Here is a 72089-nt window from a genome sequence, read left to right as displayed (position 1 = left end):
ACTTTAAATACTAGTAATATTTTGTTATACGTGTAAATAGCATAGCTGCATATGACTGCATTTAATGTGTTGTTTGGATTGAGTTCTTGGTTATATAAAAAGTGTGTTGGTTTATGAAAATGTAAATTTGACCATTAGTCCATGACGTTGACTCGAATGACAGATTTGCCAGAGAAGTCGGTGTTTTAAATAGATTGTTTTTTCTGGCATCAAATAATTATTTAAACGTCAGATACAAAATATTTTTGTCTAGACACTTATATTTCGTTAATTTTTATTTTTATTCTTATTCTTATTCATGAAATCCAAGGAAGAGTTAACTTCCACTCGACAAGACAGGTTTCCCGTGCAGTGCCCATAGACTTGAAATAAAAATAATTCTATTTGTTTCATAAAAAAATATCATTCTAACTTTTTATGTATTTAAAAAATATTGTCATTCTACATTTTCAATGTAAATTTTCATAATAATTATCTTTCTTACTTTATTAATTAACCAATATATAGTTAGTTAAATTATTTTATTTAAATAATTGTATAATAAATAAGAGTACGTTAGTATATTTTATTATTTTTAATATGTGTGAAATATGTTTAAGTGACATTTATTATCAAACGAAAGAAATACTACATTTTAGAGTTATACAAGAATTTCACCAATCAGACAATTTTAATTAGTAAGGAAACTTTAAAATTCTAATATATTATATTGAAGAGACTGTGTTGTTAACCAAGTGGTGGTATCTTAGTGGTAATCTCTTAAGGGTTGGTGTATATTCACATCAGTTTTGGGTTCGATTCCCCAAAGAAACTACTATTTGGCCAGTCTGGACTTGGACTTCAGCCCAAGTGATTTACATGGTGGATCGTAACAAGCGATCGGTTCACCCCCGAACAATAATCGGAAGATATTCAAACTTGGATCAAACAGTGTTGTACGCTTTCGGTCTGGTTCATTTTGCAGCAGTACCGAATAGCCAATAAAGTTTATAAAAAAAAATTGTGCCGTTAAACTGACCTAGTAATGTGTCGGAGAGGAATTTAATCGAAATTATTATTGGTAATGGTATGCTCCAGGATTATAAATATGCGATATTAAGACCAAACATTTGGATAAGTCATACGCCAAATTTGCACGAGAAAAAACACTTGGAGTTTTGTAAACCAAGTTTAAGAATTATGGGATGCTGATAGAAAGGTATCTCATTATCTAAAATGATCCAACATATTAAAAAGAAAAAAATAAATTAATATACAGGCTTTTTATTTTTTTTCTCAAAAAAAAATATACAGGCTTTTTCCTAAGAATTATGTAAACCATGTCTAAGAATGATGTGATGCTGATAGAACATGTATCTCTTTTTCTCTTTTTTTTTTTGATCAATATCTCTTTTTCTCAAATGATCCAACTAATTAAAAAGGAATAAATTAAAACTGATTTAATACCACATATTTTCTTTTCTCTAATAAATAATAAAATCTATAGTTTTGGTCCTTTTGGAGGGAGAAAAGAAAGAAACAATAGACAGCATGTGAGATGGGCCAGACAATCTGAACCAACTGGCAGTTTCTTCGAGAGACATGCATGAATGGCCCCTTTCTCTCTTTTCTTACTCTAGTTTATTTGCTTTCTTTTTTTAAATTGCGCATCTACTATTTACTTCTTTTTTTCTCTTCTGTGCTAAATACTATTTATTTTGTAGATTGATTTTGTTATCTTCATATCATTTCTTCGTACATACGTTCTTATCTCTTTTTTCTTTTTATATCATACACGTTTTGTTCTGTTGATACTGTTTCTCAGGATAGATGCACAAGTCGCTTGTAATTCTTGTAATTCTTAATTTAAATATTAATTATTAAAAAATCAAAATAATACAAAATCCAACTTATCGAAAATAAAAGAAAATAAAATTGTCGTTATAAAAAAAAAAAAATGTTGAACAACCCTTTGTAGATCTGTGATGGATAAAATGTCTAGGCCGGTTAGCCCAGTGGTATTTGAGGGAGCCAAAGGCTCCAATACGGTCCCAGATTCGATTCCTGCTGGCCATTGGAGGCAAAATTTAACATCCGGGCTCCTTCAGCGTCCGGTGACCGAGGCGTCGATCCGGCCGATAACATAGGCTATTACGGACCCTCGCCGCTAGTCTCGGTGGAGGCCATGATACACCGGATTATTCAAAAAAAAAAAAAAAATGTCAAGGTATATCGCCACAAGCCACAAACTTCTATGATAAAAAAATAGAAAAGAAAGACTTTCCCGCCACTGCACTGTCACCATGGTGGAGTATCCGTCTCCGTTTGATTATAATCCGATGGACACACCGTTAACTACTGAAAAAGCCATCTCATATATCTGAGAATCGAAAGCTGTACTAGGTTCTAAAAGGCACCATACACCACCGTCAAGCTATCACCATTTTTATACGGATCCACATTGGAGTTAAAAACCACTAGACAACTGGTGAATTCTCCATACCGATTAGAGAAAGATGCCCTTCAAACCACTTCAAAATCTATGGCGGGTCTTTCCACCGTTCTCTAGCAGAGACGAATGTCCGTTCTCTAGCAGACGAATGTGATAATCCAAATACTCCTTCAACGAGAGATCTAAGATCATGCACTATCTCTTCCACCAAATATTGCATCATCACTCCTAAAGAACATAAGTAAACTTTTCCTTTTGCTGAAATATCGTTATTATTAATTAAATCTGACAAAAAAGAAAAATTGGAAAGGAAACTCTTGCCTGATACCAACATGCGTTAGAATTTTTGAGAGAAAAGATTGTACGCATGTGAAACCAACGTGCGTCGATCTTATTTAATATGTCGATTAACGATAAGTTTTTTCGTGTAGTTCTTGTAAAATTTGATTCTGAATTTCAAGTAAAAACGAAATAACTTGAATATTCTTCCGGTATAGCGGCTATACTTACTTCTATTTTTTTCTGTTATGGCATTTAAGGACAGAATTATTTCATCTCACCTCTATTTTTTTTTCTGAAATAGGATTATTATTTTTATCTTCGTCCCCTAGACATTATTTGCAAAATAATTTTGACATATTTCTTCTCTACAATCATTTTCACTAAATAAATATGACATGGCATACTAGAATTGACGACATGGTTTATGGTTAAATATGACATAGATAGTTACATTTAATTTTTATTTATAAAATAATATAATAATAAAAATATAATAATAGTTTACCAATTTCTAAGTATTATTTATTTCTATTTTTATAATTATAAAATTTAATAAAAAAATATTTTCAGTATTTTTTACAATTTAAAAAACATTTAATCGGAATATTATTAGCTTCTTTTATATATTCACAAATCTTAAAAATACTATTTAGTTGTACTTTTTGATAATTATACAACTTTTATATCAACTTTTTATTAATTTTATATAGGTTGATTTAATATATTTTCTCCAAAATAAATAGATAAAAATATATCTAAGATTGTAATTTTAAATCTATACATATTTGTTTCAAATATAATTTAAAATAAATAATTTGTTTATTTATTTTAATTTTATGTTCAATTATATCAAAATTTATATTAAAATCTTAGAAATAAAATAATAAAATATAAATTAATTATAAAATTTTATTTTAAAATATAATTTAAATTTAAAAAAATTATCGATGCACATGGTGCAAGAAAATACCTAATTTATAGAGAAAGAAATAACATTCATCTATTTTTATTCTATATTTAGATATTGCTATTTTATAAAAATACATTGAAGCAAATTACATTTTTTAATATATAACTCATTTATTATAGAAGAAAGTTAGCAAAAATATTAAAGATGGTCAACGAGAAGACATTGTTATTTTTTTTTGAACAAGACATTGTTAATCAATTGACGTTGATGACTTGTTCAGTTTCAAACGTTTTAATGGAAGTAATTATAACAACCCAAAATAAACTCTAGTTTAAACGGTGACAACTTGTCCTATGGGAGAGTTGTTAAAGGGTGAGATCTTGGGTTCGAAGAATGCAAATCGCAACAACAACCTAATTATGGAGTCCGTGAAGGCAAGTGAAAGGTTGAGATCGGTGCCTTGCAGGATCGGCCTGAGGCCCACATGACGGAGAGTTTCCACTGAGCGGGTTGTTACAGTGATATGTTCTACGCAACAAGCGAAATATACACGGATATAAGAAGTGGAATAAAGATTTAAAATATAACTTATATAAACAAAACCAGCAAAACTCGATAATGTTTTCGTATTTGATGTTAAATCTACCCATCTCATTGCCTATCACCTTAAACTTGTAAACGATTGTATTATCAAATATTATTTGAGTGTCCTTCCGAAAATGTTGTACTAGTGTCCTCAAGTAAATTCAACTTCGTCCAACAGAAAACATCAAAACAATATAACTATATTGATCTGATTTTGCGAACTTCCAAGACCTCTCTTATCGTCGAGAGATGATGATAGATCATAGAATTTGGGAACCTTCAAGAGATGATGATAATGAATCATATAGATATGAATCATATCACAAAAAAAAAAGAATGTTCATAAAAAAAATCAATCATATATAGAAGATAACAACTTCGGATTTATTATGACGTATACATGTATATATTACACAGTGAAGCACGTGTATGATGCGAGTGTGTGTGAGAGCACAAAGGTAAATGCGTGTAGCTGTGGAACACCGTAAGTACTGTGAAAGCGACCAATGGAAGTAGCCCTACTGATATATGAAATGGCATGTCCTATCAACTCATGTAAGTCCTTCTTACGTTTTTGATCTAACGGCCGTAATTGGTTCCTTGGTTTCATAACCTATCATCGTACACCGCTCACTTCCGACTCCTACCCTTTTCTGTATACACTGCCATCTTTCTTCTTCCTTTCCATCTCCCTATGCATTTAATAATAATAATATAGATGTGTTTAGTATATACAGTATGTATATAAATAGTATTTATTCTTGTCGACATTGAAAATCTTTCCTATACGATCACACTGTATATATCGCCGACAGAAAAAATTATGATATACAGTATTTATACTAAATACATATGCCGGCTGTAGAAATAGCTAGAATGTTCATATACAAATTAATTTTAGGTTTCGATTCCCATTGCAAGTGTGTGTGAATGAATACAAAGCATACGACATCCTTCCGTAATTTCTAAAACTCGATATCAATAGATATAAAATATGAATTATTAATAAGTTTTGTCACGCCATACTTTCAGCAGATGGTTTATCGACTCACTTTACGAATAAAATCTTCAACAATACATGTTTATTATAGGTTATCTTGCAGTTCTGTATGTACATGAACGAAAGAACCAAATGAAAACGAATTAAACACGTCAGCGGATAACTGCAGTACATATTTGACGCAGATAGCACACACAAATATAAGAGGAGATACAGGTTGATACCCGACGCTGTCCCGAATACACAAACTCATAGGTTACACATATAAAACTAGCTAGCCACTAAATTAACAAACTCAAATTACTAGTAATCCTAGAAATTTGATTGTATATCGTTTGTAACTTTGGAGTGATCAAAAGAATAATATGTCGGCGAACTATATCCAAAAGGACTTCTAATCAACAATTAAGACAATAGGTTTTACTGAATAATATACCATAAGCTATATACTCTCGTATACGAATTTATTTTTCCTTCTATGTTTATTTTCTCTTAGGACAATATGATTTTCGCAAACTGTGATATAAAACCACGTAATGTTTTCTTAATCCCACAGTAGCCGGGATTTTCTAGCAGCTGAGAGTCCCATGTTACTAAAAAAAATCAATAATGCACCTATAATCGAAGCAAAGAAAAAGGAAGAAAAATCCCAAAAGAAAAGACGACGGTACTAATCTATTTGTATAAGTGTACTGATGTTGTCGTTTCCAACGTTACCCTCGTTACGTCAAGATAATGCACGTGTTTTCTCGCTTACCAGGTTACTAGCTATTATCATTTTTCTTTAGATATAAGATTACAATATATATTTACTGTTTGTGATAAAATTTTCCTCATTAAAAACACTTCGAAAGCTCAACAAATTTGGTATGCAGTAATTTTCGGGTGAAAAGGTTCTTCCAATTCTAAAAAAAAGGTTCATTTCTAATTTTAATTTGTTAATCGTTTATATAAAACACAGATAATAAAAAACGTAAACCACAAGCAAACACGTATTATTCCTTATTACAATTTATAGCTGAACAAATCAGAATCACAATTTTCCAAAGGAGGAAGTGAATGTTAGTTTGAAAATTATATAGAGGTGTGTATATTTGCCCTTTTTACCCTCTCCGATATGCAATTCCAGCTATATTTTTTTTTGAACAAATGCAATTCCAGCTATATATATCAATAAACAAAGATACAGAATCAGGAAGCCCTAAAAGCGCGTCCTGTCATTTTTATCAGGTGATTTCACTGTCTACCTTGACGTATTATCTTTACTCAATCAAATAATGAGGCTAAAGAATATACACAAGGGGAAAAAAGAGCACTTAATTAAGAGGAACTTACGCGCGCCACAGCTGACTATATTTAGTGATAAGAAGTAGTATTATACTATTAGGCGATTCTTTCCAATAAATTATTAAATTTGAATTTTATAAATAAATAATTTTATTGATGAAATGTCAAATAAAATTATTATCATTTTACAAAAACTAATATTAATACAATAAGCATAATTTTATTTTGAAGTTTACCGTTTAGAAATATTAATTAGGAAAATAGTTTGAACTTTTTGAAAGTATTTTACATAAGTTTTTAAACATTTATTTTATTGAAAAGAAGTAGTATACTATTAGGCGATTCTTTCCATTTTTTTTTTTGAAAACCTAAACATTTATGGCATTTTTGCAAAATTGACTCAAAACTCAAAGTCAAACCTAAAACTAACCCATACTTTTTTTGGATTTTTCTTTTATCCTATTCACCCCACAAGTTCATATAATTCATGGAAATGCCATCAATTTTTTTTTTCCGAAAATGACATTTTTACTCTCTCACCCTCATCATCTTCAAGTAATTACAAGATCGTCATTGTCATCAATACCCCAACCACCATGAACAACCAATTTGAAGCTCTTAATGTACCTAAAATCGATTTACACTCTCTGTTTCTCACTTGTTATGAACTAAAAACAACATCTCTTTCACTTTGCCTTCATATTCATCCAAAAATTCAAGCTTTTGATTCAAAATTTTTTTATGGTTGATAGAGCCATTCAAGCATACTATTCTTGGTGGGTTACTTTCGTTTGAGAGTCTGTGTGGTTGGAGAATACTATGTGTGCTAAGGAAGTCATCTCACTAGTTTAAGGTATGAAATTGAAATTTTTTCCAGATCTGTTCGTGTAGAAGACTTACCCGTAAGTAGTCTGGTTGTAGAAGACTTACGGGTAAGTCTTCTGGTCAAACGGACGACTTACTTTTAAGTCGTCAACTTTGTTTGTTAAAAAAAAATCTAGAGAATACCCTAGACGACTTAGGATAAACGGGTTAGTTTTGCATTTGACCGAATTGTGTCAGATATTTGACTTTTCCTGGACGACTTACCAGTAAGTCGTCTCCGGGAAAACAAAAATTTCAATATTTTATTAAAGCTGTACGACTTATATGTAAGTCGTCTCATGTTACTTTTGCAATTGGAAAATAAAACTTAAATATTTAACTTTTTCCAGACAACTTACGCGGAAGTCGTCAAGTAAGACGACTTACTTGAAAGTCGTCCAGGATAAGCAAAGTCGTCCAGATTTATTTCCTAGATTATGGTCAAACCTTGCTTATCTCGGACGACTTTCTCGTACGTCGTCTGCCTGGACGACTTTCAAGTAAGTCGTCTGGGTAAAGTTAAATATTTAAGTTTCTTTTTCGAATTGCAAACTAACCTGAGAAGACTTACAAATAAGTCGTCTAGCTTTAATAAAATATTGAAATTTTTGTTTTCTCGAAGACGGCTTACTGGTAAGTCATCCAGAAAAAGTCAAATATCTGACACAATTCGGTCAAATGCAAAACTAACCTGTTTATCCTAGACGACTTACTAGGTTTTTTTTTAACAAACAAAGCTAGACGACTTACTTGTAAGTCGTCCTATTTAAAATTCAATTGCAAAAATGACCTGTTTGGACGACTTACTGGTAAGTCTTCCAGACGACTTACTGGTATGTCGTCTGCGTCAATGTTTTGTAAACTTTAATTTTCTCTATGTTTACTAATGTGTTTTATTTTGAATTTTTGTAGATGATGCGTTAGTTACATGCAGTGTATGGAGAATGGTTGTTGAAAGATTGCCGCTGGGATTTTGTGGTTGATAGTGTCAAAAGAGCGAGAATCATTTTTTTGGGGGAAGGTTCGACACATGCTGAACTTCTTGCAATGGCTCAAGAAGATTATAACCTGGACATGAGCACAGAATCTGTGGAGATAACCTACTCATTACCAGCAGAAATGATGCAGGCTCCAGACACCCCTCCTACTTATAGTTAAGTCGTCCAACATTCCAGACGACTTAACTGTAAGTCTTCTGCGCAGAATATAGTTACAAAATAGGGATCAAGTTCAAATACAAAATAGGTATCAAGTTCAAATACACACATCAGCCTAATCTATCATACAAAATAATCTAATGTAGCATATTTATCACCCCTTATACGCACCCAGGTTGGCATCATTGTCCTTGTTTTCGAACTCATGCGCATCAGGAAGCTCTTGAAATATATCCACCGCCATCTTATCCCTCATAGTCTTCCCGTTGGCCTTAGCAAAGTCTTTTTTTACTAAACTCTATCCCAAGAGCATGACATTCAATGTACTTTAGAGTGTACAAGCCATAATCACCAGCTCGGGCCGGAGGTATATTGGTCGGTCTCTCATATGTGAATGGCTCCAGGCTGTATTGGGCACGTTGTTCGTCTGAGGAAGCGCACTCAACAAGAAGATAAGGGACCATGTAGAGAAAATGCTCCATTACCACATCGAGTTCTTTTGGGGAGATACTGGAACAAATGTTGTTAAAGATGACTATGTGCCTCTTAGGGATCGATATCCACATAGCAATCCAATGAGTGTCGGCGTAGTTCACTGGCGCATAGATATCATCAATATCCGTCCCCCAAACCTTATTCGATTGGCAAAATGATGGTATAGTGCCTGCATAATATTCCACGCCCCACCAGGGAGTCTTCTTCCTAAACCGTTCTGATCGGGCTCCAAGTCTTTAAAATCCTTGAAGTTGAATCTCCATTGCTGAGCAAAGATATGATCAATGAAGCACATTCTCTCGCTCCTGAAATGTTGTGGGTTAGCGTTGTACCTCTTCCTCAGCACATTAATCCAAGCATCAATATGCTGCATATAAAATAGGGTACAAGTCAGAAGATATCAGACGACTTACTGGTAAGTCTTCTACGTAGACGACTTACCAGACGACTTACAAGTAATTCGTAGATGAATTAAGTCGTCTACGTAGACACGACTTACCATACAACTTATTGGTAAGTCATCTACAAAGAAGACTTATCAATAAGTCATCTAAGTCATAGCAGAAGACTTACACAGTCCTCCAGCCACTCTAAGGAGGTTCGGAGGATTTGATACCACCAAGTTCTACTTTTACGTGGTTTTTTATCGAGAGGTGTTCTATAATGACTGCAAACACAAAATGTTGAAAAGCAATAAGTTTTTGTAGACTAAAGCAAGCTAATATGGGAAAAGCAAGCTATTATGGGAAAAGCAAACACTTACGGACAAGTTTTCAACCAATCAGCAAGCTCCTTCAACTTCTTCTTGTCAATTGGTGCAAAAGGATTATAGCCTGGATAAAGTTTTTTGTTTGGAATGATCACTCTGGCCATGCTGTTTGCCGTATAAGGAGATTGTTGTGAGGCAGCAAGTTTCCTTGTTCGATCATTCTTTGCACGGCAAAGTGCCAAAGCAGCATCCCTCTTTTCCTGATATCTAGCATCCTCCTTCTGTAAATCCGAAACAGTGGGTTGATTTTTGTCCAATATAACAAGTCTCGGTGCTGGAGCTTTATCTTTCGAGGAACAAGCATCTGCGGGCACAGCTGCGGGCACATCTGGACCTTTATCCTCCGCCAAGCTCTTCCTTCCCGCGTTCGTCCCATTAACACTTTCACTCTGCAATATACAAGATGGGTTTATACAATAATAACCAAAGATCCATTTCAAACAATAATAACCAATGAGTGTCTTCAAACATGAAACAAAATACATATATAAAATCCATACACTATAAACAAAACACACATGTTCTGACATACAAGATGGGTTTATACAATACAAGATGGGTTTATACAATAATAACCAAAGATCCATTTCAAACAATAATAACCAATGAGTGTCTTCAAACATGAAACAAAATACATATATAAAATCCATACACTATAAACAAAACACACATGTTCTGACATACAAGAAACAAAGCAAATGCAACTTTTCAGTTCTTATTCTTAAGACTTTGTCTAGTCAATCTCTTGTTGGGAGAGGATTTGTTACTAACCCCGGGTTCGAGCGTCGGTTTAGGTGGAGAGGTAGTGTTTTGAGATGATGTCCCTTTCCGTTTTGTGGTGATACCAACCTTCTTCTCCACAGCTTCCACCCTTTCCGACAGATACTTGATCTCCTTAAGGCACGTCCCAAACCCTTCCCTCATGGCATCAGCTATGTCCTTGAACATGGTTTTAATATCCTCTTTTGTCAACCCACCAACAGTCACTAGCCTCTGCAGCTGCCTCTTCACTAGCCTTTGCAGCTGTCTCTTCACTAGCTTCTGCAGGTGCCTCTTTACGAGCTTTATTCCGAGGTCTTTGACTGTCTTCCTTCACTACCTTTTTCTTCGTTGGGCTCACAACCGCCGGCTTTGTATTGACCCAAGTACCGGTGACTTCCCAGTAATCCATGGTCCACTTCCACGGTTTCTTCACAAACATGAGTTTAATTATGTTCTCCGCGGGCGTGTCTTCAACATCAAACTCCCATTTTGGAAACATTTGACCAATGTCCTTCTGAACAAAGTTGATCACCCTAGTCTATAGTAAATAGAAGATGTGAACTTAGATATTTGACGGATTAAGAAAGATGGAAAGAAAAGACTTCGCAGACGAGTCATAATTAAGTCGTCTGGAAAGTCTTCCAGTTGGACGACTTAGTAGACGACTAATAATTAAGTCGTCTGGAAAGTCTTCCAGCTGGAAGATTTAGTAGAAGACTTATAATTAAGTAGTCTGGATAGTCTTCTCAGACAACTTAATTATTAGTCTTCTACTAAGTCATCCAGCTGGAAGACTTTCCAGACGACTTAATTATAAGTCTTCTACTAAGTCGTCCAGTTGGAAGACTTATCAGACGACTTAATTATAAGTCTTCTGCGAAGTCGTCCAGATTGAAGAAAATACCTGACTGAGGATAGCCTCTTTAAACTGTCTGCGTCCTTTGCGACCCTTGTAAGCCAGTATCGGTGGAGACGGATTGTTTGGGAGAGGATTACCATAAGTAGCACCCAATTCCGGAAGATCTGTGTACACCCAGACCTGGAGAGCTTACGCAAACCCATTAATATTGTAACAACCCGAAATATCTATGCCATTCACAGAGTCCATCAGCACCTTAAACGCGACTCTCCTCCATGGTTAATTCTCAAACCGTTCTAGCTCCATCACTAGCCTTGCCAGACTAACCTGTGTAGGGGTTGAATACTTTCTCCCTTCAATGTATCCAGTGAAGATGGCAAGGTACATGAGCCGCTTGCGATTATCCCGAGACCAACCTTCGCATCTCTCAAATGCTGCTATTATCTCCTGAGTAGATGGCCCAGCTTCGACATGAACTCCCAACATCTCCCAAAAAGAAGTCAACTCCTTTGTAACAACACAGTGAGGTCTCTCAAGGTCCTCAATGTACTCGTAGTTTAGATCAGTGAGGTTTTCAAACTCTAACAGTGAAAACCTCACAGGTTGTGGACCAACGAGACTCCACAGCTCATACTTCTTCTTAATGTCCAGCTGGAAACCGAGCATGTAGTGAACCAGCTTTAAAGCCCAATCAAATCCCAGCTCTTGGAACTTGATGAAAACTCCCAACTTCGACTCCTTCAGCTCTTCATATTCGTCATCATGAAGAGCTTTCTTTAAAGCAGCATGCAACGTCCAACAAGTATGATACGAAATGCTATGCACTGCGGGGGGTTCTTCCCCTAATGTATATATCCTACGAGGGAGTTCTGGCATCTCCATTTTTTTTGCCTGCAAAACAATCATAGACAACCATCTCAAACAATCAAAGACTTATAATTAAGTCGTCTGGCAAGCTTTCCAGCTGAAAGACTTAATTATAAGTCTTCCAAGACTTCCAGTTTTATGTTCATCTTTCCTCAATCAATCACTCGACAGTAAGAGATATAACTTACCGGCGGCGGAGTTCAACGAGACGCCTCTGAGAGAATGTGCGCTAGGGTTTCCTCTCTGATCTTAAATAGAGGAAGCGGCTGTGAGAACGGTGTTGAGAACGACGGTGATAACGGTAGAGAGATAATCGTCGGTGAGAACGATGGATTAGAGAGAATCGACGGAAATCGCCTTCGAAATCGCCTTCGAAATCGCCTTTGAGAGAAACGGCGTTAGGGTTTTCTGATTTTCGCGAAACAATGAATAAAAAAAACACCTTATATATGGCCGGTAAATAATACGGTTAGGTTTAAAAGTACATTTTAAAATTAATGGTTCGGTCTGGTTTGGACGACTTACTAGTAAGTCGTCTGTTGAATACTGTACATCAGACGACTTACCAGTAAGTAAGTCGTCTGTTGAATACTGTACATCAGACGACTTACTAGTAAGTCGTCTCAGACCCTAAATTTAACTCCTAAATTAAATTGACTAAATTAACTAACTAACCACGTTATAAAGCCGTAGTTATACTTAAATAGTGTTTACTATACACAGAAATAAACACACTTACGTAAATTTTAAATTTTTCAAAAAAAAATTTATGCATTCCAAAATCTAACCTTAAGAACACATACAATACTACAACATATGTTGGCAAAACCTAAACCAAAGAATATCATGACACACTACTTTCACTCATCTATGTTGAAAACAATTAAATTTTATTATATCTTAATTTATATCTCTTAAAACATATGTTAATTACATGATTTCAATTTTTTATTTATCAAAATATTTTTTACAAATTTTTTAAATTATTTCTAAGTAGAACTAGACCAGACGACTTACGGGGGTTAGAAACGTAAAAAAAATTCGTTTTTTTGTTTGTTCACAAGGGGCTGGTTGTAATTTCAATAGCATTTTAGGTTACTTTTGCATTTGATTCAAGTTTGGATTTACCTTTGTGTTTGAAATCAAGTTGTGAGTCATATTTGGCAGTTTTCCCAACATTTATTATAGATTTTTTAAAAAAAATAATTCTGAGTGAATTTATAAGAATTTTTTAATATACCACCTTAGAGATGTCAAACAGGTTTACCCATCCCGTTCCGTCCCGTACCGCGGCGGGTTAGTCGTCGAGCGGGTTACAGCGGGCCTGTCCCGCACGGGCTGCGGTCTTCAAAATGCCGGCCCAAACCCGTACCGCATAATATATAAGCCTTCGCGGACCGTCCCGCGGGACACCTCCTTATCAAACCGCCTACTACAGCTTCTTTCATGAATGTTCAAGTAGAAGAGTTGTGTAAGAGAGTTGAAGAGAGCTCATTAAGCTTCACTAAAGCATTATCAAAATCAATGCCACAAAGCTCCGTTTGTGCTTGCGTTCTTGAGTTAAAAACATTCTTTTGTTATCAGCATAAGCTTTTGTTGAGTTTGAATCTGATTGAGTTGTTGTCTTTGTAATAATTTGGTTCAAGTGTTGTATGTCTTCATCAAGCCATCTCTCTTTTTAATTATTTGGATTGCAAAAAAAAAAATCGTGAATCACTTTGCCAAATTATACAAGTGACGTGATATACAACTAACTTTTCTCCTAAACAACACCTTGGTAACCAAATTTAATTTAAGAAAAACACCACTTCACAGTACTGAAAACAAAACCAATCAACTTAAACAAGAAATATCACATTGTAATAAAACAATTCATAGTTGTGTAATAAAAAGAGAAAATCAAATCAAAACACCACCAGAGCTCGAATCGTCATCGCTGGAGCTGGAGTCGTCATCGTCGGAGCTCGAATCATCATCACAGGAGCTCGAATCATGCATCATCGCCGGAACTCATTATGTTTTCTAGGAGAAAAGTCACAAGAATCGCTTTCTTCTCACTCTTTTTCTCGTTTTTTTCAGGTAAAATAAGAAATGAAGAAAAAAATGCGGGTCCACGTAATCCCGCATGATCCGTTTCGTCCCATCCCGCAAAAGACCCAGTCCCGCAAATTTGTGGGCCTAGAAAACCTCGTCCCAATATCGTACCGCGACAGTTCTTTACGGACTAGACCCGCGGTCCAGATACATGATTGCCATCTATATACCACCTCATACTATCATATTTTTTTGGTTTTGGAAATTTGGGATTTTTTTTTCTTTTTGATAATTGATAATGTGGGAAAATTTTATAAGATATTTACCATTTGAGCTGCCCTAAAATCTAGTTTATATAATACACAGATATAAGTTTGTCTATAAGATGTGTAGAATATAAAAATATGTTGGTATTTCATACGGTAATCTGAGACTAATTAACTGGATGATCAATTTAATGGAGTGTCATTTAGTAAAAAAATACCATAGTTTTGTTTTCAGATTTGTTGGACAATAATAAGGTATTGTATCAAGTGGTAAATTGACAAATGGAATTATTTTTCCGAGAAAAAGTATTTAACCATTCTTATTCGGCCAGTCAAAATGCTATCATTTTTAAAATCTATTAGTTTTTAAAAAAATACAACAAATGTATGTTTTGGAGTTTTTACACATAATTAAAAAAACGTATTAAATTTTGATTATAAATGTATTATTATTGTGATTAATTATTTTCAATAATTTAACCAATTAAAATTCAATAAACACCATTATTTTTTTTTGAAATTTACAATTTACCAATATTAAATGCATTATAAACATAAAAATATATATATTTGTATTATTATTATGATTAATTATTTCCAATTATTTAACCAATTAAAATTCAATAAACACCATTATATTTTGATGACTAAATTCTCTATAAAAAGATGGTAAAAGTCCATATGAAACACTAAAAAATTCATATGCATGGGAGTAAATTTAACTCAATTGATATCTATGTATCGATTGTCGGTTTTGAATAATTTAAAGCAGTTTTGAGACAACATGGCCATTATGGTTTGGGAGGAACACTGGATATTTTTTCTTATGACGGTTTTGGGAGAAACATTACTGAACTTAAGGAAGAAAAATATGGTTAAGTATTGGGGGCAGTTAAAAGTGACCAGTGTGATATCTAGGTGAGATGAAAAATTAATATATAAATACAAATATCTTTTCAGATAGGAAGAACTTCATGAGCTGATGCAGTAAGACAAACTAAATCCAAATCTTGTAAATCATGAATGGAAGAGATGATAGAATCTCCGACATAATGTATAAATGCCTTATGCTTTTTAGCATGAATTATGAAAGGTATGTGTGTGTGTTTGTAGGGTTCTCCATAACATGCGTTTATGATATATTTTCTCTAGTTTTATCTTTCTATCTCCTGTTAATGCTAGACGTAGTGGACGAATATTTAAAGAAACTTTATGATCCAAGTCGTGGGATCGAGTTTTGAGTACCGAGATCGAATCGCTCTAGCTAGTTGTGTAGGATCTTAGGTAGGGCTAGGCAAAATATTTTGATTCGTTAATTATCCATTTCAATTCAAACAAAAAAAATATGTATATCCGTAACTATATGAAACAAAACAAATATTAATCTGTAATATTTGTAAAAGACGGATCAATTCACGAATACTAACATTTTTAGGAACAAATATTCGATCTGATATGTTAGATACATATATTATAATTATCATATTTTATTTAAGTTTTATGATATTTTATTTATTAAACTAATTATTTTAGTTATTAAAGCTTTTAAAATAAATAGATTTTTTTTTATAATAAAATATTACTATTCTATATTATTTTGGACTTTTTGAATTTTTTAATTTTTAAGACTTTTATTTTATTTATAAGGATCACATTAGATATCTAGACAAACAAATATCCAGATAGATGTGAAGCGGATCGAATTAGATAATTGATTATTCGGATGAAACAGATTTGATTACGAATACTTATGAAAACCCGGATATTCGATTTGTGTCTACCTCTAATCTTAGATTATGGATCATCATGGCCGGCCTAGAGGGTAAGCCACCCAAGCGATCGCTTAGGACATATAGTTTTAGAGGACATACTTTTATTTTATTTTATTTTCATATTAAGAATATTTGTTAGTATTTGTAAGTAAATACTAGATTTTGATCCACACTTTGAAAGCACATATATTTTTTTCTTTGCAAGTTTCATATATAAATTGGTTAAATGTTTGTAAGTTCGTGTTTTATATATACTATTAAGCTTTCATTCAAAATGTGGAAAAGCATTTGGAGTTCAACGGTTTAGAAAGTTGTTCATGTTTTTTCATATGGTAGCAATATTCTCCTCTTTGAATTCAAAAACTTGGCCGAGTCACTGGTTTTGGAGCCAGAAAAACGCTTAACGGAGGCCATCCGACGCAATTTTGGCTACTCTGCACAATAAATCAGTATAGATTTAACTGGTCGATTTAACATTACTAAACGCTATTCCTGGAATTAATAGCCGAAGAATAACAAAAAAAAAAATATTTTTTAAGCCCAATCAATAAGATATTCTTTTGGTTTATTACAGCCCATTAGATTTTACTCAAACAAAAAAAATCATATTTTATTTATAGTAATCATTCTTGTTGATGAGTTTCGATGCGGGATGTTTACACTTCGTAGATATAAAAATCTTAAATATTTTTAATGTGTAAACAGTTATAGAGATTTTCCGTATAAATTATTTCCTATAAACTAGAGAATATATAATATATAATATATAATATTCTAAATCTTGTTAGGCCCCTAAAATCTTGCTAACCTCGGTTTATATTATATTGTTTATTTCAAAAAGTATTAATGAGAAAACAAATAGCAAAAAAAATAAGAAAATGTGTTAGGGGATTAAATGTTCTCAAATGTCCAAAATATCGTTAATAAATGACACGGTTTTAATTGAAAAGTAAGAAATTTTAGGGAAAAGATATGTATAACATGTTTTAATAGTATAGATAATTTTTAATTCTTTCGATAATCATAACATTTGTGAAAAATCATCGTAGTGTATAAAATCTTTACTGATAAATATATTGAAAACGTGTGTTATTAATAATCTTTATTTTTAAGATGTGATTTTTTTTATTAACAAACTACTTTTCTAAAATTATGATTGACTGTAGTGAAATGATTATTAATTAATATTGCTATGTAGTTAATTTGATAAAATTATATGTTTACTAGTAGTCATTTAGAAATGAATTAGTTTATAGAATTTAATTGTGATTTATATTATATATATGATATTAGATCAAACATAAAAATGTTATTAGTATTAGATAAACAGTTAGTTTCAAATCTATATAGTTTGAATAAGCCGGGTTGTGGCTCTGGTTTCTTTTTATTTTATTTATTTTGTTCTATTTTTTCATGTATCTCTCTGTTTTAAAATTAAGAAATCCAGAAATATATTTATAAAAACCTTTTAAAGAATATTTTGGTTTAAGGCATCCAAATGTTAGACTGGCACTGTGTACTATTGCATGCTTTCGACGTATGTGACGTGGGATTATAGGTCTAGTGATGTTAGATTAGTTTTTTGGAGGTACAATAACAATACATTTTTCTGGAGAGAAAATCCTGTCGTCGCTGACGCGAACATGAGTTGTTGTATGAGCACATCAAATAAATGGCCAATTCCATATGTGAGGAGTTTATGTAAGTGTTAATAAAGATAGTTACGAGTTGGCGGAGTTTCAGAAAGTAGAGCTTTAAAGAACCTAATACCATGATTAATGGAAGGTTTTTAGGGTGGGGTTCTTAGGGTGGGGTTCTTAGCGTAATATAAGAATGCGTCTCTTAACTTTTAACTAAAAAAACTAAGAACCGGTTCTTAAATATCTTATTTAAGAACCGGTTTTTAGCTTTTTTAGTTAAAAGTTAAGAGACGGGTTTTTATATTCCGCTAAGAACTCCACCGTAAGAACCTCCCCTTTAATCATGCTCTAAGAGCACCTCCATCAGGAGGATTTTAAAGAGTTCTAAATAATTAAAATAAAAGAAAATTAAGAAATTAGGTGAGAGAATAACACAAAAGTTTCTTATGTATCAACTTTTACGAACATTTAAGAGCATCATTAACCCAAAAACCTACTTTGGATCTTTTAATCATTTTTAAGTATTAAATGTTACTTAATAGACCTAGTAAAGAGACACCAACATTTTTGTGCTCTAATGAAAGTCTGTTATTTAGGGATTCTTAAAAAAAAAAAAAATTCAAAGCATTCGACCAAATGTACTTACAAAAATGTTCAAATCATTCGACCAAATGTCAACTCATTTGATTGGTGGCATTGTAGATAACAACAACATACCATCGGATTGCTGCTGAGAAAATTTCAAGTCTTCCTCTTCATTGGAGTCTTGTATCTGACATGTACAACACATCCACTTGCGCATCCTTGTTCAATAAGAGATGTTACACAACCTTTTGACTCCTGAAAGAGATTTAAGTAACTGAATATGATGCAAATGAGATATGAGCAGATCCACGAGATAAAAAAAATAGAGACCAAAGTAACGAACTTTATGGGAATTTGATTGAGCATGTTCTCAGATTACAATTATGCTGTAACATTACAACAAAAGTCAGCATATACAAAAACCGTAATAACTCTGTCAATGCAAAGCAGTTATATGTAACAGTCCACACAGACACGAACTCCATACAATCTCTACTTACCTCTTGTTTTGTTCAAAATTCAAATGGTATAATTTTACAGCTACAAATGCATTTTCAGCAAATGGTATACTACTGCCACTTAATGAATTATTACCTCCAGGGCAGCTATCAATGCCCGTGTCAAGCCAGCTCCAGTCTCCATCGACCCTAACCGCGAGTCTCCAATCTTACAAGATATTATTTGTGCACCAGGTGCCACACCGTTTAACAAGTACTCCTAACACACACATAGAACGACAATATGCCTCTTCTATCATCTTCTCCCTCTCCTCCACAAACTCCTCCATATCTTTCTCTTGTAACTCTATGGAACCTGAAACCTCCTCAGCTCTGCAAAAAATAATCAAATCAGAACAATTTAGTTACTCTTTATGTAAATATGTTTACATACATCTTTCGTAATTCATCTTTGCTGGAGAGATTAACGTTTTTCTTCTGCTGCTGCTCGACAACTTTGGCACGCTCTTGCTGCTGCAACATCTTGAAATCCTCCTCCTTTGCATCTCTATTGTCATATATCTGCTTGATTGACTCTGAGAAAAACCTGTCTTGTGCATCCATCTTAAAAAAAAAAGTGTATCAGCAGTAGTTGGTGGCTCAAAACATCATCAAATGTACATGTCTGTTACCTCTTCTCTGTTCTGCTCATGCTGCATCTTTGTTCTCAACCTAACGATATGGTTATCCTCTGCGGTTTTACATCCTCGCTGTCTCATTAAACAACTCAAATCAGCAAAACAATCCACTACTTTCCTATAATCAGTAGGTTGATACATTAACATAACTAATGTCATAAACTTTCTCAAGAACTTCACACACATACATAAGCATTCACACAAGGAGCTAAAAAACAGAACCTTGTCTGAATGGACTTGGAACTAGCAATTTGATTCGTTGTGGCTGCTCTTAAGCGACCTTCTCCAACAACAAAACCCGATCAATCCCAACCCAAATCAGCTCCATTGGAGCAGAAGACGACCCGAAACACTCCCGACAACGAATTCCATCTATCCCCTCCAAAACTGGGATCAATCTTCGTGAGAGAGGGAGAGAGATGGAAGCAAAGGAGATGAGAGTGGTTGAAGAAGCTACAACCAAGGAGAGGAGAGAGTTACAAAAATTGTCTCTTTTGTATTCTAATTAAGAATCGTTTTTTGCGTTAATTGCTATTTTTTTTAATTCCTAATTAAACTAAGAGATTCTATTAAGAGCCTTGGATAATGATGTTTCTAAGAACTCTAAAGTGCACCTGTCACAATGACAACTTACGACATGTTTTGAAAAACTAAAATAATTAAAATATTAATTTGTTTTTTTTTTTAGAAACCCTTACAGTTTTTAACCGATAATGTTGAACCACTTTTTGTTCCTTTGGTTGTCGCATCTATTATGTATCAAAAAGAAAAAAACCTAAGAAAGAAAGAAAAACCTAAGAAAACAAAACCGTACAACATGCATGAAGAGTTAAACTAACCTGTATAACACAACTTCTAAAAGGTTAAATAGTTACTAGAATCTATTGCATACTCGTATCATCCTAAAAGTCAAATACATCACCGATGACCTATAAAATAATTTGAAGCTGTACATTATGTTGACAATGAAATAATCATGAATTAATGATTAATATTGTTATTATTTTTAAAAGAATTTGTATGGTAAAAGATAATGAATGCGACGTTAGTAGCTAAGCACACGATATATCTATGACATGTATATGTGTATATAAAATAGTACAGCGGATTTTAATATCAATTATCTACCATATGAATGGATGGATGTATATATTATAAAAATGGAAATGTACTGATATAAATAGTTTAGTTACATGGAGGACGCAACGAAGTTTCGAAACTCGGGAGGAGCAGCAATATACATATTAAAGTAGGGCACGAGTCCCCAACGGTAATAAAAACATAAAATCAGGGGTAAAATAGTAAATGAATCGTGTACTTTTTGGAAGAACAAGTTGCTTTAAAAATGTTAAGCGAAAATAAAAAAGACCCGCTACGTTCGGGTTCGGGTCAAAACAGGCATTGTCGTTCTTTTATTTCCTTTCCTTCCTTCCTCCGTTCCGATTCAAATAAGAGAGAGAGAGAGAGGTAAGTTTCGAGCAGAGAATAACAATAATAAAATTAGCAGAAGCTCAGCTCCGCCACCGGAGAAATCATTCTCAGTTCCAAATAAATAAAAATAAAATAAAAAATCTAAAACCGTATCTTTCTTTCTTTCTTTTCTTTGTATGTAGACATGTTGTGCAACAGTTGAGAGCAGTTGCATGCCCCCCCCCCCCCCCACATAACTTCCTTTGGCATTAATCACACTCCTGGGATCTCACGAAACCAAAACCCAGCTTAAAAGAAGAAGAAGATCTACTTGTTCAACTCTAAACGACACCTTCTCATGTCGTTTTAGTTAAAGCCTGAGCTCGAGATCTGCGTTTCCTTCTTGGCTTCTGAGCTTCTGGCGGTGGTGGGTTTTCTAAAGGAAAAATCAAAGTTGGAGTCTTTTTATTTATATATATATAATTTTTATTGGGAGTTAACGGTGGGATTAGTGGATAGTTTACAAAGTAATGAAGGAGTGGAAGATTAGGAGAAGCGGCTTTGAGGTCGGCGAGACAAAGATTGCGAGCTTATTTGGCTGATGTGTGTTCTGTAAGGAAGAAGTAGAAGTAGAAGTAGAAGTAGAAATCTGCTCTCTTTTTTTTAATTAGGGTTTTTGGATTTGTGAAAAGATTTGGTGGGTGGGGGAGAGGTGGGGAGGGTAAAACAATTTTTAAAAAAAAGTTAGAGCTTTTCTGGTGTTTCCTAGTCATAATTGCATTTGGGCATCTTGGATCTTTGAAGAAACAAAGTTGGAAAGAAAGATGAGATTGTCTACTGCTGGGTTTAATCCTCAACCTCATGAAGGTAAATACTTAATCTCTCTCTCTCTCTATTCTTGAAAATGTAGAAACTTTGGATTTTTGTGGGAGTTTTTTTTTTTTTTTTTTAACTTAATTTGGTGTGTGTGTGTAGTTACAGGGGAGAAGAGAGTTCTAAATTCTGAGCTGTGGCATGCTTGTGCTGGTCCTCTTGTCTCCTTACCTCCTGTTGGATCCAGAGTTGTGTATTTCCCTCAAGGTCACAGTGAACAGGTCTTTCTCTCCCCCTTTCCTTCTCTTCTTTTGCTGCTTTGGATTCTTTTTGGTTACCTCAACTTCTCAGAATGTTCAGGTGGCTGCTTCTACCAACAAAGAAGTGGATGCTCATATACCAAACTACCCCAGCTTGCATCCTCAGCTTATCTGTCAGCTTCACAATGTCACAATGCATGTGAGACACTTGTTCCCTGAGATGCTTCTTCGACTGTGATTACTCTGTTAACCAAGAACCTGATTCCTTCTATTTCAGGCTGATGTGGAGACTGATGAAGTCTACGCACAAATGACTTTGCAACCCTTGAACGCTGTATGATACTTTTTTTTACATGACTTTTAACTTCTTTTTTCTGTGTCGGTGTTGTGAATTATTTTTACTTGGTTTGAATACAGCAAGAACAAAAAGATCCATACCTTCCAGCGGAGTTAGGTGTCCCGAGTAGACAGCCTACAAACTATTTCTGCAAAACTCTGACTGCTAGTGATACCAGCACTCACGGTGGTTTCTCTGTTCCTCGACGAGCTGCTGAGAAAGTCTTCCCTCCCTTGGTAATAACTCATCTTCTCCTCACTCTCAACTTTTCTTTATACTTCTTTCTTACCAGATGGTTTTCTGTGTGTTCTTGCTTCAGGATTACTCTCAGCAGCCTCCAGCTCAAGAGTTGATGGCGAGAGATCTGCACGATAACGAGTGGAAGTTCAGGCATATTTTCAGAGGTTAGCTTTCACTGAATGTCCACTACCTGAAGAACAAAGAGGTTTTATTGACTCTGCTTTTGTTTCTCTCCGTTTCAGGCCAACCTAAAAGACACCTCCTTACTACTGGTTGGAGCGTTTTTGTGAGTGCTAAAAGGCTTGTCGCTGGTGATTCTGTTCTTTTCATCTGGTTAGAACCACTTTTTTTTTTTCAGATGCTATAATGAAACTTGTGAAAAAATGGCTAATGTCCTTTTGTTGTTAACGCTAGGAACGATAAGAACCAGTTACTTCTTGGTATAAGACGAGCCAATCGTCCACAGACTGTCATGCCTTCGTCTGTTTTGTCAAGTGACAGTATGCATCTAGGCCTTCTTGCTGCTGCTGCTCATGCTGCCGCTACTAATAGTCGCTTCACCATCTTCTACAACCCAAGGTACAGGTTCTTGATCCCATATGAATGCTGCAGCTATGCGTTCTTTCTTTTGCATTTTTTTTTAAATAAAAGTTTTGTTCAGGGCAAGTCCTTCAGAGTTTGTGATACCCTTGGCTAAGTACGTGAAAGCGGTTTATCACACTCGCGTCTCTGTTGGCATGCGGTTTAGGATGCTGTTTGAAACCGAGGAATCAAGTGTTCGTCGGTATGTGAATTTTATCAGACTTCCTATTCTTTTAATCTGTATTCATCAGTCTCCTTTTCAAGAACATCCGTTTGTTGTCAGGTACATGGGTACAATAACTGGCATTTGTGATCTAGATCCTACTCGTTGGGCTAATTCTCACTGGCGGTCCGTTAAGGTTCAGTTCAAAAACCAAAGCTATCTTTGCTTTCTCGTATATACACATATGTCATCCATCATCTTGATAATGCTGCAGGTTGGATGGGATGAGTCAACTGCAGGAGAGAGGCAACCGAGAGTTTCCTTGTGGGAGATTGAGCCTCTGACGACATTCCCGATGTATCCGTCTCCTTTTCCTCTCAGGCTTAAACGTCCATGGCCTCCAGGTCTCCCATCTTTTCATGGTATTGTTAAAATTTCCACACTTTGATTCATAACCCTTGAAGTCTTTTATATCTTCTAATCTTGTTGCCTCTCTCCTTTTGTTTATGTAGGACTTAAAGAAGACGATATGAGTATGGGTATGGGTATGAGTTCGCCGCTTATGTGGGACAGAGGACTTCAGTCTCTAAACTTTCAAGGAATGGGTGTAAACCCGTGGATGCAGCCTAGACTTGATGCTTCTGGCTTGCTTGGTATGCAGAATGATGTTTACCAAGCAATGGCTGCAGCTGCTCTTCAAGACATGAGAGGCATTGATCCCGCTAAAGCTGCTGCTTCAATTCTTCAGTTCCAAAACCCCTCGGGCTTCTCAATGCAGCCCCCTTCCTTAATGCAGCCACAGATGCTACAGCAACAGCTCTCTCAGCAGCAGCAACAACTCTCTCAACAGCAGCAGCAACAGTCTTATCTGCCCGTTCCTGAAACCCACCAGCCTCAATCTCAGTCAAACAATCTTCTCTCTCAGCAGCAGCAAGTGGTGGATAATCATAATCAGTCAGCCTCCAGTGCTGCTGCTGTTTCTGCTATGTCTCAGTTTGGTTCTGCTTCTCAGTCCATGACTTCTCTGTGTCAACAACAAAGCTTCTTAGACACCAACGGAGGAAACAACAATCCTATGTCTCCGCTCCACACTCTTCTCAGTAACTTCTCTCAAGACGAGTCTTCGCAACTGCTCAATCTCACTAGAACAACAAACTCTGCTGCAATGACTTCTTCCGGTTGGCCATCAAAGCGTCCTGCAGTTGATTTATCATCGTTCGGCAACAACAGCAACACTCAATCCGTAATTGAGCAACTGGGACAGTCCCACAACACAAGCAACGTTCCTCCAAACGCTGTCTCGTTGCCTCCATTCCCCGGTGGTGGTAGAGAGTGCTCAATAGAGCAAGAAGGAGGAAGCCCCTCAGATCCACATAGCCATCTTCTGTTTGGAGTCAACATAGATTCATCTTCCCTCTTGATGCCAAATGGAATGTCAAACCTTAGAAGCATTGGCATTGAAGGAGGCGACTCCACCACTCTTCCTTTCACAACATCTAACTTCAACAACGACTTCTCCGGTGGTAATCTTGCAATGACCACACCTTCTAGTTGTATAGACGAACCAGGGTTTCTACAGTCCTCTGAAAACCTCGGTTCTGAGAACCAACAATCCAATAATACCTTTGTGAAGGTAAACTAAAGTTTCTTTTCCTTTTCTCACCAAAGTGTGTGTGCATATGAGCTAATGATGGGGAATGTTGTTGCAGGTGTACAAGTCAGGGTCTTTTGGACGATCATTAGATATAACGAAGTTTAGCAGCTACCACGAGCTGCGAAGCGAGCTTGCTCGCATGTTTGGCCTTGAAGGCCAGTTAGAAGACCCTGTGAGATCAGGCTGGCAGCTTGTATTTGTCGACCGAGAGAACGATGTTCTTCTCCTCGGCGATGACCCTTGGCCGTAAGTTAATAATTACTTCCCTCATTATCCACTCTGATCTCATCACCCCCCACTCATCTAACTTTGTGATTGGCTACAGGGAGTTTGTGAGCAGCGTGTGGTGCATAAAGATACTGTCACCACAAGAAGTGCAGCAGATGGGGAAAAGAGGCCTTGAGCTTCTCAACTCAGCTCCTCCATCCTCAAACAACAACGTCGTCGAGAAGCTCCCGAGCAACAACGGGAACTGCGATGACTTTGGGAGCCGGTCAGACCCGAGGAACCGCGGTAACGGTATTGCATCCGTTGGGGGTTCGTTCAACTACTAGAGAAGAAAAACCCCTTTTCTTGGTAATCAAGTTATTATGTTTTATCAAAAATAGTATTTCATCTTCTTAGTTTTAATTACTAGTAAGCTAAACTGTCTTTATTACTTACAAAAGGGAGCTTTGCGTTGGCCTTTGTGGAGACAAAAAAAAAAAACTAAAACTATGTAATAGCTCTTATCTTTTATGTCGTAATACTGTAATTATAAGATCTTTTTTGGTCTTTTTCTTATATGAATATTTTTTTTATGTCATTATCTTTACTCACTACTTCAATCAATATCTGATGGTGATTGCTGTTTTGGAGCTATGTTAAGACTTTGTCTGACTAAGTGGCCCACATGGAAAGTGATATGGGTCCCAACTCCCTTATTGGTTTTGTGTGAAACACTGAAATACTCCGACCCGCTATTTAGGGCTTTACCCTAAAATTAGATCTTGTTTTGCGTCAGCACTAAGCTTTTTCTCATGACACGTATCGATCCCTAGTTCGTACTCGTAGGCCAAGTTACTAGGTCATTAATAATATGCCCTAACGGTTATAGGCAAACGATTTGGTAGTAGGTAGGTACGTAGTTGAAATATAAGGAATATGAAACGAAATTTGTAGAATGATATTGTAACATCATAACATGAATACGTTAACACGAATAACTTCAAACAAACAATGGGCAGACGGACGTTTTAATATCCAATCAAAATTGTAGTGAATTTGAAGATATCTTGTTTTTGTTTGTTTCTGATTATTGGAATGGATGTTTGGTTAACTATGAATAAAGCATCATTGGAATAATTGAAGAACTTATGATTTGGGTTGGTGTTTGATTGTCCATTAGGAGAATGTAGTGATCAATTAATGAGAGAGCATGCTTTTAAGTCAAATAAATCACAAATCTGATAAAGAGATATTTGTAAGTATATGGTTTTGATGTGTGGTGTATGAATGTGATTCACATAATATCTTTAGTGGTGTGACGATATATTCTGAGTAAGAAATTGAGAATGGTTGAAAATAATGTTGGGTGCATGTGGTAGGGACATATGACATAAGTTAGGGCACTTTCATGAGCCCTAATTAAATAGTGTATGGTGACCCATCATTTTGAAAGTTCTCACCTATTCTTTTCTTTTTGACCCATTTTTAAAATGAATTTTCTTTTTCTTTTAAAAGTTGTTTCCTTCCTCTGTCAAAATCAAGTATTAGTTTTATCTTTTCACAGGATGTTGTAGCCATTCGTTAGGATGTAAAGAATAGATTCAAATATAGATCTAAGAACATGTTGCATGTAGCTTTTCCCTATATACACATAGAATCATTATATGGGTCATAACTATATATTGTCAGTAGTACATATCCGTGTGAAGTGACCAGGAAAATGTTACTTAGTTTTGCATATCAGACGGATCTTACGGTGACATCTCAAACCTTTCCCTTTACCACTTGACCACAAGCTCCTGGTTTATAATCAATTTTTGTATTCTTTATAAATGTGGATCAATCTATAACTGATATTAGTGGAAGCCCATTTATTCAAGTAGTTTTGCTAAGAATTCATTAATGTTGTTACATTATGAAATCTGAATTTGGGACTCTGAAGCGGGTTATTAAAACTATCCAAATTAATAAAAAAATTCACATGAAATTTCGGCATGGTAGTAAAACAATCATGCATGAATCTTATAAGACACCTTATACTGATGCATTCAAATGTGAATTAGTTGTACAGGAAGCTATATACTATTTTTATTATTAGTAATTCTATAATAAATAATTGCCACGAAAATCAACAAATTTAAGCTGGGATTTGAATTCCAAAAGCATTTTTTTAACTTGAGTTTTTTGTAAATGATAATATTTTAGCTCAGTAGAAAAATACCATACACAAAGTCTATAAATAACAAGATCAAGTATAATATTATATGCAATGGTTTTGTGTCTAAAAGACCATTTACTTTGACCCAAAAACTATTTAATAATTGAAAAAGTTCATAAAAACTGTATCACTGTATCTTACATCTATTTTGTTGACTAGGTGTAGTGTATTAGAATTAGATTGCCAATTTTGAATTGAAGAAATCCAATTGGATCACATTTTTGAAATATGAGAAAAAGAAGGATGTAGAAATTGATAAATCAAAGTTCAGAATAAAAGGTACCCCGTAGTCAAATGGAAGTATTCTAATAAAATATAGATGATATTAAAAAATAAAAAAGAGATAATCAAAATAAGCTTTTAGCAGTAAGTGTGTGACTTTTGAGTGGATTATGTAAGTTGTTCTTGAGCGACTAGTTTTCTCATTTATCTCCATTTAAAACGACGAACATAAAACGTCAAAAATGTGACATTATTGATGGACGAAGCACTTTTTGAACAAAGTAATAAAGGAACTTTTTGAGTCATAGGACCACGAAAATAAATTCTATGTACCATCCTAAGTTCTTATGATGGGATTTATGCGATGGAGAGATTATTAATAATCAATATAAAACTTATCTGATTATCAAAATTATTAATGTAAAAAATATGAACTGATCTGTTGGACTTTAGAGAGACGTTTTGCATAATTTGAGTGACGGGTTTAATCATTGATGGAAAACCAAAGACATAATCATCCAAGTTTCAATTTTATTGTTTTTACTGATTAAGAGGTTTTGGTTTGTAGTCTAGCCATCTCGTAAGAGTATCTTCAACCTCATTTTTTCATTATCTGATAAAGTAAAACATTAAAATAGTTTATTTATTTTTGTAAATTATTTTACATTTTATTTTAAAATGAAGGATTGAAATAAAATTCAATTTCATTATAGAATTATTCTATTAGAAAATTAGAAAACATCTTCAGTGCATTACTTCGTTGTATTCTCTGACTCTATTTTTTTTTTAATAAATACAGAAAAATGAATTATCTATGCTATTAAATCAGAATCCAATGATGTATTATACTTTTATTTTTATTTTTTGGAGATAATTAATTATCACGCAACTGTTTTTTAGAGTATTTTTTAATTAATTGTGGCAACTATAACTTTAACCAATAGAAAATGAATGTTTTAAAACCAATCAAATCAAAGTCCAGCCAAATATTATCATTTTCGACCAATGTCAAGGCCCATCAAGCCCTATATTATATGAAGGTCAATAGGCCGTGCTATTTTTTGTGAGCAACATAAGCATACTCATGTAGATTCTACGAACCACGCAGGTAGCTTCGCATCCATATGAACGACAAACAACAGTTGTTTCCTTGCACTGTGTGCAAGACTATCCAACCTTGAGTTCTACGTCGTGGTATATGAATAATCTCTGAGCTGTTGAAACTTCTTTTTAAAAATGTTATGTCTTTCAAATAACTTGCAAAAACTGACCACTCCTTTGGTTCCAAAAGCATCTTCACCAACCGAGAACAATTCGTTGCAAATGTAACCAAGAACTGTTTAAGATTCCTCATGTATTCCATTACACTACAGGAAATAAGGGTAGTAATAGCAGACGAAAAACGCTATAAATCTTGTATAATAGCACTTTCTTGTCCGCTCTGACAGCGCCCGTTATAATAGGTCCGACACTTTAAATAGCGATTTTTTTGTATGCTATAGTTAACTATACAACGATAGCGTTAGTTTGTATGCAATTGTTAATATTTATTATAACGTGATACAAATGTTATTAAAACTCATTAATTTGATTTTTCCAATAGTAAAGATAGCAAATTTTTCGTGTAATTTATTAGTTTTTTAATTATCCGAAAATTTATTAATAATAATTCTGAATTGATTTTTTTAAATATAATATTTCTTTCGAATATTTGTAATTAAAATAATTAATCATATTATAAAAACTAAAAAAGAAAATGTTTACAAAACCATAAAACATATCCTTGTTTACTTAAACCATCAAAACCTAACAAACATAGTCTCAATCTACCACTAATAATCCTTTACAGTCATCCCTAACATTTCTGGTCTTCCACCACCATCAAGCTTCTCATCTATCTCTCTTTTCTAGCTTCTGAACCAACTCCATCTCCTCTCTTCCATCTTGCTCGACTCCAACTCCATCTAAGATCCACGCCTCTAACTGCAGGTCAAAAAGCACAAATCTTCTCAGCCCAATATCAAACTCAGGTAAAAAAAATGCAGTAAGTATGGATTCAACCTAAAAAATCTCACCCTGTCAAGGAAGTGTTAAATACCAATTCAGCAACACAGGTTCCAGGAGCACCAAGGGACTTAGCCTCTAGATCTCCATGAAGCTACCACCACAGAAAAATAAGAAACATAAGCCATTCATACGACAACTCAAAGTTCAAAACAATGGAACACAACTCATGTCAGATTCATTAGTACCTTTGCCTTTATCGACCTGAAAGATATCTTCTGGCTCCTCGGCTTCTGTCAATGTCCTGAACACACACACACAAAAGAAAAACAAAGATTGGTTATCAAAATTCAACACTGGAGAAAGTATTTAGATCACCTGCACTTGCGAAAGCAGTAATGACAGTGGAAACAACACTTAGCTCACCATGAGAATCCAAAGACTGAGGAAGAAAGAAGAGGCCAACAAGAAGGAGAGCAGCGATGCCTAATCCGAGTCCGATTGAGAACCTGATCTTCATCATGCTGGCGGCGAGCTTAAAACCAGTCTTCTCCGACGCATCTCCATTTTCTTCTCCTTAAGAAAACCAGTCAGGTCTTGTCTCATTTCAACGAAAGTATAAGACAAATGAACCAACTTTATAACCAGGTTTTTCATCAGGTTGTTGAAATCAAGAAGTTCAGCAAAAGAGAAACATAAATCGAGTCAGTTTTGAGGCAAATCCAAGTCTTGCCTTTGCGAAGAACTTAGAGACAAATCCAAAAGGGAAACTTTGAGAGGGAAGTTGAACAGCTTTGTGTATTGGCAGAACTAGATCTCGGCGTCATCGGTAGAGATGAAATCGAGGCTTGAGGAAGATAACAGGGCCGTGGACACGAAATCGAGGCTTCAAAATCGGTGGGAAAGATGACAGCAGAGAAGATGAAAAGAAGAAGAAAAAAAAGAAGAATGATCCGCAGAGAGAGGGGGAGCCTGTGAGGAGAAAAAAAAAAATTAAATCTCAGCCTTTGATGTATTATAATCCAACGTCTTAGAAGGTGATCCGTGTATATAGATCTAATTGGGCAACAGAGCTTTGTCTTTCTTTTTTATTTTTTTGTGTCTTGTATTTCATTATTTGATGATTTTTTTTTGTATTTACATTTTTAAAATTAATGTTTTATTCAAAATTTATATTTTGTAGTTTATTTATAATTTAAATTTTAAGTTTAAAATTTTTGAAATTGTGTATAAATTTGAGTGTAAAGCTAGTTTTAAGATTTAAGATCTAAGAAAAGAATATTAGATTTGAAGTTTAGTTTATGAATTTAAACGTATGATATTTAGAGTTATGATAAGATTTGAGATTATTGTTTGAAAATAATAATATGATAGTTTGTATTAAGATTTGGATGTAGAGTTTACGGTTTGAAGTGTAATGTTAGGGTTCGAGGTGTAACGTATAAACCCCTAAGCTACTATACATATATATCCTTTAGTTTACACTCAAACATATAAATTATATAAAATTATTTTGCAATAAACAATATGATTGAATTTTGATTTTAAGTTTAAAATTGAAGTTATATTAGAATGTGATTAATTTAGAGTTATGATATATATATGTGTCTAGTTTAGGGTATGAGGTTTAGATTTAATATCTGAGATTAAAATCCCTAATTCAACCTAATTAAGCTCTTAAACTCAAACCCTATATTCTATTCTAAATCTAGATAGACAAAGTTAAAATAAAATGATATATATATATATCTCATTCTTAAACCCAAACCCTATATTCCATACCATATACCCTAAATCTCTAGTTTTATTCTCCAAGCTATAAATCTGATCATTAAACTTATATTTAAATTTTAAACTTAAACTCAAACTATAATATAATTATAATACATGTAAAAATTGATTAAAAAAGGTACAATCAATTAATGATTAAAAAATGAAGAAATGTTATCATTGGTCTATCAAGAAAGACAAGGATGACTATCTTCAGGGTTATAGTTTCAGGGGTTACACTTTAAAATATGAAAATCTATAGTTTTAGGGATTACAAGAGAATAATATTTTGTTCCAGTTATATTTCCCTCCATAAGATTTGGCTCCAATTTGATAAATAAAAAAAATAGATTTGGCTCCAATAATATTTTGGGGTTTTGGCTCCAATTCATTTTTAGCCAAAATTTATCATTAAAGCACAAAACATCCCACAAAACACTAACAAGCCTAAACACTTAGAAAAAAAAATCAAAACTCTCTCCCTCTCGAAGTCTCTCTCTCGGACTCACACCAACGAGTCTACTCCGACTCTCCTTCTATTTCTCTCCTCCGACTAGTATCATCATTGCTTCCTTTCTCTGCGTTAAGAATCAAATGCAAGTCTCAGAACAGAACAAGTAATTCAATAATCAAACCTGAGAATACATCTTAAAAGAACAATCCAAACTTAACATGTGTAATCTTGACATTGGATTTCTGTTTTCGTCTCTCGTAGATGTCCTAAACTTGAGGTTTTGATCTTTAATTTGAGATTAGATTTTAAAATGATTAAATTTTGAATTTAAGTTTAAGATTAAAATTATATTATGAAAAATTGAAAATTGAAAATTATGTTTAGAATTTTATAACATGTTTAGGGTTTAGGGTTTTGGCTTTTTTAATTAAAAAAATACAAATAAGCAAAAAAATTTTTTATAGATTTTTAAAATGATGAAATTTTTAATTTAAGTTTAAGATTAAAACTATTATGAAAAATATGTTTACATAAAAACATGTTTAGTTTAGGGTTTTGTTTTTTGTTTTTTTTAATTACAAAATACAAACAATTTTTTTTATAGATCGAAATTTAATAGGTACTTTGTAAATATAAACAATAATTTAATTTTTGAACAATAATTTAAGATTTGTGTTTTGGAAGTTAAAAATACTATTACATTAGAAATCTAAATTTAGTATTTGAATTTAAAATGTTCATTTTGAAATTTATAATAAGTGTTAGATATTAGAGTTTAGGACATGTTTAGAATTTAGATTTTAAGGTAAAAATATTATTTTTGTTTTTTTCTTTCTAATTTTGTTATTAGTATTAGATTTTCTTTTTATCATATAACATTTCCATATATTATCAGAACCATCTCTCCAAGTTTCTAAATAGGTACAAAACAGATTGTACAATTGCTTAGTCTAGGGACTTCATCTTCAACCTACAAAATAGAATCATCCAAATACACAAACCAAAACAATTGCTGAGTCTAGGGACTTCATCTTCAACCTACAAAACAATCCTAAGATCGCTGGAATTCTGCAAGAGAGGTAACTTCCCACATAGAGACACTCCACTGCCCACATGAGAGGAAAGGAGTAGAACGAGGCTGTTGACAGAGAAACTTTGAGTCTGTTACAGCAACCGCAGAGTGAAGATTGTTATGCAATTGTCATCAAGCTGCTTTGAAGTGGATAGTATAATAACTAAGAGTACTACCTTCACAGTTCGTTTGCTGTACTTCTCAAAGTCCTCCTTGTTTCCTGCCTGTCAACATGAAGATATGCTCTTTCAGTAGTACAACAAGTAACTCGAAAGGCAAGTAAGAGTGACAAACCTCAATAGCACCACTCAAATCTGCTGTTGCATGAGTTCTCTTGGAGCAACTGAATCAATAGTCCCTAAGTGAAACATTTAGAGAAAAGAATGTGACTTTCACTTTTTCAGTTTACCAAACTGTTAACTTCAGAGACAAAACAATCAAACCAGAAACGAGGGATTCGCAGCTGCCGCCTTGCCCCGCCTTGTCACCGCCACCTTCAAGCTCGCGACCCACCTTCCTGTACCAAAATCAAAACAAAATGAGTGAGAGAGAGAGAGAGAGAGAGAGAGAGAGAGCGCGCTTGACCGGCGAGGTTCATGGCAAAGAGAGGCTGAGACTTTCCCCTTTATTCATCTCCGGCGAGCCTCTTCTCCTCCTCTGCTTATGACTAGAGTCAAGCCTTGTCGAAGCTTTCATCATGGCCGAGTGAGAGAGATAGAGATACAGAGACAGAGGGTTGAACCCAGTCAAGCTCTGTGTGTAGATCTGAAGACTTCGTGATTTTAGGTTTCACGATTCAAAGAGAGAGTAGAAAGCATAGATGGAGAAGATTAATCTTAGGCCACAAGATCAAAAACAATCAATGGCCACAAATTCTAATCCTAATTTTTATAGGTTGACCAATAAGGAGGTAATAAGAGGATTAACTAAGATCTTTTTTTTTTATCAAAGAGGATTAACTAAGACTAACTTGTCAAAAATTAATCAATCCAATTTCTTTTAATAATTGTTTTAGAGATTATAATTTATTGTGTAACTAACTTTAATAATTGTTTAATAATTGTATTCTAATTATTGATTCTATTTATTTTGTATTTAAAATTTAAAGTTTAAAAGTATGAGTTTAGAGTATATATAATATGATTTAGGGTATAGGGTTAGAGTATTAGATTTGAGATTTGAAATTAAAATTAAAAAATTTCAACTAATAAAAAATTAGAATTTTAAAACTTTTAGTTAGAGTTTAGGGGATGTGATTAATTTGAGGTATGATATATATAAGTGTATAATTTAGAGTTTGAGGTTTAGATTTCATATTTGAAATTAAATTTTTAAAAGGCTAAAACTCGAATATATTTAAACTTAAGATTCAAGATTAAAATAAGAAAATATCTGAGTTTTAGGGTTGATTTTTAAGTTTAGAGTATATGATTTAGGTTTTAGGATTTTAAGGTTTAGGGTTTAGGGATTGAGAGGGGAGATGAAAAACGAAGATAAGAGGGAAAATGAAAAAAATTAGACACCTTGTTTTTTCACTAAGTATCTGGCGGGAAAAATGAATTATTTTTTTGCGTCAACGTATGATAGCGCTTAATTTTGGATCTGCAATGGTAAGTTGCCTATACTTAAAAAATTAACGCGGCTAAATTTTTTTTTCCTGCGATAACAATTATAGCGTTTTAAATTGACAAACGCTATTAAAAAAACAAGTGTTGGTATATAATAGCAGAATTGTGAAAACGCTATAATTTGATGCTATTAATACTCATATTTCCTGTAGTGTTACCTATATGAGAGCCTCTATCTCCGAATGTAGTGGCAACTGACTCACTCTTGTATTCCTTGCTCCCATTATTCCATCAAAACTTTCGAGGGTACTATACCACTCTTGTCCTAAATTTATATCCTGATTTTTCCAAGATCCATCCGTAAAGTACCATCTATAGTCGGTACTATCGATGGTACGGGCAATTTAGTATGATTTATTCCATGTATAGGAGAGTTTTGTGCTTCATCCCGCCCAATTTGAGAGTATCTCTCGAATCCATATCCAAAGTGCTTGTGTATAATTGATTAACACATACTTTTACCAGCGAAGCCCAATTATTATTGTGTTTTCATCAGAGTTTTGCATTTTTTTTTCTGGCAAACAATTATGTTCTTTTTTTGTAAAAAAAAAATTTTGGTTGTTAACTATTTGTTAACAAAAATACTTAATCCGCTATATGATTTTGTCATATATAAAATATTATAAACTAAAAGGAGAAATTTATGAAATTTTCACAAAATAATGATTAGAAAATTAAAACATTAATATTTTCAAGGGTTAATTTGCCAAATAGATAAAATCTGAAGTGAAATTAAAAGAATGACATTGATTTTGACGTAATTAAATAAGTAACATTTAAGGTCTAACTTATCCAGTTATATCCTTGGTCGATGCAAGTAACCGGTGATAAAGAAATATAGATGACGTTGAGCATTACTTATCTACTCCGTGTTTTAAACGACATATTCACAACGTATGAAATAGAAGAAAGCTATGTCATATTAATACTTACTGCCTATGGTTTTACTGTACTCAGTAAGCTTGTTGACAAAAATAAAATATTTTCTAATAAATGGTATATTTCATTTAAAGAATTTTTGCCAAAACTAACCCACAACTTGATTTTAACTCCAAACCTATACCCAAACTTGAATCAAATGCAAAACTAACCTAAAAGCCTAGTGAAATTACAGCTCAGCCACTTGTGACCAAACAAAAAAACAGAAGCCATTTTTACGAATATAGCCCTAGTAAATCGTCTGAGTCGTCTGAGATGTTGGAAGTCGTCTGGACGACTGAAGTGTAAGTCGTCTGGTACCGGTTTATTTTAAAAATAATTTATAAATCTTGTAAAAAAATATTTTGATGCGTGAAAAATAAAAATCAAGTAATTATAAACAGTTTTAAGTGATATAAATTAAGATATGATAAAATTGATTTGTTTTGAAGATAGTTGAGTGGAAGTAGTGAATCATGAAATACTTTGGTTTAGGAGTTTGGCAAACATATGTTGTAGTATTGTATGTATTGTTAGAGTTAGATTTTGGAAAACTAAAATGTTTTTTTCAAAAATTAGTTTTCACCTATATGTGTTTATTTATGTGTATAGTAAACACTTTTCAAGTTTGATTTGATTTTATGAAGTCTTTAATTAGATAATTAAGTTTAGGGGTTATGTTTAGGGTGTGGACGACTTATATTTCAGTCGTTTGTTGAATAATTTACTCGGACGACGTATATTTCAGTCGTCTGTTGAATAATTTACTCGGACGACTTACATTTCAGTCGTCTGGTGAAGAAATTAAAACAGATGACTTACATGTAAGTCGTCCAAATATTCCCGTCTAAATTTTTTTTAAAAAATTATTTTCCCGCTTAAATAATTTAAACCAGACGACTTACTTGTAAGTCGTCTGGAAAGTCTTCTATTTTAGTTTCCCGCTAAAAATATTTAATTTCCCGCTAAAAATATTAAACTCTTCTGGACGACTTACATGTAAGTCGTCTGTTTTAATTTCTTCACCAGACGACTGAAATGTAAGTCGTCCAGGAAGTCGTCTGAGTCAAAAATATTTAACCTAATTGGATTTTTTGTCTCCCTATATAAAGAAAAATTTACACATTCTCTCTCCTCCTCTCAAATGACTGCAACAAAAATGTAATGTTCATCATTCTAAAACTCTCCAACCTCTCTCTAATCTCTTTGACTTGAAAACACCAAACTTTATATGAATTTTTCAGTTTTGTCTCATGTATTTCTTACTAATCTATCTATTTTGCATGTTTTTAATCAAATGGTACTCATCTTCCACTAATTTAAAGGTAAATCTATTAATTTTAGATATGTATTTTTGTGTGTTCTATAAATGTAGATTTATCTAATCTTCCACTCATTTTCTCTATTTTTAAGTCATTTGAACGTTTTTGGATATGCAGGTTTTTCAGATCTGGATTTGATATGCAGGTTTTTCAGATCTGGAAGATTTCTTGGACGACTTACCTGTTAGTCGTCTGAAAGTCGTCTGGAAGTCGTCTGGACTTCTTGGAAGTCTTCTGACAAAGTCGTCTGGACTTCCAGAAAGTCGTCTGGACTTCCAGGAAGTCGTCTGGACTTCATGGAAGTCTTCTGACGAAGTCTCCCTTTCATAATAGATCTGAGCGTTTTGGTAAGTTCTTATGTCTGATTTTTCTTTATTTGGTAACTTCTTATTGTATAAAGTTCTTACTTTTTTCCCAAACTAAAACTCTCCAAACCCACTCTAATCTCTTTGACTTGAAAACACCAAACTTTATATGAATTTTCCAGTTTTGTCTCATGTCTTTCTTACTAATCTATCTTTTTTTGTAGGTTTTTAATTAGATGGTACTCATCTTCCACTAATTTAAAGGTAGATCTATTATTTTTAGATATGTATTTTTGTGTGTTCTGTAAATGTAGATTTATCTAATCTTTCACTCATTTTTTCTGTTTTTAAGCCATTTGAACGTTTTTGGATATGCAGGTTTTTCAGATATGGATTAATATGCAGGTTTTTCAGATCTGGAAGACTTCTGGGATGACTTACCTGTTAGTCGTCTGGAAGTCGTCTGGACTTCTTGGAAGTCTTCTGACAAAGTCGTCTGGACTTCCTGTAAAGTCGTCTGGACTTCCTGTAAAGTCGTCTGGAAGTCGTCTGAACTTCCTAAAAGTCTTCTGACAAAGTCGTCTGAACTTCTTGGAAGTCGTCCGGACTTCTTAGAAGTCGTCTGGACTTCTTAAAAGTCGTGTGGTCTTGTCTACTCAAGTGGAATCCAAGCTTGTCTTTGTAGAGGAATGATCTATAATAGTTTTGTTTGTGGTCTGTTTTGTGAATTGCATGTCTACTCTTTTAGTTGTGAATTTTTTGTAAAATCAGTAATAATGTTTTCCAAGATGTATTAAATGTGCTAACAATGTGTTTACACATTTACAAATCAATGAAATAATAGACTTCAGTAGCCTTTTTCTTATCTTTGGATCTCTCATATGCAATAATAAACTCCAATGGCCTTTTTCTCATCTTAATAAAGAAGAATGTTGGTAGTTTTATATTGATACAACATTTTAAGAAGCATTTTAACCCTTCTTCCAACTCATAACAATAGTCATCATTATTGTCTATAACAATAATAATTAAGAGATGGAAACAAACAATAGTAACTAGTCAAAGCATATCATATTTTATTATAAGTTTACGTTGAAAAACTTAGTCAAATTTAGTAAAACTAAGGGAGAGAACATATTTTGTAAATATGAGTTTTACATATCTTGAAGTTACTTATCACTCTTAAAAATACAAGTTATTCAAAAACTAACGTAGAAGACTTAAAAACTAGCGGAGAAGACGCGGACGACTTCAATCTAAGTTGTCCAGACGACTAAACTATACGTCGTCTGGTCAACGCAGAGGTTATTTTTGCAATTGACTTTGAAATCTGTTATTTCAAACGACTGAAAAATAAGTCGTCTACTATTGTTTGGCTAAAAAAAAACTCCAAAAAAGCTAGACGACTTACATTTCAGTCGTCATAGGTTAGTTTTGCATTTGACTGGATTATTTCAGATGTTTGACTTTTCTGGACGACTGACATTTCAGTCTTCTAGTGAAAATTAAAATAATAATATTTTTTAAAAAGTAGACGACTTAACTACGACTTACAGTTAAGTCGTCATAGGTTAGTTTTGCAATTGAAAAAAAAAACTTCAAGATTTAATTATATACAAACGACTTATAATTCAGTCGTCCACGAGACGACTGAAATGTAAGCCGTCCAGGATTTTTTTCCAAGATTCTGGTCAAACCTCGTAAATCCTGGACGACTTACATTTCAGTCGTCTCGTGGACGACTGAATTATAAGTCGTCTGTGTATAATTAAATTTTGAAGTTTTTTTTTTCAATTGCAAAACTAACCTATGACGACTTAACTGTAAGTCGTCTACTTTTAAAAAAATATTATTATTTTAATTTTCGCCAGACGACTGAAATGTAAGTCGTCTGGGGAAGTCAAACTTCTGAAATTATCCAGTCAAATGCAAAACTAACCTATGACGACTGAAATGTAAGTCGTCTAGGTTCTTTGGAATTTTTTTTGAAACCAAACAAAAACAGACGACTTAACTTTCAGTCGTCTCAGGTTACAGATTTCAAAGTTAATTGCAAAAATAACCTTTGCGTTGACCAGACGACTTCCATGTAAGTTGTCTACAGCCAGACGACTTCCCAAGTAAGTCGTCTGACGAACAGATCTGGAAAAAAACTCGATGTCATACCTTAAATTGGTGAGATAAGTTCCTTAGCATACATAAGGCTTCTCCAAGCACACAGAATCACAAACGAAAGTAAACCACCCAGAATCGTTAGCTTCTATGACTCTATGAACCATAAAAAATTTAGAATCAAAATCTTGGGTTTTTTTAGCTCATTGTGGAGAGAAAGTGAGAGATATGTTGTGTTTAGTTCACAAGAATGGAAAAAGAAGAAGGGTAAATCAATTTTGGGAGCATTAAGAGCTTCAAGTTGGTTGTTCATGGTGGTTGTGGTATTGATGACAATGGCAATCTTGTAATTACTTGAAAATGATGAGGGTGAGAGAGTAAAAATGTCATTTTCGAAAAAAAAAGAAAAAAAAGTTTGATGGCATTTTCGTAAATTATATGAACTTGTGGGGTGAATAGGGCAAAACCAATTTTCAAAAAAAAAGGAGGTTAGTTTTGTGTTTGACTTTAAGTTATAGGTCAATTCTGCAAAAAGCCCTTCATTTAATACTCTCACTAATTTTATTTGGATAAAAAAGAAAAAGAAGAAGAAGAAGATAAAAATAGTATTACATATCACCAAAATTGTATAAGACATCAACTTCATCACAATCCTTAAATACTAAACCATGTCCCATCCCCATCTCCAACCCCTAAATAATAAATCCTAAACCATAATCATTAAACCCTAAACCCAAATATAAATCATAAACCCAAATATAAGCCTTCAACCCAAATAGAATGAAATAAAATAAATAACATAATACATATTGGTGAAATTATGAAATATCTATGATATCATGGAAGAATTTAATATCCCAATCTTATCCTCACCTTCTAAATTCTAAACCCTAAACCTAAATATAAACCCTAAATCCTAAACTCAAACATTAAATAAGTATGTAAAGTAATTAATTTTCCTTAAATCATAAACCTAACCCCCAAACTCAAATATAAACCTTAAACTCAAATATAAATTCTAAGCCCAAACAACAAAATGTGGATGTTATTAACGAAATTTGTGTGAAGTTTTATGTGGATGTGGTTAACAAAGTGATAAATTTGAGTTTTAAATGGTTAGTTTTGATTAATACGCATAAACTAACATTCATATCAATGATACAATAACAAAACATAATTCATGCTTATTCACTGTAAAATCATATTTCTATTTAATGTTTTGCAAAAAGAATAGAATAAAATAAATAGTAATAATTACACGCTCCATTTCACATGTATGATCTTTCCATTTTGTGTGTCCACGATCTGTTACATTTATATAGGCATTACATCATTACATTAAAATGAGAATATATTCACCGGCTGACTCAAATCTAGTTTCGAACAATTTATTTGACGGCCTAAGTCTTCCATTTGTAATCAAACACAAGTGAAAGATAAATATGTTAGGATCTATATAACAAAGTAAATGTGAAATAAAAAGTATAGTATAAAAATGTATGTCACCACCATGGTCTTTGCAAATGGTCTTCACCTCCACAAAACTATTCCAGAAATACAGTTGGTGGTTATGCGGTGGCTTAAATCTGAGAATAAAGCTATTCTCTTTTTACAAATATATCAAATATAAAGTTAGTTGTAGAGGTTATGTGATTATTAAAAGGCCACGAGTTATTTTTACAGTTAATAATTATTAATATAATTTGTTTTTTTTGCAGGTTTTACCGGTTGCATACAAAGGCAAAAGTACATTATTATATAAAAGACACATTACATATCGATGAATTAGGGTAATTGGTCATAGAATGAATTATATTTTTTTTGAACGCTATACGATGCAATTTCCCTATTTTCAAACTATAAGAAAATATTTATTTTTAAAATTTATATGAGGACAAAGTATAACTTTGTAAATCATTTTCAACTTCTAATAATATTTTAAAAACATAAACAATCAACAAAGCTGTAACTAGAATAGATAATTTATACTATAACACAAGATTCCTTATAATTAAAAAATATTTGTCATATTAAAAGAAATAAATTCTGCGCTTTTAAAACGCGGATCAATATCTAGTCTATATTATTAAAGCATAATCACAATAGAAATTCTGCTTTTGTGTTTTCAGGTTATTTACAAGTCTCTGCCACTGCTTTTTTGCCTTTTTGAAAAATAATTTTCTCCCCTATTAATTCGACCAATCAGAATTAATTGTGCTTTTATGACATGTCCGCAGAAAGAACCATTTAAACCCAAACAAATTAGACCCATTTTCGAGTAAGCTCATGTGTTTTTAAAGTCAATCAAAATGGATGTTCAACCCATCCAAAGCATCTTGATAATCAATAACACTAAAGACAAATAAAGGATGGTAAGTATAATAACAAAACTAACCGTTAAACAACAGCATACTAAAATTTTCTTTCAGACAAAATTTCAAAAATAAAATAAAAATTTAAAATAAAGATTTTTTAAAAAGTAAATAGATTCTCGAATACAAACCTTTAGAGTTTTGGTATGTTTAAGTCTTTCGATCGTGGAACATCATTTGATTGTTTTTTCCAGGGTTTTTCTCAATTGATTTCTCAAAACTGGATTTTCAATGCTTTAGTTCTTATCACTTAGATCGTTATAATCTCATAGGATTTCACATGCAAAATAAAAGAGAGAAAAATAAATTTCAATAGCTAGTTCTCGAAAAAAAAAGATCAGATTTAACGGTTAACTATTAATCAAAAAGGAAGACATAAGATTATATTTACTATTTTGTTGTGTTTTAAAAATTCTTATGACTTTGTTGTATAAATCGGAAAGGTAAAGTCAATAACTGCTCGTATTTGTTGGTTTTTATCATTTGTTTATAGTCATTTTAGTGTCCAAGAGATGCATTTAGGGGTCATTAGGTGTTGCATACGTATATTTTGCATGCACATGGGCTTGGATACACAATTAGAAGTATTGTGGCCAGAATGAGGGTTAATCTGCACCATCAGAAGTGTATGGGCCAAAGTAGAAGTTCACAAAACCACAGGGACCAAACGTGCAAAAACAGAGAAGATGGGTCTTGGAGCAACGAGGAAGACGAAGTGTTCGATGGGTGTTTTACAGCTTGCTCGTTCTGATGCCCACGGTCCCGAGCCTCGATCCCCGAACGGACCAGCACGAATCGAGGGCTTGAGACGAACAGACAGCTCGATGTGGCGCTCTCGACCCGTACCCCGTCTCGAGAAGATGAAGCACTCGTTGTATGAAGAACAGCTCTCTCGATTCCACATTCTCGGCTCGTGCGACGACTTCAACGGAGGAGACAGCTAATCCCAGAGCTCCAGTGAACGCGGCTGACGACGGCGAAGCAGCAACAATCATCCGGTGGTTCCAACGAGCCGCAGCAGCCGCCATTGACGAAGCTCGAACTCGAGCTTGAAGAAGATGAAGCAAACGCGTTTTAGTTCAAACGCTGCGTCTCAAAATGCCGTCGCGGAAACAGCGTTTTGCGTTTTGCGTTTGGCATTTGACCTCATTTTTAAGAGCCTATATATATGTTTTCGAGGCCAAAACCATCCATCTTATCTTCTTTAGTTTTTTTAGTTTTGTAGCAGACTTTAGAGAGAGAACATTTTTTTTTTTTTTTTTTTTGTAACACAGAGAGAGAACATTTCTCTTTCAGAGAATTCTCTTGAATTTTGTGGTTGTTTTGTATATAATCATGTTTTTTTTTTGAAATGTCTGAGAAAGCTACGCAATTGGTCTTTAAAGTTTCGAAGGGATCTCATGCCTTGTTGACATAGGATTGTTAGATCTACCGATTTATCTTATGGTTCTTCATCTATTGATGTTATTAATACTGAAATTAGAGTCATGAACTAGTTTATGAGTTTAGGTTATTTAACGCACCAAAAGTGCTTGATTAAATGTCTGAAAGAATTTTAGATGAGCAAAGTGTCCTTAACCAACAAAAGCTGATGTTATTGTGCTTTGTGAATGTATCAAACCTGAATTTATTATTTGTTTAGAACCTGAAATTCAAACGGAAGTTAGTGCGGAAGTTTCTATAACATAGAGATTTAGCACTATGGAAGTAGGTTGATTCTATTATCGTGTTTGAGCTCAAGACGTTTTTTAATATTTTCTCATACTAGCATAAAGAATTAGCGATGCGGAAGTAGGTTGATTATATCCATGTCTGCTTGCTTACGTCCCTACGATTTCCTCTTGCCCAATGCTTCTCCTACATTGTCACTTTCTACGTATTTACATCATTTCACATTGTTTCATTTCTGCTTAGTTTTAGAAACCAAAACCTTTTTTTTTGTCTTAGCCTTACTCTTATCTCATATACTCGTTGTGTAACCATTGGTCTCTGTGGATTCGATCATGAAATGCTACATCGACATACTATTCGATTGTGGTAGTACATCATGTTAATTTGTGTGTGGTAAAACGTCTAAATCAATAACCTTCTCCGACTAATCATTTTTAACACCGATGGCTTCAGATTCGACATGCAAACATTACTAAAATGAAAATGTTTTGATATGTATCGAGGACATAGATTTGTAAAAATAGAACTACTCAGTCTATATAATCATAAAGAAAAGTAAGAGAAGATTACTTGGTAGAGATCGGAGAAGATGAGTTGTCGATGGATCTAGAACTCTCAATCGTCTTTTTTAGTTTTGTAGAGAGGCTTTTGGTTTTTCTTTCATCGAAGCATTTTGTTTTTACAAAAATCGATATGTTCATGTTGCCAGTAAACAAAAACTCCATCTTTACCCAAATGGACCCATCGCTTATCCACTAAACCCATTTTGTATAGAATATATTTTTCAAAATCCAATAAAAAGCATGCTTTCTTTTTTAAGCGTAGATGTTATATTTAAGAATTTAACAAATTAATATAATAAATATCACTAATAACAAATAAATTACATTATAATTTATAAGAATAAAATTTTGTTATTTTAAAACTCATAACACAATTTCTAAGAGTATACATATTTCTTTTAATATCATATCCAACATATACATATATTATTAAAACATAAAAATCAACAAAATTAGAAATAGATTAGATTATCTTAAATAAAAATACATAATCTTATAATTTCGCGCTTTGAAAGCGCGGATCAAATCTAGTTCCATTTATAGACTAAATTTATTTCTTACTTCATTGTGAAGTGGAGAATGAAGAGAAATTGAACATTTCCTTAACATCTAAGAGAAATCACGATTTGTATTAGATAGTATATAATTGTAACCACTATGCTAGTTCATAGTTGGTGATGCGATCTATCCCCTTATTATTATTAAAGGAGAAACATTTTTAAGAAGTAACTTTAAAAGTGTAAGTTAATAACCAAATTACCATTATACTTAGGTGTCAATATAATAGGCATTCTCACAATTCTATTATAAAAGCTCTTTTCTTACTAGATTATTTATAATATATGCCATTGGACATACCATTCAGTTATATCAATTATATTTATATTGCTTATCATAAACCAACCAACGAGTCTTATATATTATTGAATTCATTGGTTTGAAAATTCACTTCAATTAAATCACGTTAGTATGAAAAAATAGGAACCAATACACACATTAACATATACTTGAAACATTACGAGCTCATATGTCCATTACTTTCTCATAACCAACATATAGAAAAATCATATACGTGTCATTGACCGCCTACTCATGAACAAAACATAGAAGAATTCATATATAAACAATTTTTCGAGTATGGCTGTTGTTTACAAAATGAAATAGTAAATTGTAGCTTCACTGTTTTTTTTTCTATTATTTTTTTGCTTCTCTAAAATCTTCCTAACATTGCGGCTATACTTATTAAAAGGTGTCCTAACATATGTGAGAAATATATTCTTTTGTATTCAAGTAGAATGACGACACCTTACACATAAATTTTTTTACATATTATCACAGCTTACACATAACTTATACTCCAACATACATTACCATAAACTCAAAATCAATTCTTTTCTTTTCAGTTACAAAGTCCAATTCTTACTCATGACAGCACAGAAAGAATCACATACGAGTCATCATAAGCCTACTCATGAGCAAAATATCGAAGAATCGGGGTATATTTGTTGTTTACAGAACTATACTCACACATGATCACATAAAGCACATGAACAAACAAAAAATATAATGTGAGTACAATACGAATCAATTTTTGTTATTAGTTGTTGTGGTTAAAGTGAAAATAATAGTATTTGAGATTCCATATTTTATATGCTCATGCATTCGCATATACTATGTTATAGAAGTATTCAAATAAATTCCTGAAAATTATATAACATTATTAATTAACTTGGACACTGCTCATTTTCTTTTCAAGTTCAAACAGCTTACGCAAGTTAAAACCGACCAGAATCGTATTTGAACCAAATACAAATTATAAGTTAGATTTTGTTCATATTTCATTTATTAATATACATTCCCCTACTGTGAGTTTGAATCACATTAATTTTTATGTTAACTTCTAATTTAGATATATATATATATGTGCATATAGTTAGGTAACACATATATTCATACAGTCCATGTGGTTAAATTTATATTTATATGTGTAAATATTGTATATACAACGGCCAGTATGAAATATTTCAAAAATCAAAAGCTTAGGAGTTTCATTTGGTCCACGTGTTTCGACATGTAACGTGATTTGTGTTCTTATTCATTTCATCATTTGTGACAACTTGGAGTAGTGTCCAAGTTTATCATATGAATGATTTATGAGACATTAATGCTCTTCTGATACAACAAGGTAAGTAGATATTAGAATGATTCCCTTTAATAACATATCAAATATGCAATGTCCTAAATTTTAGCATTTGAATTATTATGGTGATATTCTGTTGTGGCTTATATTGACCCGAGTAATGATTTCAGTATCTTTTAAGGGAAATACTTATACGTTCATCCACTAATTTAGGCATATTAATTTTAGAAATAACTGACTCATTATTTGATTTCTTTAAGGGAATGTTATTCAATTAGTGATTTAAAATAAATCTGTTTAATCCGGATTTCGGTCCGTTTTTTCGGTTTTTCGGTATTTCGGTTTATAAAAATTAGCTACCATATTGGATCCATATCTAATTTGGTTTGGCTCTTTTTCTATACCATCGGTTTTTTGTTTATTCGGGCTTATACCAAAAAAACATACAACTATATTTATCATTGATAATAAATTACTTTATATGATTAGAAATCAAATTTATTAAAACATAAATATATATATTCTTTACTCTAATTTTTAAATATAATATTTTATGTTTATTTGAATTTTCAAATAAAATAAAAATAAAATAGTAATAGTATTATATAAATATATTTTAGCACAAATATTTACCAATAAAAATAAAAATCAAGTTTTATTTAATTTGATGAAAATGAGAAAAATAAAAGGTTAACATAAAACGAAATAACAAATTACTAAAATCAATGTTTTAATTATGAATATCATATTAATAAAATATATAATGTATATATTATAATTGTTTTATAAAATTTATATGAAAGTATACTAATAAATTTTAATTAATATGTTTCTTCTGTTTATTCGGTTGGATCGGTTTATATACCGAACCATATTCATATATTACGGTTTCTTAAAGATAACATCCAATCAGTTTATTCGGTATTACCAAATTCAAACCACTTTCTTTATTTCGGTTTGGTTCAGTTTTAATTGGTTCGGTTTTACTGAACTGAACACTCCTAATCTAAAGTCAATTATTAATCTTTTGTAAATTTTAAGATAGTTTTGACGGATTTTAAAATCTCTGCAGTATGCATTAAATTTTAAGTTCAATCATTTCATGAGACTCCATAAGAAATTATTTGAAATCAATTCAAAATACAAAAAAAATTAAAAATCCTTAAAAAGTGAATAACACTGAATTTAAACCATTCATTTAATAACACTATATTTTAAAATATAATTTATAATCATTATTAGAATAACAATAGATTAAGTTTAGATTTAAACTCTATTCAAATACATGATTGAATAACACAACCTAATAATATATTTACCGTCAAAGTAAATATCTTCCACATTAAAATCCTAAATCCTCATTGTTCAATATATAAATATAGATGCAGTGAAACAAATCTCCTCATTTTAAGTCATCCTCCCAAAATATCCACTTCCAAATTCTCTCTAAAATCACTAATGGTGGCTTTCAATTCTATTTTTCGAAATGAAACCATTCAAAACAACATGATAAGGGTGAAAATCACACCCTTTTGAAAAGAATATTTTATTGCTGGTGATCTAACCATTGAAATGGTTCTTAGTGATTCAATCGTCAATTTTTATTAAAGTAATGTGCCAATTATGACATACATTTCCTATTGAAGTCTATTTTTTTTTTTGATTCATGTATCACTACAAGAAAACAGCAAGGATATTGAGGGAAAAAATCGTCGGAATAACGTTATTCCGACGACATACCGACGAAACAAGTCCTCGGAAATAATTACTCGGAATTTCTTCTTTCCTCGGAAATCCCTCGGAATTTTCCGACGGAATTCCGAGGAAACAAATTTCCGAGGAAATTCCGAGGATCACTAGTTTGTCGGAAATCTCCTCGGAATATACCGAGGGAGAACTTCGTCGGGATATTTCCTCGGAAGTTCATCGATCGATGCGTTTTTGGACATATATCCATCGATCGATCGGAATATACCGAGGGACATCTTCCTCGGAATATTCCGAGGAACATGTCCCTCGGTATATTCCGAGGAACATGTCCCTCGGTATATTCCGAGGAAGATGTCCCTCGGTATATTCCGAACGTTTTTTTATAAACAGATCGATCGATGGATATATGTCCAAAAATGCATCGATCGATCGAGTAAAAAATATAATTAATTTCCTCGGAATGTAAAAAATATTATTTTTTTAAAAAAATAAAATTTTTGAAATTTAAATTCGAAAATAAAAAATTAAAATTAAAATTGAAATCATATTAATTAATATTCAAAGTTTCACAAATAAAAATAAAACATTCCGAGTTTTTGGAAAAAAAAAACTACGGGTCTGGCACGTCCGGGAACACCTCGTTCGGGTACATCCTCTGCATCATCTCCATCATTTGCTGGTTCAGCCTCCTCTGTGCCTCATAGCCCGCCTGTTGAGCCGCCATCTGGGTCTCCAACAAAGATATGCGATCATCCTTGTCCTTCAACTGAGCCGTAAGTACTTCTGGATCAACAAAGGGCGGTGGTGCAGAAGAAGGAGGAACCGACCGGGTGCAATGACCCAAACCGACCAAACGTCCCTTCTTCTTTGGAACCGACTGAATAGAAAATAGCCAAATTTACAAATTTAAACCAAGAAGTAAATGAATTGAACTTTAAAAAAAAAAGAACTTACGGATTCAACGATTTCGTTGATTCGAAACCGGGACAAGTTGGTCGAAGCCGTCGAAGCGTCATCCTCGGTTTGAAGCTGAGACACTTCGTCTACCACCTGAGTTTGGACCAGGTCGACCACGTCCCTCACAAGACCATCATCAATCTGGCCGGTCTTCTTGTTGGTATACGCCCTCCTCATTAGACCGTCATCAATCTGGCCGGGTCTGATCATCATGAGACCTGTAAATTAAAAAAATATATTTAATAAATACAGAAATATATAAATTAATTTAAAAAAAAAAAATCCCAAATAATTTAATCACAAAAAAGATTTATAGATATTAAAAATATTTAATAAATATATAAAAATAGTTCTAATAAACAAAAAATAGTTTTAATAAATAAAAAATAGTTTAATAATTACAAAAAATAGTTTTAATAATATATATATATATATTAAAAATATTTTTAAATCCCAAATAATAGTTTTTAATCACAAAAAAGTTTTATAGATATTAAAAATGTTTTGTAAAATCCAAAAAATCGAATTTATATACAAAAAAGATTTTGTAAAATCCAAAAAATCGAATTTATATAGAAAAATCGTTTTGTAAAATACAAAAATCGATTTTATATACAAAAATCGATTTTATAAATACAAAAAAAATAAAAAAATTATAAAAAAATTCTAAATCAATTTAACAAAACAAATTATTCAACCAAATCACAATTCTAAACCTATTATACAACCAAATCACAATTCTAACCAATCACCCTAACAAAAATCTATCATAACTACACAAAAACCTAACAAATAGAACCTAAGAGAGTGGGATAGGGTCCTTACATGATTTGTGTAAGAGAAGGGGGAGATCGCCGAAGATATCGTCGGATTTCAGGGGGAAATCGCCGGAGAGAAGAGAGGAGTCGCACAGAGGAAGAAGAGAGAAATGGGGAAGAAGAAGGGGCTCGTGATTATAAAACCTAGGGTCCGAGGGACATTATCCATCGGAATTCCGTCGGAATTCTAATTTCAATTTTTGCGAAATATTTGCCCGGTAAAATGAAAATATTCCGAGGCAATTCCGACGGATAGTAAAATATCCGTCGGAATTTCCTCGGAATATTCCGAGAAAATACCGAGGAACTAGTGTTTGGGGTTTCAAAACATCAATTTTTTTTGCCGTATTTCATTTCTTATACAATTGTAATGCATACCATTGAGGATTCTTTGTATAGATGAGCATAAACCATGAAATAACAAATTTCAAAACTAATTGAAAGTATTTCCTTTACCGTTCATTAAAAGGTATAAGTGTTTCTTTTATGTTGTGGGATTTCGTTCATACAATCGGAAAAGTGTTAATTATAGGGTAAGAAACAAATTTTTGACTTCATAATGAACGTAAGACACTTAATAAGGGTTATATAGTTGTTATTCAAACCACAAAACGTTGTTTTCGGTTTAAAAACCCTATTTCCTAGGAATTTCCTCGGATTATTCCGAGGGAATTCCGAGGAAACCCTCTTCTTCCTCGGAATTCCGTCGGAATATTCCGAGGAAATTCCGAGGAACTAGTGTTTGGGGTTTCAATACGTCAATTTTTTTTTATAAATGGATCGATCGATGTATATATATCCAAAAACGCATCGATCGATCACTAAGATGGACCAAAGCGTAACAATGTGATCGATCGATTAGATTATCCCATCGATCGATCGAGAATCTCAAGCGTTCCTCGGAATGTCCTCGGAAAATCTCGTAGTTTTTTTTATAAACGGATCGATCGATGTATATATATCCAAAAACGCATCGATCGATCACTAAGATGGACCAAAGCGTAACAATGTGATCGATCGAATAGATTATCCCATCGATTGATCGACAATCTCAAGTGTTCCTCGGAATGTCCTCGGAAAATCTTGTAAGTTTTTTTATAAACAGATCGATCGATGGATACATGTCCGGAAACGCATCGATCGATCACTAAGATGGACCAAAGCGTAACAATGTGATCGATCGATCCGTATTTGTACAAAAACGCATCGATCGATGCGTGTGCGGGAAACAGAAGTATAAGGCAAAACCCGAACTTTTTGGATCAAAACCTCAGAACTCTCATCCCCTCCGATTTCCCCTATAATTCGACCCCCCCTTTTTCTCTCTCTATAATCATCCGATTTGAACAATTTTGGGCTCTATTCCCCTTGATTTTTCGAGCTCTACCTGATTCCTACACTCGTTTTCACCCTAAGACAGGTATACTCCGCGAATCTCCACATTCTCAAATCGTGTTCTTGTCAAAAATGATCAGGTGGTAGGAATCTCCTGTGACAGTCAAACCAACACGTTTTCCTTCTGTGTTTTAGTTGGAAAGCATCAGTGTTATCTTGACAATATGGACATGATAGCCTTCCATGCGTTGTCCATCCAGACAACATACCATATGCTGGAAAATCACTTATTGTCCACATTAGTACTGCCCGCATTTGAAAGTTTTCTTTACACGAAACATCGTATGTTTCAGCACCTTGAGCCTATAGTTGTTGCAACTCATATATTAGTGGCTGAAGAAACACATCAAGTGATCTCTTAGGATGCTCTGGTCCGGGAACGAGAATCGAGAAAAACAAAAACTCTTGTCGCAAGCACAAGTTTGGGGGTAGGTTGTATGGTGTAAGAATGACGGGCCATAGAGAATACTGTCTTCCACTCTTGCCAAACGGACTGAAACCATCAGTACATAATCCAAGGTAGACATTTCTTCTCTCATACGCAAAGTCGGGATACTTTGATTGGAAATGCTTCCACGCTTTTGCATCTGAAGGATGTCTGATCTCACCATCTGTTGAGTGCTCCGCATGCCATCTCATTGGTTGCGGTGTGCGTTCAGACAGATACAACCTCTGCAACCTTTCCGTCAAAGGTAAATACCACATCCTTTTATATGGCACTGGAACTCTTCCATTCGTATCTTTATAACGAGGCTTTCCACAAAATTTGCATGTAACCCGCTGTTCATCCGTCCTCCAATAAATCATGCAGTTGTCGCTGCATACATCTATTACCTACGATAAACCAAGACCAGCTACGAGTTTTTGAACCTCGTAGTATGAACCAGGAGCTATATTATCCTCGGGTAGAATACCTTTTACAAAATCAGCAATCGCCTCTACACAGTCTTCAGCCAAATTATAATCTGTTTTAATGTCCATCAATCTTGTAGCAGATGATAAAGCTGAATGACCATCTCTGCAACCTTCATACAATGGTTGCTTTCCAGCATCCAACATATCATAAAATCTCCTAGCTTGTGCATTGGGTAAATCTTCCCCTCTAAAATGATCATTTACCATCTGCTCAGTACCTACACCATAATCTACATCCGTTCTAATTGGTTCTTCTAATCTAACCGCTGGCTGAGGTTTGCTAGTACTACCATGTTCATAATCAGTTTCCCCATGATGATACCAAATTTTGTAACTTCGTGTAAACCCACTCAAATATAGATGAGTCCAAACATCCCACTCTTTAATAACCTTTCTATTTTTACAATTAGAGCAAGAACATCTTAACATACCTGTTTTTGCTTCCGGTTGTCGGTGAACTAACCCCATGAATTCGGTTATACCTCGTTGGTATTCTTCCGTAAGCAATCTCGTGTTCGGATCCAAATGAGGTCGATCAATCCAAGAACGAAAATAATTTGAAGAAGACATATTTTTTATGAATCAAATTCGTGTGTAAATAGAGTAAGAGGGAGGATGAAGATATGGAGTGAATGAAGAGGAAGAGGAGTGCTTGTATTTATAGTTTAAATCCTGCCGACAGACCGAGGAAATTCCGACGGAATTCCGACGGAAAAGGCTAGTTCGTCGGAATTTCCTCGGAATTTTGTAAAATCCCCCAACGGCTCTCCAACGGCTATAATATTTCCTCGGAATTCATCGGTTTTTTCCGAGGAACACATTTTTCCTCGGAATATTCCGACGGATTGATATTTCCTCGGAATTCCGTCGGTATATTCCGAGGAAACCCAATTTTGTGTTTCTCTTCGAGATATTCCGAGGATTTCATTTTCCATCGGAATGTCCGTTAGAATACCGCTGTTTTCTTGTAGTGTATACAAGGAAATAAGATTTATCTAAGTGTGAAAAAGGATTTGGTCAATTTCGACAATTTCCTGAAGAGAAAACAAAATCATTCACCACCTTTTAAAAATTGAACCACACATGTTTAAAGTCTACAAAATCGTTATTATGTAACATAAATTTTTGTTTCTAAGTTTCAAATAATCATCTCATCCCGGCGCGGTTCACTACTTAGTTGTTTATTATAAAGAGATCTAACTATTTTCAAATGGATCATTTAATCTGCAACACATAGAATTACGATGAATGATCTTTTCTTAAGTGTGTCGGACGTTTCCCAAGCCCCAATATATGCATGATCTAACAACATTGATCACTTGGGTTAACAAGACCAGAGGTACTCATGGACTTTCTAAAGGCACATAAGTCAAATCCCAAATATATCAGTGTATATAAGGCCAGAGCCCAAATGTTGTTTGGTTTGCGTAATCCTCCGGCCTACATAGTTTGTGTATCAGATCTGATTTCATTTGTTACTCCAGGCAATAGCAAGACCTAACGTAAGACACAATCTTTCCATTATCTTTTGAAACCTATGAAACACAAAATACATCATTATATATTTATCATACAAAGGGATTCCGAGAATCCAATCCTGGTTTACTCAAATAGACAGAAAAGCATGACTCATCATGAGAGCCAACCACAACATATCTTGTAACTTGAAGCCGGTATTTGACCGGTTTCCCGGATATATTCAGCTTCAGCTGCTGCCTTCTCGGCGTCACGGGCCTTTCTAGCTTCCGCAGCAGCCCGTTTCTCTTCTGATCTTTGCTTAGCCATTGCGATTTTCTTCACTATCTTTGCTTCAGCTTCAGCTTTCATCTGCTGCACTTTAGCCTAGCAACATAACAATGCTTTTAGCAGTGACATATAGTGTGAGTGATCAAGACAATAAGATTTATCCGAAAACGTATCACACATACCTCAATACGACGCATCTCTGCTTCAAGTTTGGCTTTCTCCTGACTCTCCCAAGCTTGGATTCTGATTTCCTCACGCTTATACCTAAAAAACAAAATGTTTTTAGGTCTTTTTTACTTTATGTTTCTTCACAGACAAGCTACTATTAAGGTCGTAAGAATGCAAACAGACCTTGCATTATGTTTTGATTTCTCTGCTTCTTCCCATGCACTCGCTCGCTTATCAAACTCAACCCTCTGAGTCTCCTCTGCATCTACATTGTTGTTCTCCTCTTCCTCTTTACTTGCCCAAGCTGCGATGTTAGTCTTCCCAAGCTGAACTCCGAGAGCTACAATCTCTCTTCTCGTCTTCGCTTTCATTTCCTCCTCAGATAAGTCTCTTCTTGTGTTCTTAGACGGGTCTTGTGACACAGAAGACTCTACTTGTTTGCCTCCTCTAGGAGTAGACGGCAGAGAAGAAGTAGGGCTGCGAAGAGGAGTTGTTGCATCAACTGGTGTGACGGATCTTGATGGTTCTTGACTCGGTATTGGCGTCATTTCAGTCCCCATATCTCTCATACATACAGAACGAATCGCAGGACCAGCTTCACACATTACAACACTTGTCAAAATCAGTTAGCCCCATCAAATCTAACATAAACTAGCTTATCTAATTACCTGTTGTGTTATCATGTGATGAAGCCTTTGTTAGAATTGGATGTGGTGCCGTGGGAACCAAGTTAGGGAACTTCTCGAACCCTTCAGCTTGTGAGGATTGGCACGGATCCATCCTAGACTTGGTATGCTCGTAGCCTGTATTATCAGGCACAACTCTCACAGGCATCCGGTTCCCTTGACCGTTCTTCCTCATCATCATGTTCTGTCTGCTCAAAATCCACTTCTCAGCATCACTCCATTTGGACGGCACTTGTCTCGAAGGGTATGCTCTTGAGGCATGGCTCTGAGTGGAACGCTCTCCACGAACACCACCGTGGAACTCGAAGCTTGAAGAGCTAGCATTACTGTCATAATCAAGATTTTCATCTTCTTGAGGTCTCAGAGTAATACTCAAGTCAGCCTTTTTAAGTTGCTGTGGTCTTGGTTGATCGGTTTCTCTCATACCACCTTGATTACTGCTTTCGGTTAGGTCCAAAACTGGCGCATTTGGCAGTTTAGCTACTTCTATATCTGTAGTTGAAGCCGCCACAACAAGAACAGAGCAAAGACACAAACTTTTAGTCAAGTAATGAAACAGAGTATATACATAAACTCTAGCCAATTAAAGACTTAAAATTAAAAGAAAGAGCATAGAGACAGGGCAAAAAAAACAAACTACAGCCAAGAACATAGCAAAAAGACAAGCTTTAGCCAAGAACAGGTCAAAAAGACAGGCTTTAGCCAAGAACAGAGCAAATAGACAAGCTTTAGCCAAGAACAGAGCAAATAGACAAGCTTTAGCCAAGAACAGAGCAAAAAACAGAGACTTTTGGTGTTTCCTGGACTAAGAAATGGATTAAACTATAAAAAGACGAGAGAACAAACCATGATCATCTTCGTCTGAGTCGGACTTGGAAGCTAACAAGCTGTTCTTGGAGAATTCTGTGTCATCTGAAACTTGAAGACGAACAGGAGATGTTCTTGATGAGTTATTGCTAGATCCTTCTTTCTTCTTGTTATTGTGGGGACCCATTAGCTTCATTCTCAGCTTCGTTGGCGAGATCATGCTCTTCTGCAAGATATATATATATATATATATATGAAAATTGTCTTGATTTCTTGAACTTGAATTCAAATAGTTTAAAAGGAGAAACAAATTAACTTTATTTTGACAAAAGCAAAAACTACTTCACTTAATGGAGAAGAAAATGGGTGAAAATATCTGAAATTTAACAGTAAACACACAAACACACACAAAAGTTATCTCTTTTCTCCCGGAAATTCTTCAATAGAGGAACCTCAATGTAACATAATGGATGCTAAAATCCTAATGCATATCCAGTAATTTCAGTGAAGGGAAATAAAAAGATAAAAGTAAGAGTGTAATATTGATAACAACAATACAGACAAGTACAAAAGAAAAGAAGCTTGAAGACCAGAGGTGTTGTACTTGAGAAAGAGAGAGATATGAGTTAATTAATTTACCTGCACCTTCTCTATCCTCTCGTACTCCATTGCCAATGCCAAGTCCTCTCAGTCTATCTCTCTATCTCTTTATATTGTTATACTGATATGTATGAACCTGAAGACAAGACGAGTGTTCTTCTCACTCTAGTCCCTCTCTCCTCTCAAGTATTAATTAGAAGAAGAAGAAGAAGAAGAAGAGAGACAAATGAGTGTTTTCTAGCTTATTTTTATTATTTTTAATGATTGATTTTCTTGTATTTAATATTGGGAATTGTTTTGCTGTATTTTTGTTAGAAAAAAAACAAAAGAAGTGAGAAAAGGCGACTGTGGACGCCGGTCCACATTTTTTCATTTCATCATCATACACCGTTTTGATCTTGACACGTCACCTAACTCATCTTTGTATTTTTAATTACAGAATATTTTTTGAGTACTTTTGTTCTCTTCTCATCCACGAATACATTTTTTTGTTTCTACCAAATTAAATCTGGAAAACGACTTCAATTAATTTTCTTATATTTGATTTTCTTAAAAACCAGTATATAACAAAGTTTCTTATGGTGAGTAAGAAAAATAAGTAGTGGATTTATGATAAATCGAGTATATAACAAAGTTTCTTATGGTGAGTAATAAAAATAAGTAAATGATTTGGATTTTTAGGTGCAGTTTTCTAATTGTAATGATTTTTTTTTTGAGATACAGATATAACAAAGGAGAAAATTTTGAGATACTACATGCCAAAAAGAAAAAAAATTATGATATCTGAAAAGCCTAGGAGTAGATTAGTGAAAGTGGATTTATTATTTACATCTGTCGATCTCGTCACTAGCCATAATGAACTTAATCATTTCTTTTTCACTGTGAACTTTATTATTTTTGGGGTCACTGACTAGCTGTGAACTTAATAATTAAAAATACAGAAGCCCAAATTTGAAGAAGAACAAATTATTTGTATATATCTGTTTAGGGTAAGTAGAATAAAATTGGACTTTTAAAGTTAAAACCCCTCGACTATGTTTGTTTTAGATAAAAATTTCCAAATTAAGCATTTAACGTAAAAATCCTCAAACTAAGTTTATTTAATGAAGTAAACCCAAACAGGTCATAATTACCAATACTACCGGTAAATCTTTAGTTTATGGGTTTTTACATTAAGTAAACATAGTTGAAGGGTTTTACTATTAAAAATAAAAAATCAATTTTATAATATTATCTAAAAATTAGTAACTTAAATTTTCAAAATTAGCATTTTTAATTTTTTTTTGTAAATATATGAGTTTGATGTGTTTTAACATCAACAATATATATATATAAATTAAAAATGTAAAAACCGAAAAAATATAACAAAAATTATATAAAGAATTTAGACGCAATAAGACTTTCTTCCCTAACTTCCGGATCAGACATATTCCAAGAACACAAAATACTATGGCGGAGAAGCTTGCAAGTGGTGCGAGAAGTTCTCCTTCAGCTATGTTATATGTCGATTCAATACTTTCGGTTTGGTTTTCTGAATCGCGCGGTCCAATTACTTAGTTCTCGCTTATGTTGTCAAAAAAGTTACTAATTTTTAAATAATATTATAAAATTTTGATTTTTTTTAAAAAAATTTTAAAGGTAAAACCCTTCAACTATGTTTACTTAATGTAGAAACCCCTAAATTAAAGATTTACTGGTAAAAATGATAATTATGATCTAATATGATTTAATTCATTAAATAACATTAGTTTGAGGGTTTTTCATTAAATACTTAGTTTGAGGGTTTATACCCAAAACAAACTTAGTCGAATGGTTTTAACGTTAAAAATCCAATAAAATTCCAAAAAACATAAAATGAGCCAGCCCAAAAAAGCTTAGCATTCCATCTAAAATGTGGTTACAACACTTTTTTTTTGAGCATCCAACGCTGGAAACTCAAAATTAGTATATGAAACATAAAAGATTATCTATTTAATTTATTAAATAATTAATTTAAAACTTTTGTAGAATGAACAAAATATTATTTTATAGACTCTAAAATTCGAGCCAGCGTTTTATTTTTCTTTGTATTAGTATATCTTATATATTAAAACAGAAGTCACAATTTTGATTCATGTGTGATTTTCTAAGAAATGGATTCTAATGGACATATTCCTAGAAAGTCATGTTACATTTAATATCTAGTCTTATCATTTAAATTTTGGGTCTACCAAAATTTTTTATTGAGCTATCAATAATTGTATTTAAACAATAGATGATCCATTAGATTTATAGATAATATAAATTAAATAGATATAATTTAATGTTGTAATACTATATCTCTATATGCTAAATATTTAAATATTTGTCGATGTTAACTTTTAAAATTATAAAGATAATTTTTTAAATAACAAAAATCATATTATCTAACAATGATTAATCTTTACTACCTTAAACCAATAAAAACAAATTTTAAACTATATAGTTTATTTTAAAAATTAAACAAAAACTAATTATTTACTCGATAATATAAATCTATGAAGCGAAAAGTTTAATTTTTTAAAAACTTTCTAAATTTGTGAAATGTTTCAATATCTTTGAATGTGACAATAAAATAATATTTTACTAATCTTTATATATATAATTACGATTTTAATAATGAAATAATAATCCAAAAATATATATATAGAAGAAGATACAAATACATGTGAAAGTTTGAAACAATCTATTCAATGAAAAAATATACAGTAAACTTATTATGTTTTAAAAATTGATAGACATATATACACTACAAGAAAACAGCGGCATACTGAGGGAAAAAATCGTCGGTATGTCGTCGGAATAACGCTATTCCGACGACATACCGACGAAAAAAGTCATCGGAAATAACTCCTCGGAAATTCATATTTCCTCGGAAATCCCTCGGAAATTTCCGACGGAATTCCGAGGAAACCCTATTTCCTCGGAATTTCCGAGGACCACAAATTCGTCGAAAATTCCTCGGAATATTCCGAGGAAGATGTCGTCGGAATATTCCGAGGGATAAACTTCCTCGGAATATTTCCAAAATTAAAAAAAAAAATTATAAATTTATTTTCTTAAATTGAAATTCGAAAATATAAAATTAAAATTGAAATAGAAAACATATTTAAAATACAAAAAATAATAAAATAGTTTTTAAATAAAAAAAATGTTTTATAAATACAAAATTAGTTTTAATAAATATGAAATCATCTTTTTATAAATACAAAATAGTTTTTATAAATACAAAAAATAATAAAATAGTGTTTATAAATCAAAAAATGTTTTATAAATACAAAATTAGTTTTATAAATATAAATATTTTTATAGATATGAAATCATCTTTTTATAAATACAAAATAGTTTTTATAAATACAAAAAATAATAAAATAGTGTTTATAAATAAAAAAAAAATATTTTATGAATACAAAATTAATTTCAAAATATGAAATCATCTTTTATAAATCCAAAAAACGAATTTATATACAAAGAACGGTTTGTATATTTAAAAATAGTTTTTATAAATAAAAAAATAAAAAAATAGTGTTTATAAATCAAAAAAATGTTTTATAAATACAAAATTAGTTTTAATAAATATAAATATTTTTATAAATATGAAATCATCTTTTATAAATCCAAAAATCGAATTTATATACAAAAAACGTTTTGTAAAATCGAATTTATATAGAAAAAATGTTTTGTAAATACAAAAATAATGAACAATTTATAAAAAAAGTTCTAAATCAATTCAACACAACCAAATTACAATTCTAAACCTATTACACAACAAATCACAATCCTACCCAATCACCCTAACAAAAATCTATCAAAAACCTTCTAAAATCATCAAATCTACTTAAAAACCTAACAAATAGGACCTAAGAGAGTGGGATAGGGTCCTTACATGATTTGTAAGATAATGGAAAGGATTCGCCGGAGAGATCGTCGCGAGAGAAGGTGGAGAACGCCGGAAGGAGAGAGAGATCGCCGGAGAGGAAGAAGAGAGAAATGGGGAAGAAGATGCGTTTCGAGTTTATAAAACCTTGGGTCCGACGGATATTTTCCGTCGGAATTCCCTCAGTATTTTCAATTTCAATTTTCGCGAAATATTTGGCGGCTTGTTTGCCCGGTTAAATTAAAATATTCCGAGGAAATTCCGACGGCCACTTAAATATCCGTCGGAATTTCCTCGGAATATTTTCATTAATTCGAGGAAAAAGAATATTCTGTGCATGTATTTCTATTAATTTATATTGTTCCTCGGAATTTCCTCGGAATATTCCGAGGAAATACCGAGGAACTAGTGTTTGGGGTTTCAAAACATCAATTTTTTTTGCCGTATTTCATTTCTTATACAATTGTAATGCATACCATTGAGGATTCTTTGTATAGATGAGCATAAACCATGAAATAACAAATTTCAAAACGAATTGTAAGTATTCCCTTTACCGTTCATTAAAGTGTATAAGTGTTTTTCTTATGTTGTGGGGATTTCGTTAATATAATCGGAAAAGTGTTTATTATAGGGTAAAGAACAAATTTTTGACTTTATAATGAACGTAAGACACTTAATAAGGGTTATATAGGTGTTATTCAAACCGCAAAACGTTGTTTTCGGTTTAAAAACCCTATTTCCTCGGAATTTCCTCGGAATATTCCGAGGGAATTCCGAGGAAACCCTTTTCTTCCTCGGAATTTCGTCGAAATATTCCGAGGAAATTCCGAGGAACTAATGTTTGGGGTTTCAAAACGTCAATTTTTTTTTTTAAACGGATCGATCGATGGATATATGTCCAAAAACGCATCGATCGATCACTAAGATGGACCAAAGCGTAACAATGTGATCGATCGATGAGATTATCCCATCGATCGATCGAGGATATCAAGTGTTCCTCGGAATATTCCGAGGAACTAGTGTTTGGGGTTTCAAAATCTCGAATGTTTTTTTATAAACGGATCGATCGATGGATTTATGTCCAAAAACGCATCGATCGATCACTAAGATGGACCAAAGCGTAACAATGTGATCGATCGATGAGATTATCCCATCGATCGATCGAGGATATCAAGTGTTCCTCGGAATTTCCTCGGAATATTCCGAGGAACTAGTGTTTGGGGTTTCAAAATCTCGAATGTTTTTTTATAAACGGATCGATCGATGGATTTATGTCCAAAAACGCATCGATCGATCACTAAGATGGACCAAAGCGTAACAATGTGATCGATCGATGGGTATATGTCCAAAAACGCATCGATCGATCACTAGTTCGTCGGAATTTTGTAAAATCCCTATAATATTTCCTCGGAATTCATCAGTTTTTTCCGAGGAACACATTTTTCCTCGGAATTTCCTCGGAATATTCCGACGGATTGATATTTCCTCGGAATTCCGTCGGTATATTCCGAGGAAATTCCGAGGAAACCCAAAATTTCCTCGGAAATTCCTCGGGAAATTCCGAGGATTTCATTTTCCGTCGGAATGTCCGTCAGAATACCGCTGTTTTCTTGTAGTGATATATTATATATACCAATTTAGAATTGAAAACAAAATATTTATATACAAATAAATGAAAACAAAAACCTGCGCGGTTGCGCGGATCGAGATCTAGTCTTATATATTAAAAGAGAAGTCACAACCTTAACTCATGTGTGATTGTTTTTAAAAATTGACCTAATGGAATTTTTACTGGAAAATCATGTTACATTTAATCTATAATCTTATCATTATTATAGATCTAAATAACTCACTTTCTAGATTATAGGAAGTAAATAATATGTCTACTACATTATAGGAACTAAATGACTATCAATTTTTTCCAAGCATAAAAACGTGATCTTGGAAACAACCAATTTAATAAAAAAAATATACGATAAAATTATTATGTTTTGAAAAGTGATAGACACACTTCATATATATTATACTCCATTTGTTCCTAAAAAACCTATATTCTAGAGAAAAAAATTGTTTCAAAAAAATACATATTTTATATTTTCAATGTAATTTTTGTCAATTAATAATGAGAAATTGTGAAGTTCAAGAACATTACTTGTATTTCTTAAAATCTTATTGGTTTAAAAATATAGAAAATATAAAATTACAAAAACTATGTATTTATAGCTAAGTTTTAATATGTGTTATTAAAAAGTGTGAAAATTCTAAAACATGGATTTTTTAAGAACGGATGGAGCAATATATACCAATATAAAATTGAAAAAAAAAATGTTTATATAAAAATAAATAAAAATAAACATCCTCGAGATCTAGTTGAATACTTAAAACTTTTGGAATGATGTGTTTTATATTCTGTGTACTATTGTGATAATTACTTTAGGAGTAATAACAGTAGATACTATATCTTTTATTGAGTTAGTAATTATGATAGTGACAAAAAAATATCAGAGCAAGCTATTATGATCTCTCTGTTATTTTTTTTATATTTTTTTTTTTGGTTTAAAAAGAAACCGAAGAAGTGGTTGTGTGTAGATTCGCAATGCAATGTAAATGATACAAGATCGGTACTGAAACGTAAAAAAATCGAACTGACACTTTCTCCACTTTAGGGCATTACGTTTCTCTGTCACTTTGACCGTTGACCACCTCGTTTCTTATTCTTTTTCATGAACTTATGTATTTTTTACATATATATTTTTTCATTATGGGAGTTTTGATTAGGATAATATTCCAGTGGCAATTATTATGTAACCAGAACCGATATATTCCGTTGACCACCTCTGTCTCACTACATTTAACTTTAGGTTAAATATTCATTGGTATTTTTCTTTGTTAACTCAAAAATTTATTTTATTCATTGAAAAGATACAAGATAAAATACATAAGCTGGTAAAACATAAATAAATCTCCAGAGATAATAGTCCAAAAGATGGAGACATGATACTAACCAAACAATCGATAAATTTTAAAATAGCAGACAAGTAATATATAGAGAGACAATAGAACTAGAGCTGTGACCGATACAATGATCCAAATTATTCACCACCTTACCATAGAACAATATAACACTGAAGCTGAACTAAGGAGCATAAGTCTTGAGCGATCCCAACTCTGAAGGGAGCATCACCAAGCCAAACTATAACAACAACATCAAAAATAACCACAAGGTCAAATCTACAACAACTCCATCAACTACTATCCATTTGAAACTTGCATGACCAATATTCTTCACCAAAACTAAAGTACAGAGACCGAAAAACTTGAAACTTGAAAAAACGTCAAAAAAGACCACCAACTCTTACACGCAGACACTCGCAAGACAGTCAAGTGACCTACAGAACAAAGACTGTGCACCTCCTCACAAGAGAAGAACTGAAGAACAAATCAATTGCTTCGCTAGAAACCATATCCCATATCCACAAAAGACCAAGAAAAGATGTAGTACAGCGAACACAAATCACAAAGACGAATCCAAATAACGAGCTTAGATTGAAACGAAGAGACCATGACAGCAAGAACTAAACATAAATAGCAGTCCCACGACTTCAAGCTAATACCAACTTGTCACAAAATACTTTCACCCACGCTTAACGACACCAAGAGAAGGGAACAAATCCCACCATCAATCTAGTAGATCCGGATCTCCGGCTTCAACAAAGGGAAAGAGACGGTCGGATCTGAAACCATACACCTTACCGATATCTGAGATGCTTTAAATCTACCGCTCAAACCATCAAGAGTATAAACCCAAGTAAAAATCGCATACACAAAAACAGAACAAACGAGATTGAAAAGAGGAGAGACCGACTCCGATGCTGACAGAGCCATAGAAACCGATCTCCGACAAACGATACGGCTTGCTCGCGGCGGCTAGGGTTTCACAGCAGATCACGTAGTTTTAAAATGATGATTGTATTTGTGTGTATCTACAATTTTACCATGAAATAAAAACAATTAAACGTTATCTTATACTCCTACCGAGCAATGGAAGTGGATCTGTGCCCTACCGAGCAGCAGTACAACTCACTGGCCGCTTATATTATTCGTATGATTATAAGTTATGACAAACAAGCTGTGAAATATATAATTATAGCTTTTTATATACTAATATAGGTTTATCGGCTCGTAAAATTCAAAACATACGAATTATATAAACAATGGCGAGCGTGTATGTATTGTGAGGCTCAAGCTCAGCTAGATTCCTATAGACTAATCTTGTTTTCTCATAAAGAGATCTATTTTAAAATAGTATTTTCTTAAAGTCATGCCTTTCGACAGAAAATAATCAAACTATACATATGAGGCTGATTACTTTCTTTTCTAAATATTTTTTTTTTAAATGGATTTTTTTCAGACTTCAACTGTTCATTATTATTCATGGAATGAATTCGACCTGGTTGAAGGTTTTTAGTTTAAGTTTATACTCCCTCCGTTTCATATTAAGTGTCATTTTAGAGAATTTTTTTCGTTACAAAATAAGTGTCGTTTTCGATTTTCAATGCAAAATTTATTAATTTTATGCAAAAGTTATTTTTCTATTGGTTGAAATATGGTTAGGTGTATAGGTAATAATATTTTTTTTATAGGAAATGTACATAATTAATTGTTTCCGTAATCCGTGTGCCGAAACCTAAAACGACACTTATAATGAAACAGATGGAGTATCTTATATTGCTGTTGTTACGTGTTATTGCCCCGGGCCCGGGGTATGTCATGTTTTTGGTTCCAATATATATGTGTTTGGCTCTGGCTCCGATGATATTATGTATTAGTCGGGTTTTGAACTCTTGTATACTTCTTACCGTTGTTAATGTTAATAAACAGATGACAAAAATTGTATATGTTGGAAATAGATTACATTCCTAAAACAAAGCTTACCTTCAAGTAAACCAAATCAGATAATTAACTAAAATGTGATCAAAAGAATATATTAACTTAGAAAAAAAAAGTCGACTATAAAAAAATCTAAAACTACAAGAAGGTGACTCTTCTCTACAAATAAACCACAACGATTCAAACTAACCATGCAACAACCCAACAAATTGATGTTCTCCAGAACATGATACATGATAACTCGTCTAAGATCCACTGGATAACAATTTTGGCTCCCCAGATAGAACATGTCCTCGTTGCAACGCAGAGGATCCCTTCACAAAAAGATTACTTATATCCGAGTTCATCATGTGGATAAGCTGAAAGTCCCGTTTTTCTCCGGTGATTTCGATCATAGAGATCACATCACTACGTTCAATATAGCCATGGGAAGAACACATTTTACCGCTGAGGAGAAAGATGTGATATACTGTCAGTTGTTCGTGGAAAATCCCAGTGGACCGGCTTCGACATGGTTCTCAAGACTCGAGGAGAACTCCGCCAATATTTTTCACGATATATATACCGAATTTCTCAAACAATATTCGATGTTCATCTGACATGGAGCCTCATCAACTGATCTATGAAAGATGTCACATATTGCAAAGGAAGGACTCATGGCTTGTATTTATTAGAAATACGGCGGAAGGAACAAAATACATCATCATTAAGTATATAAACCCTTGCATCGCCACGATTCCCACGCTTGAGACGACAATTCCACTTATCAGAGCAAACCGAAATACAATTTAATTGTTTGAAAAGTGGTATGATCATCAACAACTGAAACCTTGACGAATGGTTTGGAGCATACCAAATAAGGGGCCTTTGGAAGCGCCGATGTGGCAACCCGACAACATTTGTAAACAAAAATGTCGAGTTCTTTACTTTTAGGATATATTGTTGCAAATTTATCGAGATCGACTTCGTGTCTTATGATTTATGATGAACTGGGGGGCTTGGAGATTAGATTACATCCTTCAAACAAAGCTCATCAAATAAACCAAATTCGGCCTAATTGACTAAAAGGCGATCAAAAGAGTATGTCAACTTAGAGGAAAAAAAAGAAGTCGGTTGTAAAAGAAAAAAATTAGTTCGAAAAGAGACACATTCACAATCACACATAAATCCACACAAAAACTAAGATTTATATAGTTTTACTTGTTCTTGGTGAATTCATGGTTCTTGAATGATTTAATCGCTTTTCCTTGTAATCATTCTTTTATCTATCAATAAACGTTTTTAAAATAATTACCATCAAATTTATGTTTAATTTTGGTACCTGTTGAATTCAGATTCACTAGTATATATGAATAAACTATATTAAGGTTTATCTTATTTTTTCGGGTGTAAAGTAATTTCTCCGTTTCAAAATAAATGATTTTAATGAACTTTCTGATGTTTTAAAATATATAATGTTTTCATATTTCAATGTAATTTTTAACTTTATCAAAAACCGTGTAATCAATAATATTTTGTAATCTATTTTGTAATTGGTTAAATAATTTTTAATTTTATTTTTAAATAAAAGACAAATTTTTTAATAGTTGTGCAATACTCTAAAATATTTTAGGGGGGTTATTGGTAAGTGAATTTTCATTAACTACGGGGTAAAGATATGTAACACGATACTCATGTTAGTGTGCCATAGATCTAGTGTCCTTATAATCAACCATTTAGTGTTTTTTTTTCTCCATAATGTAAATTTTTTTTCAAATGTGAGGTTACTGAAATTCAAATTTAAAATATAACAAGACAGAAAGTCTGAAACAAGTATTCTCCAACCGATTCTACTTAATTACCACAGTTCGTTAATTTTTTCACATTCAGTTCTTATTGCTGTTTACTGTTTTCACCATCATCATATCAATAATTTTCTTTGGTTGTTACAAATAAAAATGTACAGTCTTATTGTTTGGATGGTTGCACATGAAGTGCCTATTTTGTTTCTCACATGTGTTAATATAAAGTCGAAACGTACACGTAAATTCAAACATAACATGTATTTTTAATATAATCAAAACTTTATAACACGTTTTTGTGATAGATTTATGACATGGTTCTTGTCTCTGGTTGTTAATAAACGTGAGCTATATTGTCGAATTGTCGTTGATCCATGTATGAATTTCATAGAAAGTGATATTGGTTGGACTCTCGTAGAAAGATATTTGACCGCATTTAACTTTATTTTTCATTCGTTTTTATAGTGAAATGAACATTTGGATCTGCTTTTGCCATACATGTAATCAACAATGATGTGATTGTGATGTACATACTGGTCGCTGATTTATTTCATTTTCTCAATTGAATAATAAAGGTAGCCATTTTTTTGGTCAACTACGAAGAGAATTGTACTCACCAAAAGAATGTTCAAACAAAATATATACACAAAAGGCCATGCCATATAAATGGGCTTGTTGAAATGGTGCATCAATTTGATTTTAGTGGTCGGTGTATGGGATAAGTCAAAAAAGCTACCTTGTACATTTCATCGCACATACTTTTTGACATTTTTCATTTCACATTGCTATTACTAACTTAATCAATAAATGTGAATTTAGTTTATTTTTTTTATCTTTTGCAATATGTTCAAAACCACGAGTTTGACTTGACATAGTAGAATTTAGAAACACAAAACATATCTCCCGTGGGTCCATAGAGTAACTAACTACCCAAAAGATTTTGCCAAGCTTAATTACATAGATGCCCTATCGTCTTCTATCGAGTTATTTTTGGAACCTAGATTAGCTTTCTTTTATGGGGATCTGTAAGAAACCTTTGGATGGACACATAAATTTATAAAGACGAAGAAGATAACTCATAGTATGCTGTGATATGCATTTTGTTTGCTTTCTCTTGATCTCAAATGAAAATACCATGAATTGTCGTTTTCTTTCCTCTGTTATTGAAGAAACCATAGACCATTGACTCCAGTTTCTTAACTGAGGTTCTTACCTTCGGTTAAGAGACGATTCTTAGTTTTTTTTAGATTTTAACTAAGAAAAACTAAGAACCGTCTCTTAAATAAAAGATATAATAAGAGCCGTTTTTTAATCTAAAAAAACAAAAAAATATCAAATGATGAGTTAAAAACTCCGGATAAGAGACCAGAGTTAATCATGCCCTTAGTGTCAGAACCTACAAAATAACTATAGTTGAACATGTATTTTGTTGTTTTGTTGATAGCTCACGATGAGAATGATCCGTGACTAGAAATGATTTTTCTTTTTCCGTGACTACAAATGAATATGAATCTAACCATACGAAACCAAGCCTTTTGAGTGGTCTTTTACTATATTATTTGAGAATGATTTTCTCTAGACTTTCTATTAAAATTTTGACTAATGTAGTAATTAAAATTTCAACCATAAAATAGTTTTAAGATGAACTGCTTCTTCTTTATTTTGTTACTAGGGTCTGTCCGGGCTACGCCCGGGTTTTTTGTTTAAATTTTAATTTTGATTATATATTTAGTATGCTTATTTTAATATATAAATTCTATAATCTATTATAAAAAATATATAAGAAGCTATAGACAAATATAATATAATTTTAAATAATTCAGTATTTTTCTTTTATGTGATTCAAAAATTTTTGTATCCATTTTTTGTTATTGAAAATTATATATAAGATGAAGAGAAGAATGAACAAAAAATAATTAAATTTTAGTTACAGTGTTTAATTGGTTGAATTGTTTGCATGTTTCGATTCACTTAGAACTATTTATAACGTTTGTTTCCTATTAGTCTCTAAGTAATTCAATGGACTCTCTCATTTAAATTTAAAACTCTCTATATTTTATGTTTTTTTTTTAAATCAGATGTTTAAAAATTGTAATTTTTTCTTGTTTAAAAAACTTACAACTATATATGATAGTTCTCTTTTGTATAGAGAGATATATGAAGTAATGAGAAGAGAGTGATATACATCTATATTCCATATCTTTAAAAACAATCATGAAAACATAATCGTTTTAATTTGGATCTAGGAAGATTGGGTTTTCTAAGATGTCAATTATTTGGATTCGTCAATCGTGGGGGACTTCAATTTTGTCTTGGTAGCTTATGTTGTTGGATTTGGGTTCTTTTTTTTTTTCCTTATGTTCCAGTGGTTTGATTAGTAACTTGTTTGTCAAGTAATTTTTGGATCTCTAACTAATTTTACTGCAATGAATTGCTCTGTAATACAATATTAAATAAAGTATATGTGAAGAGGCTTTTAAGTTAAACTTGGAAAGCAACACATGGAACATTTGGATAAGGAGAGTAATTATTGTAACGCAAAAACGTGAACGAAAGCTTAGAAAATCAAGAATCACGTAGAAGAAGAAACAAGCAGCCTGAACATGGCAGACGGAGTACGTTGGTAGTTCAACATCTGTAATGGTAGATGGCCTCATCTTCCTTTCGACCTCTCTCCTTAGAGTAACAACAATTCAATATGGTCAATGATTCAAATAATAACCAATCTATAAACTGACACTCGATTGACACTCGTTTTACCAGATAATCTGTTGTAGTCTCTCATGTTTTTCTCATAGCCAACTTTGCACTTTTCAGCCTTAGCACCATAAAGTGTCTTCCACTGCATTATTGTGAAATGAAAGTATTAGATTTAGAGCATTGTCTCCCACAGATTTTCTTAACCTGTTTTTGCGTCCATCTTTACGGTGCTTCCTCTATCAATTATGTTAGTGTGCCTTTCAAGATCAAGAGGCTAAGTTATAAAAGAATCTTCATAGTGAAAGGAGCCATTCACAGCAAGCAACAATATATTTGTTCCATACGATGTTCTTTTTCGAAAGTTTCACAGAAATATTTTATAAGGATCACAAAAAATCCAGCACACAAAAGAATTAGGATAGAAACTTTAATGGAAAAAAAAAACAATAACAGATAAAAGATCTACGCTTCTAACCTTCAATAAATTTCACAGTAGCCAAATGAAAAATCTTTTGACAGCCAAAATGTTTAATCCTTGGAAACTACTGAACACATGAAAGTTAAGAATCAGTAGACAATGATTAAATGAAAACGAAGAAGGCATTTGTTTGGCCGTTTGGTTTAGTTTGGATCATTTGCAAACTCTTTGCTACGTCCTGCTCACTTCGTGGGCTTCTTGGTCACAAAACCTATCACCAAAACGATCGATAGCCAACATCAAAAGGAACTCTATAAATTAGTCAAGTACAAATTAAAATCATAAACATACAAAGAGAAATCTAGGAGGATGGTAACAATGTAAACAATTGTTCGGCTCAGTAACAAAAAAACAACATGAGACCAACAAATATCATCCAAAACAGAACGCAAGCACATAGTAAAAAGGAATTAAAAATATAATCATGTAGGAAATCTATGGTCGAAAACTACATTGATGAAGATCGTAACAAATAGAATAAACAAAAAATCAACATCTAAATCATCACTGATACACAAAAACTTAGGAATAAAAAAAATTGATAATCTATACATGAACAAACGTAAATCAAGTAAACAAAACCAAAAGTGAAATCATTTCCCAGAAACCAAAATCAAAATCACTGTTATCAAAAGCTAATGCTTGAGAGGATAATACTGATTGAAATCCAGGGGATATGACATGCCTTTTTATAGTCAAAGATTCTGAGAAATGAAGTAAAGGGGTTTGCATTCAATGATACCGTGTGCGGAGTGGTAAACTTGTTAATGATCCCGTCAAAGGTGACGATTAGATTCAGACTAACAATGTTACATTTTCAGATTTTTTTTACCGATTTGCGATTTTTTTTTGAGACGGCGGAGTCTCCAAGAGGAGACCTTGTCTACAGATTACAAAATGTCTAAATTCGAGTCCAATTCAAGCCTTTAAATAATTAAAACACATGACCACATTCGAAACCCATTTTAAACTTTCTCAGAATATAAATGAACGCAGAGTTAATGAAACACATAGTTTTATTATAAGAGGACACATGTCGGCTTCTCAAAATTTGACTTAATGACGTGGATGCTGAGGTGGCTTCACCAGGAGGGAGTAAACCCTACTTTATATATAAAGATTATTTTAACAAGTATATCAGGAAAAATGCAAAAAGATAATAAAGCAAAGGGTTTAAATGCTAAACTATAATTTGGCAAAGACACAAAGATCCCAACTTAAGATTAAAGGTTAAAACAACAACAATTAACAAAAAAAGAAGGTTTTAGTGCATCTTGAAGAAAGCCGTTTTCTCATTTCCGTCTCTCTTTGTATCCTCATCTTCTGATTTTGATGCTCAACCTAAAGAGATTTAATGAGAAGGCCAAGTAATGGTTTTGTTACCTCTTCTTCATAGGTCGATAGGGACTCTCAAGCCATCATGCGCAAGTTTTACCGAGATCCCTTCCCTAACAAAACCAAACATTGCAACAAATAAATAAGATTACACCTCTCTCTCTTTCTGTGTATGGTTTCTTCTGATACAGTTTTCTACCTTTTAGACCATTCATCAAGAAACTCATTGTCCTTGTGGTGATCAAACTCGTGAGTCATTCCAATTAGAAGAGCCCTTTTTGGACACAGTCTTTTGATCGTCTCTAGTGTCTATATGAAAACAAGAGTAAGCATACATGAAAAATAAAAAAGAAGAAAAAGAAAACACCTTCAAATTAAGCTAACCTGCGGGAAACATAAGTGGGTGTTGTGGGATCCTGTCTACAGTCACGATAAAAGAAAGAAAGTGAAAACATCAGAAAAATGAAAACAAACAAACTTTAATACATAAGGATGATCTGTGTTACCTTATATAATGTATCCAAGATAAGGAGATCCAATTGTCCACCACCAGATTTTGATATGACTGTATAATCCAAAGGCATATAGAGTCTAAGTTATCTTCATTGAGAGTATCAATAACACACTAAGCACTTTGTTACACACACTTACCATACTCAGTGCTTGGTGGAAAGCGTGATACATCAGATATATACGCCACTCTTGATTTTTCTCCAAAAAGAAAACCAAGGCAGACATAGTCTTCTCCATGCATCACCTAAGAGGCATAAACAAGATTTGAGTCTCCGGATAGATCAAGCAAGGAAGACATGAATCACTATTTCTAACAGAGGCTTTGAGAAACTCACTGGAAGTGGCGTGAATGATAAGTCTGAAGCTACAAATGGCTTCTCACAATCTTCTTCGATTAGTCTCCAGTCCAGCTGTGTAACCCGCCTAACTTCTTGGCCTTCTTTAAGTTTCTTCTGAACCAGATACGGGAACTTCACAGCAAGACTGTTATGAAGAAAGAAAAGCAGGCAATTGTCGCAACTACAGCTTTCAAAGTCTAGAAGGTCAAACTGAAAATTT

At 33.1% G+C, this 72089-nt stretch overlaps 4 protein-coding genes and 1 long non-coding RNA gene across 11 annotated transcripts in view; 1 reads left to right on the top strand and 4 right to left on the bottom strand.

The window, feature by feature from the left end:
* Positions 1–18521: 18521 nt before the first annotated feature.
* On the bottom strand, positions 18522–20305 carry LOC106409201 (protein SUPPRESSOR OF GENE SILENCING 3-like). 2 transcript variants are annotated; one of them, XR_001281972.3, is made up of 6 exons: positions 19923–20305; positions 19695–19772; positions 19457–19626; positions 19160–19395; positions 18909–18951; positions 18522–18820 (listed from the first exon to the last, which is right to left on the bottom strand). XR_001281972.3 is itself a non-coding variant. In XM_013849870.3 (5 exons), exons 2-4 carry the CDS (start codon positions 19719–19721, stop codon positions 19233–19235), a joined length of 360 nt encoding a protein of 119 aa, XP_013705324.1. In that variant the 5' UTR covers positions 19722–19772; positions 19923–20290; the 3' UTR covers positions 18522–18820; positions 19160–19232. The 2 variants fall into 2 exon arrangements, 1 of the variants encoding a protein (XP_013705324.1); XM_013849870.3 differs by lacking the exon at positions 18909–18951 and having other exon boundaries at positions 19923–20290.
* Positions 20306–21095: 790 nt separating this feature from the next.
* Positions 21096–25964, top strand: LOC106410709 (auxin response factor 6). 4 transcript variants are annotated; one of them, XM_013851272.3, is made up of 14 exons: positions 21098–21977; positions 22092–22204; positions 22284–22382; positions 22461–22517; positions 22601–22756; positions 22840–22924; positions 23003–23093; positions 23175–23339; positions 23422–23544; positions 23626–23701; positions 23780–23927; positions 24018–25138; positions 25215–25405; positions 25485–25964. In XM_013851272.3, the coding sequence occupies exons 1-14, from the start codon at positions 21935–21937 to the stop codon at positions 25711–25713; spliced, it is 2697 nt and encodes an 898-aa protein (XP_013706726.1). In that variant the 5' UTR covers positions 21098–21934; the 3' UTR covers positions 25714–25964. The 4 variants fall into 4 exon arrangements, with proteins under 4 accessions (XP_048613005.1, XP_048613004.1, XP_013706726.1 ...); XM_013851271.3 differs by having other exon boundaries at positions 21099–21977; positions 22086–22204; XM_048757048.1 differs by having other exon boundaries at positions 21096–21977; positions 23422–23701.
* A 3559-nt stretch (positions 25965–29523) lies between these two features.
* LOC106409002 lies at positions 29524–33998 on the bottom strand. 2 transcript variants are annotated; one of them, XR_001281902.3, is made up of 8 exons: positions 33692–33997; positions 33550–33623; positions 33401–33464; positions 33283–33330; positions 30237–33195; positions 30059–30114; positions 29882–29964; positions 29524–29789 (listed from the first exon to the last, which is right to left on the bottom strand). It is a non-coding gene; the product is annotated as an uncharacterized LOC106409002 (long non-coding RNA). The 2 variants fall into 2 exon arrangements; XR_002659810.2 differs by having other exon boundaries at positions 33550–33998.
* Positions 33999–53430: 19432 nt separating this feature from the next.
* Positions 53431–56223, bottom strand: BNAC05G23200D. Of its 2 annotated transcripts, none has more exons than XM_048758736.1 (6): positions 55979–56223; positions 55379–55565; positions 54515–55042; positions 54030–54441; positions 53861–53942; positions 53431–53774 (listed from the first exon to the last, which is right to left on the bottom strand). In XM_048758736.1, exons 1-6 carry the CDS (start codon positions 56006–56008, stop codon positions 53565–53567), a joined length of 1449 nt encoding a protein of 482 aa, XP_048614693.1. In that variant the 5' UTR covers positions 56009–56223; the 3' UTR covers positions 53431–53564. The 2 variants fall into 2 exon arrangements, with proteins under 2 accessions (XP_048614693.1, XP_013703526.1); XM_013848072.3 differs by having other exon boundaries at positions 54515–55024; positions 55979–56222.
* A 14630-nt stretch (positions 56224–70853) lies between these two features.
* Positions 70854–72089, bottom strand: part of LOC106411530 (putative hydrolase C777.06c) — a 2364-nt gene continuing 1128 nt past the window's right edge. Inside the window, exons 4-9 of the mRNA XM_013852315.3 lie at positions 71867–72014; positions 71670–71775; positions 71525–71583; positions 71403–71438; positions 71218–71327; positions 70854–71131 (exon numbers count right to left, since the gene is read on the bottom strand). Coding sequence (XP_013707769.1) covers positions 71074–71131; positions 71218–71327; positions 71403–71438; positions 71525–71583; positions 71670–71775; positions 71867–72014 — 517 coding nt within the window. The 3' untranslated portion in view covers positions 70854–71073. The remainder of the gene's footprint in view (positions 71132–71217; positions 71328–71402; positions 71439–71524; positions 71584–71669; positions 71776–71866; positions 72015–72089) is intronic.

The sequence above is a fragment of the Brassica napus genome, chromosome C5, assembly GCF_020379485.1.
Source record: "Brassica napus cultivar Da-Ae chromosome C5, Da-Ae, whole genome shotgun sequence".
Classification (NCBI taxonomy): domain Eukaryota; kingdom Viridiplantae; phylum Streptophyta; class Magnoliopsida; order Brassicales; family Brassicaceae; genus Brassica; species Brassica napus.
The sequence above is the reverse complement of the archived record's forward strand: the minus strand, read 5'-3'. Positions and strand labels throughout refer to the sequence as shown.

Coding starts and splice junctions, on each gene's coding strand:
- LOC106409201 (XM_013849870.3), bottom strand. CDS start 19,721: ATGCAGCATGAGCAGAACAGAGAAGAG. Junction 19,627..19,694: donor ATGAGCAGAACAGAGAAGAG/GTAACAGACATG, acceptor TTTTTTTTTAAG/ATGGATGCACAAGACAGGTT. Junction 19,396..19,456: donor AAAGATGAATTACGAAAGAT/GTATGTAAACAT, acceptor TATTTTTTGCAG/AGCTGAGGAGGTTTCAGGTT.
- LOC106410709 (XM_048757047.1), top strand. CDS start 21,935: ATGAGATTGTCTACTGCTGGGTTTAATCCTCAACCTCATGAAG. Junction 21,978..22,085: donor TAATCCTCAACCTCATGAAG/GTAAATACTTAA, acceptor GTGTGTGTGTAG/TTACAGGGGAGAAGAGAGTT. Junction 25,406..25,484: donor CTCGGCGATGACCCTTGGCC/GTAAGTTAATAA, acceptor GATTGGCTACAG/GGAGTTTGTGAGCAGCGTGT.
- BNAC05G23200D (XM_048758736.1), bottom strand. CDS start 56,008: ATGGAGTACGAGAGGATAGAGAAGGTGCAG. Junction 55,043..55,378: donor CTCAGACGAAGATGATCATG/GTTTGTTCTCTC, acceptor CTGTTCTTGTTG/TGGCGGCTTCAACTACAGAT. Junction 53,943..54,029: donor AAATCAAAACATAATGCAAG/GTCTGTTTGCAT, acceptor TTTGTTTTTTAG/GTATAAGCGTGAGGAAATCA.